Source organism: Pistacia vera, unplaced genomic scaffold (assembly GCF_008641045.1).
Source record: "Pistacia vera cultivar Batoury unplaced genomic scaffold, PisVer_v2 Contig445, whole genome shotgun sequence".
Taxonomy (NCBI): domain Eukaryota; kingdom Viridiplantae; phylum Streptophyta; class Magnoliopsida; order Sapindales; family Anacardiaceae; genus Pistacia; species Pistacia vera.
In genome coordinates this window covers 155,829-227,917 of record NW_022196274.1, presented here as the reverse complement: position 1 = coordinate 227,917, position 72,089 = coordinate 155,829, and the positions used below count along the sequence as shown (strand labels likewise).

The 72,089-nt window shown below is 34.5% G+C and overlaps 4 protein-coding genes across 6 annotated transcripts; 2 read left to right on the top strand and 2 right to left on the bottom strand.

Moving 5' to 3' along the window:
• The first annotated feature begins 26,394 nt into the window (after positions 1–26,394).
• Positions 26,395–26,916, top strand: LOC116144434 (uncharacterized mitochondrial protein AtMg00810-like). The gene has a single exon (XM_031429887.1). The coding sequence runs from the start codon at positions 26,395–26,397 to the stop codon at positions 26,914–26,916; it is 522 nt and encodes a 173-aa protein (XP_031285747.1).
• Positions 26,917–30,274: 3,358 nt separating this feature from the next.
• LOC116144458 (universal stress protein PHOS32-like) lies at positions 30,275–31,215 on the bottom strand. 2 transcript variants are annotated; one of them, XM_031429900.1, is made up of 4 exons: positions 31,010–31,215; positions 30,827–30,936; positions 30,625–30,743; positions 30,275–30,555 (listed from the first exon to the last, which is right to left on the bottom strand). In XM_031429900.1, the coding sequence occupies exons 1-4, from the start codon at positions 31,182–31,184 to the stop codon at positions 30,465–30,467; spliced, it is 495 nt and encodes a 164-aa protein (XP_031285760.1). In that variant the 5' UTR covers positions 31,185–31,215; the 3' UTR covers positions 30,275–30,464. The 2 variants fall into 2 exon arrangements, with proteins under 2 accessions (XP_031285760.1, XP_031285759.1); XM_031429899.1 differs by having other exon boundaries at positions 30,275–30,540.
• Positions 31,216–46,261: 15,046 nt separating this feature from the next.
• LOC116144433 (transmembrane 9 superfamily member 4) lies at positions 46,262–50,897 on the top strand. Its single transcript, XM_031429886.1, has 8 exons — positions 46,262–46,404; positions 46,491–46,531; positions 46,622–47,207; positions 47,292–47,429; positions 47,530–47,686; positions 48,274–48,758; positions 50,499–50,749; positions 50,878–50,897. The coding sequence occupies exons 1-7, from the start codon at positions 46,262–46,264 to the stop codon at positions 50,716–50,718; spliced, it is 1,770 nt and encodes a 589-aa protein (XP_031285746.1). The 3' UTR covers positions 50,719–50,749; positions 50,878–50,897.
• A 2,333-nt stretch (positions 50,898–53,230) lies between these two features.
• Positions 53,231–62,238, bottom strand: LOC116144426 (pre-mRNA splicing factor SR-like 1). Of its 2 annotated transcripts, XM_031429880.1 has the most exons (5): positions 61,875–62,021; positions 58,266–58,375; positions 57,802–57,882; positions 55,615–55,686; positions 53,231–54,135 (listed from the first exon to the last, which is right to left on the bottom strand). In XM_031429880.1, the coding sequence occupies exons 1-5, from the start codon at positions 62,002–62,004 to the stop codon at positions 53,254–53,256; spliced, it is 1,275 nt and encodes a 424-aa protein (XP_031285740.1). In that variant the 5' UTR covers positions 62,005–62,021; the 3' UTR covers positions 53,231–53,253. The 2 variants fall into 2 exon arrangements, with proteins under 2 accessions (XP_031285740.1, XP_031285739.1); XM_031429879.1 differs by lacking the exon at positions 58,266–58,375 and having other exon boundaries at positions 61,875–62,238.
• Positions 62,239–72,089: the final 9,851 nt, after the last annotated feature.

Below are 72,089 nucleotides of genomic sequence, written 5' to 3'. Positions count from 1 at the left end.
GGTTGGAGGTATTTTGTTAACTTTTAAACTTTTTTGTGGCGGGGGTGTTTTAGCTAAATTCTCAAATGTAGGGGGTCTGGGTAATTTTTATTTGGTAGACATATGAGGGCAAATGTGTCCAAAATGATAAAAGATTAAGGGCAAAATAAGGTCAAAATTAAGATTACCTCAGTAATATTTTATTAGGAAGGTAACCTGATTACCCCCAATATTACCAACAGTAAACACTATTAGCAATAAAAGATTATGTAATATTTTATTACTTGACAATCAAATGAGGGAATCTTGCAAATTAAACAAAGATTACAGGATTAATCTTATATCACCCTGAACCAAACGCTACCTTATGGAAATCTTGATCGATTACAATTCTAATGAAAAATTATGATGAACAATGAAGTTTTCAATCTGTACTTTATTGCTTTTCCAAGAATTTATATAAATATTTTCAAAAATTAAAATCGTTAATTCACCTTTATATCACAATCAATATACAATTTAACAATTGCACAGAAATAGTTCACAGCAAGAATATATTCATCACCTTTAATTGGAACTACACTCTAACTATAAGGAGCAATCATTTCATCCAACTGTATATATCTACATTAACGAATGATAAAATAAAGACGTAAGAGAAATACATCAGTAAGAAGCATATAAATATTATTATGCATAAATTATATAAGAAACGAAAACGGGTACGATATAAAGCAGAAAGAAAATCTAAACCTTAAGGTAGATCAAATACTCCATACACAAGATAACAACAGTCTAATGTTCAAATAAATCTCTCTCTCTCTCTCTCTCTCTCTATATATATATATATATACATACATATACATATATATTGCAATGCTATTAATTTCAATAACTAGTCAAACACAATATTCTATAACATAGACAATGTATGAGTGTTGAAATTCACATAACTATATATATATTTATAAATGCCATGCATTATAACTCACCATTTATTTATAGGGTCAGATTCATCTCACTTACAATTTATTAAGAGGAATACATTAATGAGCAAATTAAATTTTACAAAATAAATCATTAGCAAATTAATAGTTCGACATACTTTTATATCGTGAAATCTTAATATATTTTTTTGTTTAAACAATAATTATATTTGCACTTGAATATCTTCCGCTTGTTTAAAACGTTGTCGTTTAACATATTCATCGTCCTTAAAAGCAAATTAGGGGTTAAGGGCATTTTCTGCATTGATTCTGTAATCACAGTTGCACTTCAAAACCTTTCATATGTATCAACAAACTGAATTACATTACTTTACTGACTAAATTTATTGTTTTTATCGACTCACATCACTGTTCAGCTATGTTGTTACTTGCATTAACCAACAATTTGTGAGCAATTTCAGTTTTTCTTACTGGGTTTTATTTGCATCTCATTTTTCTGTCTGACAATGTCGCTTATAGAAATTCCTAGCACAATTACCTGTGTTGATCTTTAACAATTCCAAAAACATTACAATATTGGTGATGATTTTAATTTATTACCATGCGATGATTTAAAGTTTTTGTAGATTCGGATCCCTCGCCTGGGCTTTTCACGTTTTTTGAAATTTTTCTCCAGTGTGGTCTTGTTACTCCTTTCTCTTCGTTTGTCAAAGAAGTTATGATTTCATACAACGTTACACTTACTCAACTCCATCCTAATGCCTGGAGAATAGTTTTGGGTTTTGAAGCATCATGTTTGATACATGATATTCTACCCATGTTTTACATTCTTAACTACTTCTATGCATTGAAAAAGAGGTCGAATAGTCCATTCTATTTTATTGAGGGTGGAAAAGGTCAAGTATTGTTAACTGGATTATCAAACAAAGTGCGTGGAAGGAATGATAAGTATTTTATGTTGGGTTGCAAAAAAGGTTGGGGTGGATTACCCACACAATGGACAAAAGCTAACATACCCCACCACAATCTTGGTAAATACATGTGAATGAATTTGGCATCCAGACATTGGAAAATTTTATTCGCAATCAACAAACATTTGATGTTTTTGATTTGTTGGAGAAGTACTCCATTCTTCAATTCAAAAGAGGTATTGTAATTTCATATACGATCAGTTTATCTTTATTTATTAACTGTTTCTCATGTAGCTTTTTTTTTCTTCTGGTTATAGTGGATATCGAAAAAGCTCTCCAAATTCAACAGCTTGAATATCAACTTTTATGCCCAAATTGATGGCCCCTATTTCTGCGGCACCAAATACATCTGAAATTGAACATAAAGATGAAGATATAGAAGAGATGACACTGCTCAGGCGAAACAAGTGAAAAAAGTGTGTGATGAGAAAGCTCAAGTCTCAATTCCTCCCAAAAGTTTTAAGACAATGTCTAAAAAAGATCTTGAAGAACTTACATCAGAAGAGGTGAATTTTGTGATTTAAAATTGAAGAAATTGGTTTAGTTTTAGTTTATTAAAAATTATTTACATTATTGTTGTTGTTCTTGACATGTTTGTGGAACAAAGAATTATGGCTTATTTGGAAATTAGGAGGCGATGGCTGCCTCTGATAAAGTCATTGCAAATTTGGAAACAGAGAACAAAAATTTGTTGCTCACAAGACCAAAATCATAGAGGAAATAATGGATTTAGAGAAACAGATGGTAGAAGCTATGAATAAATCGAAGTTTCATAAGAAGAAATTATCAGTTATTGAACAATCATGTTCAAATGCAAAGTTAGAAAATGATGTTCTTGAAAGAAACGAGAAAGAATTGTTGGATTGCCATAGCAAATAGAAATCTACGCTTGTTGCAGTTGAAAAGCAAAAAGATAGACCTTTTGATGTTGTCTCACACATGTTCTTGAACACTCGAGAAGTGTGATGTGATGCATTTAAGTCCAGATTTCCTGATGAATATTTTAGTTTCTTGGAGGGTTTGATTCTGTAAGACGAAGAGAGAGATCTGGTAAAACAGGATTGAAATGGTGACGTTTGTGGTAACAGCGGAAACTCAGTTTAGACTTTGATGTTTCTTGTCACTTATGGTATCTTTTGAGAGATATGGAATTACGTACAGTTATGTAGCCATGGATACTGAGTTTCCCGGCGTTGTTTTGTGTCTACTTAGGACTTTCAAGAATATAAACAATCATAACTACCAGATGTTGAAAGATAATGTCGATATGTTGAAATTTATTCAATCGGATTCAGTGGAGTTGTAGCGCCAATGCATGATTCACTTTAAGAAGAATAATGAGAAGGGTATTGATGTGAATGGAATTACTGAGTTTTTTATTTCGACAAGGATTGTGTTGAATGATGGTGATGGTGTTCATTGGATTATGTTTCAAAGTGGTTTATGTTTGTATTTGTAAAAAAATTCCCTGATATATTATTAATGAACTCTGTGTGGACCTATTGTAATTGATGTACTTGGTTAATGACTGGTACATTGTTAAGAATGTTAATTTGGATTGTATTAGCAAATATTGAAATATTGGTATTACAATATTGCGAATCTATTGTTTAACCAATACAAAATAATTTCAAACAATAAAATATCTATATATGAGAACAGAGATTTGTTTAATATATTTTAATATCAAAATATGTGTGTGCTACTTTATATATTTATCAAGGTTCAGCAAATGGTGTATGTCTAGATTCTGTAGTCATCTGATCAGAACATTTCGATTTGAGATCAATCGAATACTCCCGTGTCTTAACATTAGCAACAATAAGCTTAACATCATCCACGATTTCAAATAAAGCATTAATCATATCGTTGCATTTTTCTCTTTCATCATTTAGATTTTCTATGTTGCTGCGAACTTTGGTTAGTATCTGTTTGAACTCCTTCTGTCTGAGACCCATTGCCGCACCAACATGTTTAAAAAAAGAATGAATTTAAATAAATATTTAAACATGCTAGGAATACAAATTGCATTATAGCTGTATATGTATAAAAATAATGGCATAACATAAAGTTGAATTCCAAATAAATAAGTCAACTAATAACACATAATTTATAATATTTTTTGTTTAGTTTTATATTACACAAATTTTGTATTACCTTCTCTCTTGACGCCTTCCTATTCCAAGTCACTCCTCATTTGCAAAAAGCAAAGTATCATTTTCTTTCAAATCCGAAACAATAGTGACTATAGAATTCATCACCTCGACCAGCAAATGCATGCCTTCTTTGATTCTTGTTTTCGCAGTATTTATATCGATAGCATTGTCGTTGATGTCACTCACAATCTGTTTTCAAGTCTCCTCTTTCTGCAGCCATTATTGAACCAATTAAAGATAAAAGAGATAAAGAAGGTCCACAAACGTATAAAATTTATATGAAAAAAAAGTTAAGATTGATAGTTATAAATACATACAGTTTCGAGAAGAGTTTAAATAAGAAGACAAAACGAACATATGGAAAACAAACAGACATGTTGTATTAAATGAATGCAACGATTGAAGAATTTGAAAATATCAAAAACCCAACCGAGGTGCCATGGACTAACTTGAAACGTTTAATTGATTTAATAAATAATTACATCGGGAAAACTAACAAAGAAATAGTAATAAATAAGTATAATGATAAAAAAAAATGTTCAGATAGTTTCAAAAGAAACAATAATATATATTTAGTTAAAGTCCAATGTTTCATACAGTGGTTACAGCTTGATATTAGCACAACAATTTCTTCAGTAAACCAATGGTAAGAATGTTATAGTTCAATGAATGATATAATGTTTATAAACATTATCAAACTTAACTAATATGAAATCGTATGTCTAATCAATTTGTTATTTTAATCTGGTTGATGGTTTTATGTTAACCAGGTAAATAGTTTGTTAAATTACTAATGACATTTTAGTTTTGTGTTCCATTTATGTTACAATGCACCTACATAATTATAGATAGCAATCCTAGACAAATGTGATTAAACCACAATTAGTAATAGCAATCCAATACACATGTATACTTGTTATTAATGTACATATTTGGAATGCCAATGCAATGCACCTGTATTCGGTGATTAATACAAATCCCATTTTTTTAATTAATTAATAATTATAAAATCGAAACATTATGTTATTTATTTATAGTTGTGATACAACGACATTTGCTTTAGTTGTAAAATCTTAGCTGGGAATCTTTATTGCTTTAAGTGAATTTTATTAAGAATGAATTTCTTTTTGCTAGGCAATTCATAACAATGTCTAATACGTTTCTTAAAGATATTGATGAATCAAGAGATGATTGGATAGTCACTGTCAGAGTATCTAAAAAATTAAATATTATTTGAATTAAATATATTTCACCAAATTTTTGCAATTTTAACAATAATGTTGTTCTAGGTATTCCTAAAAAATTAAATATTATTTTATTAAAAAGTACACTTGTTATTTCAAAAACATTGGTCCAACCGGTTTTCTACAGTTGGTGGATTAACAATCATTTATGTTTCATTAATATATTCATTTATCTGGGTTTTTTTTATTGAACACATATTCTATTTCTTTAAGCTGTGTTCATGCCCATTCTTTGTCCAACACGCTGTTAATGTAATCGTTTCGGCTTTCTCTCATGTCGGTGCTAATTTTCTTCCAAAGTGTCTGAAGCTTTTGTGTTGACATCTTCTACATTGCTGATTCAGTTAATGTATATCTCATCCCTTTTTTCAATTCTATTCTTTATTTTTGGTAGTAGTTTCATTTGGTTGTTTGTGTATTCTATCGTTAAAATTTGTTTAATATTATAGTATATAGTTGTATTTGATTGGCATTCCTACGAATTGAAGTCATTTCTATGCAATTATAACACCTGTAAAAAAATTTGGATGAAGCGTTATTAAAAACAAAAACCTAGGTTTACTATTCATAAGAAATTAATAGTTGAAGGGTCACAAAAGGGAAGAAACATAAAAAAATTTATTGCCTACTTTTACAGAGAAATTTCTTATTTCAGAATTTACATGTTTGAGATAACGAATTTTTTTGTTTTTTGTTTGTTTTTCTTGTTAATATATTTCAGTTTCATATTTGGTCTGCTTTGTTGTGTAATCTTGGTAGAATGGAAAAAGACAAAACAATCAGCAAAGATGGTAGAATCACAAACTGAGAGGAAAGAAAATGCAAAGAATTTATCTGCGAGAACTAAACGGAAGAAAGTTGGTATTGGTCTTGGTAGACGCTCTGCAAGACTCTAAGGAACAATTGTGCATACTCACAATGACAATGTTTAGCGTGAGAATCGGTGATTTTCACTGACAGCGACCAAGAAGTCGAATTGCAATCACCTCAGTAGATGAAACAGGTCAAACCAAGTAATACGATTGAAAATTTGAAAGGAAAGTTTGACCATTTAATACATGTAATAAAAAATCAGCAATCTAGATATAGAGACTTATACTTCGAATCCCAATAGAAGGTATAGAGACTCTGGTAGAATAAGATTCGCTTCTCTAGATGATTTCAAATTCTATATCTATTTAAGTACTGTTAATGATTTTAATGATTTTCTTTTCACTCCAACTCAGGTTGAAACCTTAACAGAAGAAAATCATCAGTTGGCTTTGAAGTTACAAAATGCATATGGAAAACTTGAAGCAGTATGACTTCTACAGACTTTTGTAAACTCACAATATTTTTATAGCAAAATAATATGTCTTTTCCACAAACTATATTTTATATATGAAATTGGTGAAGTGAATTTGAATACTTGAGAAGATCAGAAAAATTGTGTTTACTTTGTTTGCTTGTAGATAGAGAAGTACATTGGATTATGTCTAGATTTGATGAACAAATGGAAGAACATGGTCTTGCCAGCAAATTCAACAAAAGTTCAAGATACAGTCAATGTATCCTCTCAACCAGCGCATGATCATCAACCTCGTCATAGGGCTAGACCCCCATTGAGCAACAGAAAAAATATCCAAAAATGAAGACCCAATTCGTTTGTGTATTTAATCTATTCAATATGAAAGGAACACTTCATGAAAATTTATATGTTGTTTCTTTTGGATTGTTTTTTATAGTTTTTATGTGAACTTAAAAAACATTAGGTTAACTTTTTTACATGAACATTGCAATGTTACGTTGTTTCTGTTGGATCGCTTTTATAGTTCTTTTCCTCTTTTGTGATGCCCCTAATATGTTTGTATAAAAATGGTCTAATTATATTTTTAGCATCATCCACTTGTACAATTAATACTATATTTACAAACATGTTTTTGACATTTAATGTCAGTATTTTGTAGCAAATTGTGCATGATATTTAATATTACATGAATAATATTGAGATCAACTATTTAAACTTAAAATTTATACCGACCTTACGTAATTTGTGTAACTTATAATAAATTTCAAGTTTGACATTGTCAACTAAACTTTTCTCACAATATAGGATTCATATATTTCTTTAAAATCAGTAACCTTTAGTTCACTTCTCAAAACAAACATTTGTTCACACAGTCCATTCAAAAACATTTGTTCATCGTCACTTTCTTTCTACTCATTTCCCATTCCCACTCTTTCAATCTGTCAACATGTCTGTACAAGAATTGTCTATCCTGTTTTCAGCGTCATTAGGTTCAACTCTTGCCACCGTTTTTCCATATACATCTTTGATTTTTGGTCTCAGTATTTCGTGTTCACTCACGTCTGACATCAACGATTGTGATCCATGTTCTCCATTACTTGCCTATTGTTCTTTACAAAACATTGATACCACTTCAATATTATGAAAATTAACTATCTAAGAACAAAGATTATACTGACCTTTTGTAATTCTCGTAAGTTATATTTATCCTCAAGATTCTCATCAATCGGAAAAAAGTTTTGTAACAGTATAAGATTCATATCCTTCCTTTAGATCCATAATTCTCAACTTGATTTTGAAAACAAACATCTGTCCAGACAGGTCACTCAAATCTTTTGGGATATTCCTCTGATCATTACCTTGTTTGTTCAACAGTTGAGAACATGATAACCTAACCAATCTATGGATTATAGTATCAAACACTATAAAAGTTGCTTCGGCAGTTCCATTTGACACTCTCATTTCCACCTTGTATTTGTTATAACATTAACAAAACATTGTTACAAATAAATGTCTGAAATTGAATATACTTCTTATTGCATTGACAATACATAATTATAAACAGTAAAAATAAAACAATGATATACCTCATCTGAGGAGATTTCAATTCTTTATTGCATTTCTCACAATATAAATAGGTATTAATATCAGGGATTTTCCTCTTGCAATAGGTGCAGGAATTGTAACACCAACCATATCTATCGTCAACTTCAATTATCTTGGCCTTAATTGTATACTCCATCACCTATACAATTGTAATTTCTGTTCAAAAACTATGTTACAATAATCAGTTTAACGTTTTAGTGAATACTGTACCTCATCAACATCATGCCACACAAGATTGGTAACATGTTTGAGTGATGTTCTATTCTCAAACATTTCCTTCTCAATCGGAACTTGATTCAAAATATTTTTCTATTATTGAATTACTGGTAGGATTCTCATTCTAAAATAACAAAGAGTAGATAAAATATTAAATACGATTCTATAGGTGAAATTACTTTAAAAAACTATTTCTCAAACACATACTCTTTCTGTAGAGAATGCACCTCCCCAATATCTAAATTTATATAAATTCTAGATGCTAATGTTGTATTGAGATATAATCTTCCTATATGGAAAAGAACATAAGTTAGTAATTGAAAATATATTAACTTCATGTAATATATTTTTATTACCTTGAAAATCTTTAACATTTGTTGAAGTAACTATTATGACAATTGGGTTGGTACTTGTTGATTACAAATCTTCACCTATTTCTTTGGAAAATTTCCCCAATAATGTAATGTCAATTGCTTCTCTGAAATCAATATTAGTATAAATTATTTAAAGTGGAAGAAGAACGTAAAAACATTAACAAAGGAATTTACTCTGCCATCTGCAATCTGATGTCTCTTTTTTGTCTTTGTCAACTTGATCTCTTCAATTTCTCCTATTGCATTCAAAACTCCAATGACATCTGCATATAATTTATCACATTTGATGTACAAATGTATTTCTCATGCTTTTAAAACACAAATATTCAAATTAACTATACCTGATAATAACCTGCATCATTTGTTCTATTCTAAAGTTCATGAAGACCAGCAAATTCAAATTTATATCTTGGAATAACAACTGTCAGTTCTTTTATTTCTTGTACAGTCGTGATCATGAGAAATTGTATACGGTATATACCATCAACGGGTCTGTAAGAGGGAGCAGATGGTATGACATTTATATGTCTGATCAAATATATCGACCCTTCATGAAGCTGATTTTTAAACTTTGCAATCATATTCTTTGGTATCGAGGCATGAATAACTTGATTCTAAAAAACCAGTGAAAATAAAAAATTTAAGCAAACCTGTATAAATTAGAAATAAAAGTCTTAACATTATTTTTAGACTATATTTTATACCTGTTCATCAATTAAAATCATGTCAAAGCTCATAAGTTCGTCACCCATTATGAAATTCCTACATTCCCACAATCTAGATACTCTAACAGTGACTATCCAATCATCTCTTGATTCATCAATAACTTTAAGAAAAGTATTAGACATTGTTATGACTTGCCTGCAAAAAGAAATTCATTCTTAATACAATTCAGTAAAAGCAATAAAGATTCCCAACCGAGATTTTACAACTAAAGCAAATGTCATTGTACCACAATTATAAATAAATAACATAATGTTTCGATTTTATAATCTAATTCATACTATAAATATTTCTTATCACAATTTAATATTATGCCGAATTTTTTGTTCGGTACTGAAATTTTAAACTCCAAGAAGAACTTATTGATTTACAATAGTCACTACAATATTGTTCATCAATTTCTTTATTACAATTCTATAATATTATTATATGCAAATTAATAGCTTTTATAGACAAATTCATAATCCAACATATACAACATTACAATAGAAAGATTAAAACAATTGAACATATCACATTAACTGTAACAGGAACTATATCTCAATTATGCTAGCAATTTGTTTGTCTGTTTACTTTTTTTTTTTTTTGGAACAATGATCTAATGATATACTTTCAAGTACCTTTACTTATTTCTCTTAATCATGTACGGCAACATAAACAACTACGTATATATAACAAACACATTAATTTCAAGAGTAATGTATAAAACCTCTCACATCCACATAAATACTCCTCACACTTCACATTAATTTCGCATTAAACATAATACATAGCAAATACAATCTATTAATCTCTTTCAGATAAACATCTATCCACAAAACTGTATCAACTTCAATAACACTTAATAAATAACATAACAATAATAACAAGATTAAATAACGACTGGGATTTTTTTATTTTTGTAATTTTTTTACATGGACATGTGTAATTCTTATTTAAGTTGCATTTGATACAAAGATTTAAGTTGCATTTGATACAAACTTACACTATTATGTGACATAAACAGTACCATAAATTTCTTCAACAATTTAACAAAAACTCTACATTAAGAATGACATTAAATATCAAAATACCAAACGTCATCGTAATACCAAACACATCAATAAATAAGGAAGTACATTAACCCATAATTAAACCAAAATTCTGATATCGTGATTATTAATAGTAATATCACATTGAAAGTATCACATAACAGTACAATGCACCCATCAATTTTGGGTAAAATTATTAATAGTACAAATCCAATGCATTCAAAAGGAGCAATTGTAAAGCTACAAAACACGATATCAAGAGACTAATACCATTAACAACAACATTAACTATGAGAACACCAAACATCATCAAAATACTAAACATATCAATGAAAAAGTAAGTGTATTAACCCATTGGGTTGCATGATTAATTTGACACTTTGTTTATTACAATTTATCTGCATAAAATACCATGATTCAGAAACCACACCTCTGATATACTGAATAAATTATAGCACAGCAAAAGGTTTATTACAATGGAAATCATAACCTTTATCGTTTATAGATTGATATTGAATTTTCAATTGATAGAGACATTGAGTCGCTTCAATTTTTTTAATAATATTATTGTTCGACACTTTGGCTGATATAAACTCAAAGAGAAATCAAGCCACTTTATTTTTATTAACATTATAGTTCGACATTTTTAAAAAATTGTCTAACAAATTGTATGGAATCCGTTGCCTAACCATTGTCTATAATTATGATTGTTTCAAAAAGTAAGTGTATTAAGCCATCCAACTGTATGATTAGTTTGGCACTTTGTTTATTACAATTTATCCACATAAAATACCATGATTCAGAATCCACACCTCTAATATATTGAATAAATTACAGCACAACAAAAGGTTTATTACAATGGAAATCATAACCTTTATTGTTTATAGATCGATACTGAAATTTGCATCTGATAGAGACATTGGGTCATTTCAATTTTCTTAATAATATTATTGTTCGACAGTTTTGCTGATATAAACTCAAAGAGAGATCAAGCCACTTTATTTTTTATTAACATTATAGTTCGACATTTTTAAAAAATTGTCTAACAAATTGTATGGAATCCGTTGCCTAACCGTTGTCTATAATTTAGATATAAAATGCTGACAGGGAAAATACCGATTGTGATATCATGATTTAAAAAAGCTTGGTAATTCGACATATCAAGGTATCATCGAGGTTTACATTCCATTGCCGAACCATAACCAAGATGTAATTAATTGTAATTATAATTTCTTACAACTTTTCTAGGAAGACTACTAAACCATGAATTTGAATACTTATCCATGATTTAAGGATGCCCAAAATTTGGATAGCTCGATATATCAGAAAGATAAACAATTCCATCTGTTCCTATGTTAGTCACTCCCAGGTTATTTTTTAAAGTCAGACCAAGTATTAGGCAGTTTGCTGATGCGTTGAAAATTACAACATGCAATGTGTAGCAAGTGCAGTAGTCGCAAAAAGTACTAAAGTGATAAGTAGAGTATCATTCCCACGAGGATTGCTTGTTAAGCACTGATTTTCCTAGTTGTTTAACAAGTTGGAGAAACCGAAAGATGTTTGGATTTGCGGGAGAAAACAAGCTAAAGTTAAAACAAAATTCACTACGTACTATAAAAACTAATTAATGACAGCAAAGCTAATTCAAGAGAAATATCAATTAAACAAAGCGGTTAGGGTTTTGACTTCACTAGAATTTTATGAATTAATCTACGAATTATGTTACTTATACACTCACATGCACGGATTATAAATCGGACTCCCTAATGTGTAAAACACACCTTCTCAGGCTATGTTTTCCTACTTATCCCTATTAAGCTTCTGCACTCAACAATTTTACGGTTAGTAGTTCCAAGTTCGTTAAGCTAAATGGAATCCTAATTTGATTTCCTTGATTCTCAAACCTATCTCTAGCGTTCAATAAAATAATGAAAACAATTACCCTTTGAAGCTAGTACATGATTCATTTCTCAGTCTCATCATGCCCAACAAGTAATTTCAATAAAAACAAGAGTAATCACAAAATCCATGTAATAGAATGTAAAAGCAACATCAATTTATTGATTAAACATAAAAATCCCAATTACATCAAAACCCTAACCCAAAAGTGAGTTAGTTCATACAAAAATTAACACAAATAGAAATAAAAAAAGTAAACAATGCATTCAACATGTTGGAATAAAGAAAAGAGAACAAAATCTTCCCTATTTGATGAATCCAAAGAGTTCAATCTCCAATCTTCTCTTCTTTCTCCCAAAAATGTCGAACTCTTCCCTATTTGATGAATCCAAAGAGTTCAATCTCCAATCTTCTCTTCTTTCTCCCAAAAATGTCGAACTCTTACTAAAATGACTAAGTCTCACTTATATAGTCGATCCAAAAAGACCTAAGACTCGCCTAAAATTAAAACGTACAATTTTAATAAAAACTGAAACTTGCAGACTTCGCCACGACGAAGAATAAACTTTGCTGCGGCAACGAGTTGGCTTACAATTCTTTATCTGTCCCGAGAGATTATCGTCGCGGCGAACTTTTCTGAATTGTTCTAAAATTACGAAATTGCCCTTCGCTTGCTTCCTTGCTTGAATCTTCAATCTTTGGTGCTCTCTAATAGGAACAAGCCTCATAGTGCTTCAAATCCGCTTCAGAACTTCCCCGAATCCTGAGATTCGCTTGCTTATGGGTTTAGAAACTCAATTTCGCTCAGTATTTGCTCTAACTGTACATTTTGGCCGGAAACATAAAATATATGAAATTCAGTTGCAATTTAGGCACAAACGAAATAAGAAGTATCCAAAATCCGGCCAAAAAGCCTAGATAAAACAGTATAATCCTAGGATTATCATTTGCCTGATACCAACTAAGACAGACATTAAGCCACTCAATTTTTTATTGATATTGTTGTTCGACAACTTTAAAAATTGGCCTAACAAATAGTATGGAATCCGTTGCCTAACCATTGTCCATAACTATGATTGTTCAATCTATCCAAATCTTTACATCATCAAACGGTTGATATATCAGATCGAATTGGTTATAGTCAATATACGGTGATTTATTGGTTGTAGTCAATATACGATCCACAATTTATCCATAAGGTATCATTGAGGTCTACATTCCATTGCCGAACCATTATCACGATATAATTGGTTGTGTTTATAATTTGTAATAAATTTTATAGGAAAACTGGTAAACCATGAATTTGATTGGAATTTGAATACCTTGACACAATTCCATTTGTCCCTATATTAACCACATTTAGATAAATACTAGGATTTTTTTATTTTTATAATTTTTTTATGTGGACACCTGTGATTCTTATTTAAATTGCATTTAATACAAACTTGTATTATTATGTGACATAAACAGTTCCATTTATTTCATCAACACTTTAACAAAAACACTACATTAAGAGCAACATTAAACGTCAGAACACCAAACATCATCATAATACTAAACACATCAATAAAAAAGGAAGTGCATTAACCCATAATTAAATCAAAATTCTGTTATCCTGACCACTAATAGTAATATCACATTGAAAGTATCACATAACAGTACAATGCACAACAAATGGTTTATTACAATGGAAATCATAACCTTTATCATTTATAAACTGATACTGAAATTTCAACCGAGAAACACATTGACCGCTTCAATTTTTTTATTAATATTATAGTTTGACAGATTTGCTGATATAAACTCAAAGAGAAATTAAGCCACTTCATTTTGTATTAATATTATAGTTCGGCATATTTAAAAAATTGTACTAACAAATTGCGATGATACACAACTGAACATGCGCCCCTTTTATTCCCCTTTATTTAGACCTTCTGAATACCAATGCAACTAAATACGAATTCAATACGAAGAAAGTTTTCCAATGTCAATACAATGCACCTATATAATTATAGATAGCAATCCTAGACAAATGTCATTAAACCACAATTAGTAATAGCAATCCAATACACCTATATACTTGTTATTAATGCACATCTTTGGAATGCCAATGCAATGCACATATATTATTATTATTAATTATTAATACATATCCCATTTTTTAAACTAATCAATAATTATAGATGGAGCAATAAATACCAATCCAACGTATCAAGATAAAGTAATTTGATTGGCCTGTCAATCCAATGTGTCAGAATAGAGCAATTCTAGAGCTTCCAAAATGTGCCACATGGCGAATAACCCGCATGGGTATTCAGCTTATTAATGCGCATCTTTAGAATGCCAATGCAATGAACCTGTATTATTATTATTAATACATATCCCATTTTTTAAACTAATTAATAATTATAGATGGAGCAATAAATACCAATCCAACGTATCAAGATAAAGCAATTTGATTGGCTTGTCAATCCAATGTGTCCGAATGGAGCAATTCCAGAGCTTCCAAAATGTGCCACATGGCTAACAACCCGCATGGGTATTCAACTTTATATATATAGGGCAAATACTGAGGATGTAATTAATTGCGTATATAATTTGTTATAACTTTTCTATGAACATTGCTAAACCATAAATTTGAATACTTATCCATGATATGAGGAACACAAAAATTTGGATAGCTTGATATATCAGAAAGATAAATAATTCCATCTATTCCTATACAAGTATTAGGCAGCTTGCCTGATACCAACTTAGAGAGACGTTAAGTCACTTAATTTTTTATTGATATTGTAGTTCGACATCTTTAAAAAATTGTCTAACAAATAGTGCGGAATCCATTGCCTAACCATTGTTCATAATTATGATTCTTCAGAGTCTGCTACGGTTGATAACTTCACCATCAAACCATCAATTTGGCTATAGAATGGTAATAGAGCGGATACTGATCCACAATTTATCCATAGGGTATTATTGAGCTCTACATTCCATTGACGAACCATTATTAGGATATGATTGGTAGCATTTATAGATTGTTATAACTTTTCTAGGAACATTGCCAAACCATGGATTTGATAGGAATTTGGATACCTTGATACAATCCCATTTGTTCCTCTATTGGGTACTTTAGGAATATTTCATTGCGCAAGTTCAAAGGAAATGATAGTAAATATTTTGTTAAACCCACAACTTAGAAACAATATAAGAACGTCAAGATGATTAGACCTTCCCGATGCCAATGCAATGCACACATACTGACAAAAAGAGTAAAAAATCGTCATCCATAATTGGGTGGCATGATTTGCTTCGCAACTTGTTTGTTGTAATTCATTGCATAAGATATCACGATCCAGAAAACACACCTTTGATATATTGCCTCAGTATTAATAAATACATAGATGATTCGGACACATACAATTGAATACATCAAAATCACCATATATTGACTACAACCAACACATCTTTACTTCATCAAACGACAAACCACAAATGTTCATGCAGGCAAGATAACTTGCATAATAACAACCATCACAATCCAACAACACCAAACCCGAAATAACCAAATCTCTGAATCACCATCACCATCATACTGCGATACCAACCATGACACTCCGACAGCACGAAACGTTGACATCCACAATGACCAAACCAGATACAATAACATTCCATTTATAAATCACAAAATCGAATCTCAACTACTATCAGATTTGCCACCCCGTGACAGCAGTGCACCGAGCATCACAATTCGATGATAGTTGAGGACCAATTGTGTAACTTGATAATAGAGTTAGCAAAAACAACACTCACACGAGTCTTGTTAACATAAACCAATCCACAAATGTTTCCTGTAGCTCAGTCCCAAAACAAATGGTTACATATCGGTCAGAACAAACAGATAGCATGGCTGAAAAAACAATGCTTAATCTTTAGACAAAGTACAAACCATGAACATTTGATGTTACTCAGCATCGACAATACAGGAAAAACTAATTGCCCCGTCACATGAACATACCAACAACAAATACTCACTGTGAGGTCGGAATTGTAAGGTGAAAAATAAAATCAGCAAACATCAGTGAGCACATAATTCATGCTAATCGATTGCAACCACAGACATACCAAATCAATGAACTTATTGAAGACTTAATAAACACAACTTGGTACAAAACATGTTGGACATTGTGTAAACACGTCAACTTTTTTCCCTGCAACCTGTAAAATGAAATCAACAAAATCAATGAATTCACATTTTATACCGATTGGTCTGCAGAAGAGACGTACTAAATCAATGACTCTACCAAAAAAATAAAAAACAGAAATCCTCATTTCCCTGAAAACAAATATAACAAAATGTAATCGATCTTCATGTTAACATTGTTAAGGAACAATTATCCATCCGTATAAAAATTGGTACCTAAAAAACGGAAACAACAAAAGTTAATTAATATTCATGTTAAAAATATCAAGGAACACACTTACCGTTGGGAAGGAATAACACAATCAATCATTCAAATAAATTGGCCAAACAAAAACAATCATTCAATCTAACAACACATGTTAAAATAGTTGGGAGACATACTTACAGTTTCGCATTAAAATACTTAGAATATATACTTTCAGTTCAGAAGAACAAATCAAAATAACAACTCATCTGACAGTATCAATCCGACATCCTGCCTTTATTCCATGCCAGTTCATGAATAATTAACATACGTCTACATGCTCCCAATGTCTCGTAAGTAAACAAAGACTTCTTCGGCTTGGATAGTTTAAGCCTACATGTTACGCTATTCATTTGCTCAAGGTTAATGGGTTTCATCTTGCTAATGACTCATCAAGGAAATGACTCCAACTTCTGACTAGTTTGTGCAGGGATGGCCAAATCCCTTATTCATCATCAACTATGAAGAATAACTCTCTATCAGCTCTTACACTCCCATTTCACGAAGTACCTCACTCTTAAAGAGTCTTATAAAGCATTGATAATGTGCTAGACTCTCTCTCTCTCTCTCTCTCTCTCTCTCTCTCTATATATATATATATATATATATATATATATATATATGACAATGCAGTACGATATATATACATAAACCCGATTGAAGAACATTACTTATAGACATCACTGATGAGTGTCGAAAATGCATATATATTTAGTGATTTGTTGAATAGATTGTAGGGAATTCATGGTTTAATGCATCGTCGAAAATGCATATATATTTAGTGATTTGTTGAATAGATTGTAGGGAATTCATGGTTTAATGCATCGTTTTGTTATGGAATTCCTTATATATTCCTTATTTTTCAAGAATCATGGGTATGTGTGTGAGTTTTCAAGAATTTAGGCATGAAAATGGTGATTTCGTACGTGCGATGATGTTCGGAGCATCAGGACACATTGGAGTGCGAGTGAGTCAAGACTTAGAAGAAGAAATTGGAAATTCAAGATTGGACCGCGACATAAATTGGCGTGACTCAAATTGTGTCGCAGCATAGTTTTATGAGCCGTGGCACAACTCGGTGTAACTTAACTTACGCCGTAGCGTGGAATGATTTTTGTTGAAGAAGAATAGTGGAGGAAAGTTGCGCAGCGGCACCATAAAACCACGCCACGACATATTTCGTGCAGAAGAGAAAATTTGCGCCTTTTTCAACTTCGACTTGTTTTTATGTATTCCAATTATGTCCTTAATTAGTTGTCAAAAACTATAAAAGGGCATTATAATTTCGTTTTAGGGATATCTTCTTTTGGCTAACTTTTAAGAGAGGGTTTTTAAAGGCAAGGAAGGAAACTCTCCCTTGATTTTGTAATCAAATCTTGATCTAAATGCTTTTGGGTTAAGTTGAGGTTTGCTTTCTTATAATTATGTGTAACTAAAAAAAAAAAAAAAAAAATTATATATAATTTATATATAAATCACACAGCCATGAAAGTGGTCTATACATGCAACGTTTTCTATCTGATTTTGAGCAAATTTAAAAACCCGCCTTTTTTTCAATTAAAAAGAAAATAGGGCTATATCTTGTTAGGTTTTTTCAAACCCATTCAAAATAACACATGTATGTTTGAAATAACAAAAATAAAGTAAACTAACAACATTTGCATAGCTGGTATGAGTTACACTTCACTATAAATGACAAACTTCAAGGTTTAGTGAAAAACAAATTTCAATTGAGATGCACAACAAGTGTTTAGGTAAAACATCCTTTCTTCTCCCATGATATTGAAAAGTCAGTACCGTATTCTTGCGAATTGTCGTTTATGAGGCATGGATACAAAAGGATTTTGGCGTAAAAGGTGGTTTGTCTCTTTCTGAAAAAGGAAAGGTAATATTGCATTGAATATTGGTGCGTTAGTTAGCAACAAAGGTTAGTTTTAAAAGTTAAAACGCATGAAATTTCGTTTAAGTCACTCGAATTTTAATGGCATTTAGTATGGTTCCCTCGTAGGGCTAGTATATGATGAATAAATGTATGGTTGTTAGCTTATAGGGGTAGTTTTCGATGAATACTTCAATAGTTATATTTTAGTGATGAATAATGAAACTGAAGGGGTAGTTTCTGCCATTTTGCCCAAATATATATATATATATATATATATATATATATATATATAGATATAATTTACTATATATATATCTGAGGAATTTCGGCCATATCACAATATGTTAATAATAATAAAATTCTTGAGGTTAGTCTATTAATTTCAGCCTTTATTCAATTCAATTGTCTTAGCCTTGCGGACCTAAAAATATGCAATAAATGGTGCGTTTGGTTCAGGGAATGTTGGATTACTGGAAAATTAGATTACCTTGAAGATTATTAGGAATCTTTAGGAAAATGTGTTTGGTTAGTTGAAATAAATTAGTGGGCATGTTTTATTAATATATTTGGTTGGGAGGAATAAATTGGTGGATATATTATTTAAATTACTGAGTTGTCCTCTAATTAAATATTATTACATTTTTAATATTGATTATTATTTAGATTATATAACCTCCTGCATTTAAAAAGTTAGCAAAAACAACCCCATAATAAAAGTTTGAAAAATCAACAAAGCACCCCCACACTCAACCACTGTCGGCTGCCGGCAACCTAACGGCGCACGGAAGGCAGGAAATGGCCTCCGTGTGGTGGCGCCTGGCTGCGGCGGTGGTTGCCGATGGCAAGTGGGTGGGGGTGGTGGCTTGGGTGGGCTGTAATTTTTTTTGAATTCAAGGGTAATCTTGTCCAAAAAATTAATTAATTGGGGTGAAATAGTAAAAGCAACATTCATGTAAACAAATTTAAAATAAGGGCATTATTGTCCTAAAATTTTATTAATAAGGGATAGAATTGTAACAAAAAAAAGATTACCCTGATAATCTTACAATATCTAAGAAAATGGAGGTAATCAGATTATCTCCAATATTACCAACAGTAACTACTATTGATATTTGAAGATTACTGGAATCTTATATTACTTGACAACCAAACGTGGTAATCAAGTAATATAAGATGACATAACCCCAGTAATCCCACATTACTCCTAACCAAACACCCCCAAAGAGTAAAATGACAAAATAGTCCATCACTGTTAGTTAAACATTAGGTTAATTACACCAACTACCCCTCAAGTTTACATGATAAGTTTACGGTTACTATACTAATACAACCCTTGATGTTTTGAAAATGACTCAAATACCACCCTTTCGTCAACTTTCATTACAACTTTCTTCATAAAACAATGTAAGATGACTTTTTACCCCTTAGATTTGACAGTGTCTTAGGCTTCGTTTGGTTGGATTTTGGGAATACTACTTTTAGTATTCCCAAAAAAGTTAAACAGTAAAATACTCAAAAACTCACAATATTATTCAACTTTATTCAACATTTTTTAAACCCCCTAAATTTGTTAATTCAATTAAATACCCCTAAATATTTTTAATGTTTTTGTTACGGCGACTCCGGCCACCCTCCGGCGGTGGTGGCCGGCTGTCCGTATTTGAGGGTGGATTGGGGGTGTTTTTGTTAACTTTTAATATTTTATTATAAGGGGTGTTTTGTAAAAAAACAAACATAGGGGGTATTTTAAATTTGTAAATCCTACATCGTAATACCCGCCCAATTCAATTTTTTTTTTAACTTTTTTCATAAAACTTTTCCCAAAAACACAAAATTGTGAACCAAACGGAGCCTTAGATTTTATGAACTTTAAAAATTATAGTTTCTTTTATTTTTATTTTTTTTTCTCTTTTAACCTTTTTCTCTCCACCCATTCAAAACTTCTCATCATCAACAAACCCTAAACATGAGTATTTTCTATTGAGAAGAAAAAAATTAATAACTGTAACAACAATGATGATAAAAATCAGTTGTCTCCTTTTTGGAATCAACTGGTGAGTAATGGATTTGTCGGAATCCAAACTATAGGGGAAACTAGAGTTGTACAATGACGTGTCATTGAGTAGCATTTCATGATAAACAACGAGTGATAAATCTTGTAGAATACCAAAAGGGTTAATAGATATCCATAAAGTGATGAGGGGACACCTATTGCCACAAGAAGTCAAAGGGCGGTTTAGGATTTGAAGGATTCATGGTGAACAGCCAAAAAATATTGGGTATTAATTTAGTAGTGTTAAGAAAAGAAGATTTTGATTGCAACAATAATGTTGTGTTTGTTGCCATTAATGGTGGTTTACTCTCTAGAAGAGAGTGGTTATTGGCTTGTTGTTGCAGTGGAGATTTATTTATTTATTTTTGTTAAAGTCATTTTATACCAAAAAAGAAATTGCTTTTGGTGTTAATTTTTTAGGTGAGGGTTGATTAGGTGTTGCTACAGGGGTTTGGTGCTATGGGTGGAGGTTGTTATTGTAAAGGACTTTTTCCCACGCAAGGTTTGGCTTAATGACATTTTCCAACCCAAAAAGTTTCAAAACGACATTTTACTACCCAACGTTATGTTCCGTTTGTAATTTCTGTTAAATACAGTGTATATTCATTTTAAAGGCGAAAATACCCTTTACTATTTGACTTAATTTTTTTTTATTATTATATGTCATGTCAACAAAGTCAATTACCTATATACCCACTTTTAATTATGAAATTACTAATATACCCCCAACTATGTATTATATTAAATTACTAATTTGTCCCTATTTTTTTTCTCCTTCTCTTTCCTTCTTTCTTCTTTCTTTTGCTCTTTCCTCTCTCAATCGCACCAAGTCGCTTTCTTTTTTTTCTCTCCCCCTTCCCTTCTCACCACAATCTTCTCACACAAATCAACACACAAAATCTCCACCCTTATCCAAATCAACACATAACATCATCGCCCTTATCCAAACCAACACACAACAACATCATCCAAATATAAAAAAAATTAAAAAACTGAAAAAAAAAAATAATTGGTGGGTGTGGGTAGTGGTAAGGTTAATGGCAACCGATGGCGAGGAGAACAGCCAAGTAAACAACCGCAAATCTCAAATCAATCAATCCACAATTCAATCAATAGTAATAACAAACACAACAACTCTAACAACTCTCCAAAATCCAACAATCTCTCAATCAAACACACACAACCATGATAGTAGGTGGCGCGCGATGGTGTCATGCAATACTGTCATGCGGTTCGACAGGCGACAACCGGCTGGGTAGGTGAGGTTGACAATAAGAGGCTTTGAGGCGTTGGCTGGGTAGTTGGGTTTTTGTGGCCAATGTTGCGAGGTCCAAGCGTGATCAATCGTGCATAAGGTTACTACGACGGTGATGAAGAGAGTTGGTTGCAGCTCGAACAAACCAGGAATGATGAGGAGGATGGCCGAGAGGTGAATTGGAGTAAGGGAGCAGGTTTTGGAATTAGATTGTTATATTGAAGTTTATGAATCTTTGTGGTGTGGAACTTTGACTAATGCTCATATGAACTTGATGTATTTACTTTTTCTAGTGGCAGGAATTTTGACTGATGCTTTTGTGAACTTGATGTAGTTACTTTTTCTAGTGGCAAGTAGTGGTTACAGAGGTTATGGGAGAGGAGAGTATAGTAGTCACCGACAGGTGGTGGTTGACGACAGGTTATGAACCATTTCAAATTTCAAATTTGATTTTTGATGCATAATGTTAATTGACCATCATACCCTTACTTGTAACAAACTTTTGATCATCTTGCCCTTCTTCACAATAAAATTTTATAATGGATCCATGTTGTGGGTAGTAAAGTGTCATTTTGAAGCTTTTTGGGTGGTACAGTGTCATTAGGCCAAACCTTGGGTGCGAAAAAGTCGTTTTCAAGTTGTTATGGTGGTTGGTTAGTAAGGGTAAGGGCTTTGATATGTGAGTAGAGGCTGTTATATATGGTCGCTTGTTAGTGAGGGTGGGGGCTGATGTGGGGTCTTTTTTTTTTCTTTTCAATTTTTGATTTTTAGGTATATTAATTAATAATATTTTTTTATGGAAATTGAATGAAAACACAAATTTACCCTTCATCACTAACAAAAATCGTGACGATGTCACAACCAATGGTGGTGGTTGCAATAACCTATTAAAAGTGAAACCTCAAAGTGTGAAGATATTTTTTTAAGTACGTTGTTTGCTTTGGTTGAATAATCCTTCTTATTTAGGAAACTAGATTAGTGTTTGAACGTTTCCTTAGAAGAATCCCATGAAATTAGGAGTTGTTAGTCATGGGTTTATCTTTCTATTTCACAAACATTGTAAAGGCTATTTAAGCCATGTTTCTCCTTTATTAACAGTAAGACATTCTCTCAAAGCAGAAAAACTTAATAATCTTACATTTGGTATCAGACCCACCACACGGGACCTAACCAACAAAGAAGAAGTAAGCATCAATGGCAGGAGAGGGAAGTAACTTCGTACAACCGACTATCCCACAATTTGATGGCCATTATAACCATTGGAGCATGCTAATGGAGAATCTCTTGAAGTCTAAGGAGTACTGGAGTCTCGTAGAGAGTGGAATCATGCAATATCCTGATGAAATTGTCTTAACTGATGTCCAAACCAAAGCTCTAGAAGAACAGAAGCTATAAGACTTGAAGACCTAGAATTATCTGTTTCAAGCTATAGATCGAGCCATACTGGAGACTATTTTGAAGGACTTAGCAAAAGACATTTGGGATTCGATGAAGAAGTAGTACCAAGGCATGGCTAGAGTCAAGCGTGCACAATTGCAGGCTCTTCGTAAAGAGTTTGAATTGCTCAACATGAAGGTGGGAGAATCAGTTAATGACTATTTTGCAAGAACATTGACAATGGCTAACAAGATGAGAATTCATGGAGAACAGATAGGAGATGTGGTGGTCATTGAGATGATTTTGAGATCAATGACACTGAAGTATGATTATGTGGTTTGCTCTATCGAGAAATCAAATTAGATAGATAATCTTTCGATTGGTGAATTGCAAAGCAATTTGCTTGTGCATGAGCAAAGAATTATGGGTCATGTGATGGAAGAACAAGCCTTGAAAGTTAGTATGGAGAATCACTCACCTGGGCGAGGTCAAGTTCGAGGAGGATATAGAGAACGTGGAAGAGGAAAATGAAGAATTGACAAGGCTACTACCGAGTGCTACAATTGTCATGAGCTGGGCATTTTGCTTATGAATGCCCTTAAAAGGAGAAGGAAACCAAGGAAAATTTCACTAATGCTGAAGAAGAAATGTTTTTTATGTCTATGTAAACATAAAAGATGATCACTTTAACAAACTATGGTATCTTGATTCTAGTTGTAGTAACCACATGAGTGCAGATAAAGAGTTGTTTTCAAATTTTGATGAAACATTCAGAGAAAAAGTGAAATTGGGGAACAATTCCAGTTTAGGTGTCAAAGGAAAAGGAGACATTGAGATTGAAGTGAATGGAGTTGGAAAAGGAGACATCAAGATTGAAGTGAATGGAGCTGTGCACTGTATCTCTGGAGTGTTCTATGTACCAACTTTGAAGAGCAATCTCATCAGTCTTGGCCAATTGCAAGAAAAGGGATTTGCTGTTCTCATGCAAAAGAACACATGTCAAATTTATAATCTTGAGAAGGGTTGCTTATGAAAGTTGAGATGACATCAATTTGTATGTTTCCATTATAAGCAAAACACTCACGTGATAGTGCAAAATGCCTTAAATCAACCATTCAAGATGATAGCTGGCTGTGGCACTATAGGTATGGACATTTGAATTTCATTGGATTAAAGACCTTGAAACAAAAAGGCATGGTGACTGGACTACGTCAATTGGAAGCTCCCTCAACAGTCTATGAAGAATGTATGATTAGAAACCAACATCGTGAAACATTTCCTCAGAAGAGCACTTGGAGGGCCTCTCATAAACTTCAGCTAGTTCACTCGGATATTTGTGGCCTTACTAAATCCATCTCCAACAGTGACAAGAGGTACTTCATAACCTTTATTGACGATTTCAGTAGAAAGATTTGGATGTATTTTTTATCTAAAAAGTCTGAAGCTATAACCTGTTTTAAGAAGTTTAAAGTTGCTGTTGAAAAAGAAACTGGGGTGTTTATTAAAGCATTTCTCACTGATCGTGGAGGAGAGTTCACTTAACAAGAACTTAACAATTTTTGTGAAGTGAATGGTATTCATAGGCAGTTACCTTCAGCTTATACGCCACAGCAAAATTGTGTTTTAGAAAAGAAAAATTGCACCATTATGAATATGGTGTGTTGCATGCTTGCAAGGATGAAAGTGCCAAAAACATTTTGGCTTGAAGCAGTAAATTAGAGTGTTCACATTCTAAATAGATGCCCAACATTTGTAGTGAAAGATGTCACTCTGGAAGAGGCATGGAGTGGGAACAAACCAAGGGGTTGCTTATTTCAAAGTATTTGGTTGCTTAGCATATGCTCACGTGAATGATAATTTACAAAACAAACTTGATGATAAGAGCATAAAATGTGTCATGCTCGGAATTAGTAAGGAATCCAAGGCTTACAGGTTATATAATCCAGTTACCAAAATGATTGTAATCAGTAGAGACGTAGTCTTTGGTGAAGAGAAATGTTGGGAGTGGACAGATGGAGGAAAAAAGATTGTTGTTCATTTTGATCCTACTAAAAAAAAACTCAGTTGAAGACATCATATTAGCAGCATCAGAAAGTGCTTCATTAGAAAATGAGTCTTCAACAGACACAAAGTCAGAAAATGAGTCATCTAAAGACAACTCAAGTGAGCATAGAACCAAAGAACCAAGATTAAGGAGAACTCCAGCATGGTTGATAGATTATGTGAGTGGTGAAGAGTTATCTGATGATGGAAATTCTACTCAACTCGCTTTGTTTGCTAACAATGATCCGATCACCTTTAATGATGTTGTGAGAAGCTCAAAATGGAGGAGGGCCATGGATTCATAAATTGTAGCAATTGTGAAAAATAATACTTGGGAACTTACTGATTTGCCAGTAGGGGAAAAAAACCATTGGAGTGAAATAGATATACAAGACAAAGCTCAAAGAAAATGGAGAGATAGACAAGTACAAAGCCAAATTGGTGGCTAAGGGCCACACACAAAAGTATGGAGTAAACTATGCAGAAGTGTTTGCACCTGTAGCAAGACACGATACAATTCGATTAGTGATATCCTTAGCAACTCAAAACAACTAACCTATCTACCAGCTCGACGTAAAATCAGCTTTCTTGCATAGAGAACTGAATGAGCCGATGTTTGTAGACCAACCTCCAGGATATGTACAAAAGGGAAAAGAGCAAAAGGTATTTAGATTAAAAAGGGCTTTATATGGATTGAAACAAGCTCCTAGAGCTTGGTACAGTTGTACAAAAACTTACTTCTCGAAGGCGGGTTTCAAGAAGTGTTAATATGAACACACCTTGTTCATCAAGCATCGAAAAAGAGGTAAAATCTTGATGATATGTCTTTATGTGGATGATCTTATATATATTGGAAATGATGAGGAAATGTGAGATGAATTTAAGAACTCCATGATGATTGAGTTTAAGATGACAGACCTAGGGAAGATGCACTATTTCCTAAGTATTGAAGTGAAGCAAATAGTGAGTGGGATCTTCATTAGGCAAAAGAAGTATGCTCAAGAAGTGCTTGAGAGATTCCAAATGGGCAACTGCAATTCTGTACAAACTTCGATTGTGCCAGGAACCAAGCTCACCAAAGATGTTGATGGGATAAAGGTTGATAGCACTCACTTTAAACATATTGTGTGGAGCTTAATGTATCTAACAACCACACGACCCGACTTAATGTTTGTGGTGAGCCTCATTAGCAGATTTATGGAGTCACCTACAGAGCTACATTTCCAAGCAGCAAAAAGAGTTTTGCGTTATCTAAAGGGGATTGTCGATAGCACTCACTTCAAACAGAGTTTTGGACTGCTCTATAAAAGAAAATCAGAAGCAAATTTGGTGGGATACAGTGATAGTGACTATGGTGGTGACTTAGAGGATCGAAAGAGTACTTTAGGGTATGTTTTTATGTTCAGTTCAGTAGCTGTGGCTTGGTTATAAAAAAAGCAACATGTGGTCACTCTATCAACTACTTAAGCAGAGTTTACAGCTACAACTTCGTGTGCATGTCAGGCGGTTTGGATGAGGAGATTATTTGAAGAGTTATGTTGTCCTCAACATGAAGCTACTCAAATTTTCTGTGATAATAGCTTAACAATTAAGTTGTCCAAGAATCCTATGATGCATGAGAGGAGCAAAAACATAGATATCCTATTTCATTTTCTTCGTGATCTCACCAAGGAATGTAACGCCCCACTTGAGGTATGTAGCTAATGTTTCTTCTTTTGCTCTTTTTTGAGTCGGTTTATTAGTATTATTGTTTGGTTGGCCTTTGATTGAGTGGTATGTTGAATACTTGCCTTGAAATTGGTTGAAAATAGAAGAAGTTTAGTGTTCCAGGCTTCGCCGGGGCGAAGAAGAATCTTCGCCTCAGCGAAGAGGTGTTGAAGCCCACGGGGAAGCTGCTGGACAGTTTCGCCGCGGCGACAGAAGCTTCTTCGCCGCGGTGACGTGCCGACTAAAATGTTTGTTAAGTTTTAGATTTTTTCTTCCCTAAGGGCAATTTGACCATTCTACCCCTAATTAGTAGGAAAAGTGGGGAGTAAAATGTAAGGAATTTTCATGGAGAATATGTTAATATGGGGGTGTGTTTGTAATGAATCAAAGGATATAGATGGAATTCCCAAAGAAGAGTAAGGGCAAAATGGGAATGCTTGTGCATAAATTGTATTAAAAGGAATTAAGTCATTGCAAACCCTTCATTCTTCTTCTCCACCGCCACTCTCCTTTCTTACTTCCTCTCAATTTCTCTTTCATTTGTTCAAGGATTTTTAGAGGGCTTTTGGAGTGATTTGGGGTAGAAAATCAATCTAAGGCATCCTAAGGTAAGGATTCTTGCTTTGGATGTGAAGTTTTGTGAGATTTTGTGTATATTTGAATATTGAGGTCTTTTGGTTGAATTGTTTAATTGTTTAAAGGGTAGAGAAAAGTCAAGCAAACCAAGAGAAAGGAAGTGCTAGTGAGATCTCTCCATCACAAGGTAAGTAAATCCTCCCCAAGCAGAGATTGAGAACTTTCTTGGATAGAGAGTTAATAGCAATATGTATGTGTGTATATACATGTGATATGCTATGTTATTAAGATTTAAATGGAGATAATTATTGCTTTGTGGTTGTCATATACTTCAATTATGAGAAGTGAGATGTGGGTTGGGAATGTAGTTTGAGATGGAATTGAAGGATATTGAGAAATCCTTTTTGGAAGTGTTATTCTATGGCAGGATTTATGGCTATGTGAGGGAGTTTTCTCCCATTGGATGGGTTAGAGAAAGACATAGAATTATTGTTTAGTAGAGTCTTGTTATGTACTGAGTTGTTTGAGAAATGCCAATAGAAGTTTGAGTATGAGTAGTGAACCTTAATTCTTGCAACATTGCATGTTGGCATTTCATAAGTGCATTGTGGAGATGAACCATCCATATGCATTAATTGTGCATTGAGAAGTGACTTAAGAAAGAGTAGAAAACTTTGTGTATGACTTGTCTATGAGTAGAGAACTTTGTGAATGCAATACTCTAAGGGTAGAGAGAATGAGAAGTGCTAGAGTAGAGTAAATGAGAAGAGTATTAGAACGGGTTGATGCTTTGTGATCGTCACCGATAGTTATTAGAAACGGGTTGATGCTTTGTGATCGTCACCCGATAGTATGAGAAACGGGTGGGGCTTTGTGATCTCACCCGATAGTTATGAAAACGGGTAGGTGCTTTGTGATCCCACTCGGTAGTTATAAGAGGGGTTGGTGCTGTGGAACTCCTCCCGACAGTCATGAAGAGTGAGATGGTGCTGTGTGAACGCCATCCGGCCGTACCTCCGGTAAGATGAGGCTATGAAGTAGTATAGAAAATAATAGAAAGAAAGAGTGAGGAGGAATTAAGAAAATAGTTATGGGGATAGACAAATAGAGGGTTTACTTACTGAGCATTATTTTGTGCTCACCCCGTTATTTTCCTTTGTGGATGCAGGATCTAGGTGATGATGCAGTCGGAGGGGCGTCGGCAAGCGAGGAGCAATAGCTACACTGTTTCCCCTGTTTTTGTCTTTTTAAATGGCATTTTGTAAATAATGCTCTTTGTGTATAAAAGACTTATTACATATAATAAAAAGAAAAGTTTTGGGCCCATTTTCTATTATTATTATGCAAGCATTTTACTAGTTTACAGCAGTTGTTACAAGGAATGAGTGGTAAAGCTAAGTCCTTGCAAAAGTCAAGAGTGGCTTGTTGATATATTCATAAAACCACTAAAACTGGAAGCTTTTCTGGCGATGCGAAATCTGCTTGGAGTTTGTTCAAGTTCATGTGTAAACTGAATACTTAATTTGATTTAGTTTAAGGGAGGATGTGAAGATATTTGTTCCAGCAGGTTGTTTGCTTAAGTTGAATAATCCCTCTTATTGAGGAAGCTAGATTAGTGTTTGAACGTTTCCTTAGAAGAATCCCATGAAATTAGGAGTTGTTAGTCATGGGTTTATCTTTTTGTTTCACAAACGTTGTAAATGCTATTTAAGCCATGTTTCTCCTTTATTAAAAGTAAGGCATTCTCTCAAAGCAGAAACACTTAATAATCTTACACAAAGGTAGTGGACCTGGTGGTTGTGATTAACCTTTAAAAGTGAAAACTCAGGGGTGGTTGTTACAATTAGCCGGTTAAAAGTTAAACTTCCAGGGTGGTGGTTGTGATTACTGATTACCTCGGTTAACAATTGACAAGTGATAAATGATGAATATCTTAAACCTCACTATACAGTTGAGCAGTACATGATGAGCCTGATAATTTAAAAAAAAAAAAAATGGAAAAAAAAAAAAACCTTATCGAATATGTATTATTTATCTTCAATTGAGTGCATACTTCAGTAAACCTTAATCAGCGTGTTATTGTACTAAAAAATTAATAATTTATCATATAATTTATGAAAATAATTTTTTTTATTTTTTTTTTATTTTTAGGATTTGACTTGATTGATAAAGTTAAATAACAGCTTAAAATAAATTAAAAAACTTAGAAATCACATTTATATAATATTATTTTTTACTTAACTTGACCAAGTAAATATTTCAGTAATACTGAGGGATTATATTAAATTAAATATATCAATTTTACTGTGAAAAGTATCAATTTGACGCACTTTTGTTCCTGATTAATTATTTCAATTATTGATATGGGGACAAATAATTCAAAATTTAATAAAAATATTACAACAGAAAATCTCAAGATCATGCGGGTCCTTTCTAATCATCCCATGCGTATTTAATTTCCATTTGGAAATAAAGGAGCATGGAGCCATGTAATTAAAGACTACTAATTAATACAAGAAAGGCATATGTACAATAATAACACAATAATCATCAATTACATCCAATAAAGCTCAAAAAAAATAAATTTACAAAGGCTTATGAAACCAAACATTTTCACTCCATTCAAATGCATAAGACATGGACAAATAATATGGCAACCTTCAAAATCTTTGCAGATAGAGAGATAATAGCTTCAATTAGGGTTTAGAAACAGGCGTTCCCTTCACCACTGTAACTGGACATGAAGCGTTTGTCACCACATAATTGCTCACACTACCCATCAATACCCTGTATAATTCAGTGTAAAATTAAGAAGTTTGATAAAATATACTTTAAAAAAAAAAAAAAAAAATTTACCTTTTGAGAGCACCGAGACCTCTGCTTCCAACAACAAGTGTGTCAAGCTTCAGATCTTCCACAGCATCGCACAATTTCTCCCTTGGATCCCCCCAATAAACCTTTGCCACCACCTTTACCTGCTTCAAAATTAGCAAATTAGTATATCTTAATTTCTCAAATTTCAGTCATATACAACACCTAATCTTAATATTTAATTTACCCCTTTGGTTCTCGATAACGTATCTAGAATATCCAGAACTTCAGCATCAGAAGTAAGCCCGTATTGCCTTGAAAAATTAATCTCCCTGAATTCCTCCAGAGGAACAAGAGCTGCAAATTCAACAAATTATTAATGAAAGATCTACATTCTAAAGCATGCAGATTTATAAGTATATACACGTACGTGATCCAGTGTCCTCGAAAAGCTGCTTCCTGGTATGATCGGCCGTTGGTGGCTGAACATGGATTAAAATGAGACGATCTCCAGCGTCGACCAGATTATCAGCAGCCCATCGAAGGGCTGATTTGCTGTTTGGAGAGTAGTCCATGCCAATACCAATCGTATGCGCCTTGCCCATCTGATCGTTCTCGCTGTGATCTCTTACAATGATGGAGTTGTTAGGATAAGTGATTGGCCTTTTTATTAATTAATTAAAGTGTATGATATGATATCTCATAGATATTCTTATTTGCTTTGGATGGTTTAATTATATTATATAGGTGACGAAGGAGGTTCTTGAAGGTACTAGTAGATAGATACCAACAGTATATATTCAATAGTAACGTAGATAAGCTAACAGTACACTTTATTCTTTGATGATAAGATATTTAAAATAATCGAATTATGAAAAGGGTGGAATTTGGAATAAAGCTCATAGTGCCCGGTCTGTTCTGGTTGGTTCAAAATTCACAAAGGATACACATAACTAATAAAAAAATAATGTTAGGTTTACAATTCAATTTCATAACCCATGATGTAGTAGCTCACAATTGATCAACTTACAAATGGGTCCGTCTTGTTTGTTATGAATCCCGACTGTCTATTTGCAAACTGACTAATTACGAGTTACCACATTAAGGGTTGTGAGATTGAATTATAAACCTAACATTACTTCTAATAGAAACGATGGCATGCACTCATTATTTGTAATTTTGTATCCCTTCCTGAAAAGATCAATCACTGTGACAAGAAGGAAAGGCCGGGATCATTTTGTATTTTATTTTATTAATTAATGTGTTTTGATTTTTTTTCCCTTATAAGGGTTTATTTCATATCTTTCTTTGTGAAATCGGTTAGGATATTAACTCATCAATCTCAATGGAAAGTATTACAACAATCCCATATCAGCGGTTCTTATAATTTTGTAAGTTGGTGTTTTTTTTTTTTTTTGTTTTTTTTTTATTGCAAATATGTTTTTAATATTTTCTAAATGAAATAAATGAGTTAATATCAAACAATCTCATAGATAAAATTGAAATAAACCATTTTTGATAATAAAGAGATAAAGTTAATTATACAGACCCCCCCTATGAGGTTTTCACATTTCACATATGTATAGAAAAGATCATTAGATTTACACAAACACCCAATTTCTTTAACTTCTATTAGGATTTGTTTCACTTACACCCCTTTAAGATAAAAAAACTAACATGTTACCCCCATAATTAACCACGTACACCTAGGGCTGTAAATGAGTTGAGTTAAGTCGAGTTTTGCCCTAAATGAGTCGAACTCGGTGAACCCATTGGTGACCTCGAGTCAAGTCTCGAGCCTGTCAAGCCAGGAAAACATGGCTTGAGACTCGGCTTGAAAGTGTACATAAGCTGGCTCGAGACTCGGCTTGAGCTCGTGTAAACGAGTTCGAGCCAAGTCATGTACAATCAAGCCAGCTCTTGTTTTTGCTACCACCGCCATTGACTTTGCCAATCTATAAACAGAATCAACTTATCAAAACCTCATTTTCTTCGTCTTTATCTCCATCTTCTTCATCTTCATCTTTATCTCCATTTCTTCATCGTCATCATCATCGTCATGGAAATGGAAGTTCCTCCTGCTCTTGTTTCTTCATCATCATCATCTTCTTCTTCCTCAACACATCATTCTTGTACTTGTAGAACTTTACGAGTTGCCACGCTACTTCCATACCCATCTTCTTCATCTTCATCTTCTTCCTCAACACATCATCTTCTTCTTCCTCAACACAACCATTATTTTGATTTTGATTTTGATTTTGATTTTGATTTTCTGATTATGAATATTGATGATACAAGATCAGCAGAGATGAGCTTTTTATACACAAATTTTGATGAACAAATTTAGGGGTTAGGGTTCTAAGAAATGTGTTTTGCGCGAATGAAGCAGACTTTGATTGATTTTTTGATTAATTGGGAATTGGGGGTTGATTGTCATTTTTTAAAAGTTTTACATGTCAAATTATGTAACACCCCCAATACTTGTAAATCATGCCTTATAATCCAATCAAGCCATTGATAGCTCGCAAGCTTGGTTGAGCCGAGCTGGGGGGGTCACTCGAACTCGACTCATGGCTCATTGCGAGTCTCTCGTGAGCTGGCTCGGCTCAGATAGTCTCGAGCCGGCTTGGCTTAGCTAGTCTCGAGCCAAGCCCGAGTTTTTAACGAGCCATGTCGAGTTGGCTCGTGAGCGACTCAACTCTATTGACACCCCTACCACCAATTTTTGGTGTTAAAATTAACTAAAGGAAAGGGATAAAAAGACCTTATATTTTAAAATAAGAAGAATTATAAAATTAAATATTTCAAAACAATAAAAAAATATCTAGAAAAAGTTTTTAAAAATAATACATACTTATAAGATTCAATATTACTTTTTTCAAAGAAGGTGTATGTCAATCTCTTATTGTCGAAACCACCATTCTTAGATCGTCTGAACCACGATCTCTTCTTAAAGGAAAAAAAAAAAACTAAAGTGACAGTAATTAAGGAGTGTAAGTGACTAATTAAGGGTGGTAAGTTGTCATTTTTGTATGTTAGAAGGGGTGTAAGGGAAATAGCCTTAAGTGAGTCCTAACAAAAGTTGAAGGAGTGGGGTGTTTGTGTTAACTTAATAATCTTTTCAATTTGCTTGTGAAATGTTTAAACCTCAATAGAGATATGTGTAATTAACTCTAGAGAAATATCAGCTTAACTATTAGGATTGTTGTAATGAAGGTATAATTAGGGATAATTAAAACATTAATGACGGTTTCCAGCTGATCAATACAAAAAAAAATTACGTACAAAGTCACTACAGGGAGCGACGGCGTTGGACAATTTTGAAGATAACAATTAAAGGTATTAATTTTTTATTTTAAATGATGCCTTTCGAAAAACAAAATAATTATTATACATGCATCCTTCGTAGTTTCGAACTACAGAATTTCTTTCATCACTTTAATCATTGATTTTCTCTCTCACAAATAAAAGCCAGACTTCAAACAAAGTAAATATTGCATGTTTATTAGAATTATAAAACGCTATATATGGCTGAAACATGGAGAAACAAAGGGGCCACGTGTCCCCTCAAATTTTCATTTACATCGAAATTTTCTTATAAATTTTTTATAAAATGATGAACAGCAGATAGAATTTTCATTTCTTCCAGTATAACCACACTTAATAATAGTCTCGGAAGAAGCCCAGTTGACACGTTTAAAAAGTTAGAAAAGACAACAGGATATAAAAATTTCAGCCAATCATAATATGGCATGTGGACTACAAAAAACATTTACAAGATTACTTTCACAAACCATCCCACAAAAGTTTCTTCTAATATAAAAGTAATACTACATTCACAACTTCTTCTCATAACCTTGATATGACAGCTTACAATTAGTCAACCGTAATTTATCGAGTGAAACTTAAGTATGATTTATTATGAACTGATCAATTACGAGCTGCCACGTTAAAGTTGTGAGAGAAAATTTGTAAGAAGGGGTTGTAGATGTAGTATTTTCCATAATATAATTACAGGCGAGTGTCAACAATTAAACTTTTCAATGTTTAATCCAAAAACTATTTAAAAATATTAATTCTTACTATTTTTTTGGGTGAATAGGTAAATGACTATAATACATTATATAGACAAAAGAAATTTCCGTTTCAATTTTTACTAGAACAAATATAAAAATTAATAAAATTATAAAATAAACTAATTTCTTACAAAATTTTCTTAAAAGCTAACTTGAGGCAAAGTTTCTTATGCTTGTAGGTTGGAAAATATCTGATTTTCTCACCTTGTTAAAAAGAAATATATCTAGTTGACCTCTTAGATTTTGATTAAATGGAAGACTTTTTAAGATTACATGTTGCAATTTGAACATTATTGTTAGGAGAGTGTAAAACAATATTGAAAAGTTGTAAATTGTTTATCAATTTTGTATTTTGGACTTTTGTACTTAAGATTATTATTATTCTTCATGTTTATGAATTATTTTTAAGTTTTACATATTTTTTTTTTTTTTTGGTTATTTTTTTGTGATCGTGTGCTGGTTAATTGATGTTACAATTTAGTAAAAAACTAAAGCAATTTAAATGAGTCGAAGTTATGTTAAATAGGAATTTAAATGTGTCATGAACGAGTTAAGAGTGTCATAGATAGATTAAATAAGTTAAACATGTCACAAACACAGCTAAATTAGGAGTAAACGACTTTTTCTCACTCAAATAATGATCTAACAAATGACACTTTCCTACTCATAAACTTCTAAAATATCATTTTCATACCCAAACGTTATACTCCATTAATAATTTCAGTTAAATACAGTAATATTCATTGTGAAGATGCAAATACCTTTAACAAAAGCCATATGACCCCTAACCCGCCGCAGCTCTCACCGATTGTCGATGGACGCCCATTGGGTTTTCGCACGTTTTCCCTTCTTTACGACCTTTTCCAGTCGCATGACATCCAAAATTCTTCCCCACGGCACCAATCGAACCCCCACCCTCCACTCAGCAAAACCCCTACCTCCACTCGCCCTCCCATCTCGCCGTTTGTCAAGTGACCTGCCATTACTGTCGTGAGACAGTCGCATTTTGCGACCCCAACCATTTGAAAACAACCAGATTTTTGGTGTCGATTTGTTTGTGTTGCTTTTTTAAGTGTTTGGGTGGTTGTTGTTGTGTTTTTTCTAGTCGCTAGCCGTTCCCGGTGGGGTGGTGATGTCTAGAAAGGCTTGGGTTTTGGTTGGGGCAAATGGTCGAGCAGGTGGTGTGCGTCAAGTGGGAAGGCTATGGGTAAAGCTTAGGAATGACGAAAAACCAGAAAAATCACCAGCAAAACACAATCAAAACAAACTTCTCAATCATACAACATTAATCTCCCACAAATTTCCCTACCAATTGAACTCCACAAACAACAAATTGCGCTGCAAATCGCGACTATCGTGCGACGATGAGGGTAGCTTGTGAATGGCAAACAACAACTAGGGACAATTGGTGGGTAGGTGGGTAGGTTTTGTTGAGGAGAGGATGGTGATTCGTATAGTGGTGTCAGGCGTAATTTCCGGTGGCAAAATCGACCTGAATTTAGCTTTAAAAATAGGTTATCGAGCAAAAGAGCAATGGTAGTTGGCTGGTGATAGGAGGGAGCAATGGTGTAGAGTGAGAAGGGTTTTGGTGTGGGTGATGTGAGGAATCTGATGGCGAGGTCAAGGGGTCTCGGTGACACCGGAATCAGGCCAAATTTGGCCTAATCTGGCGGTTGGTTGGGTGGAGATGGGGTTTTGTTAATTGACCCTCCTGCCTTTCTTCACAACGAAATTTACTAACGAAATTGTGTTTTGGGTAGTAAAGTTGTATTTTAAAAGTTTGTGGGTAAAAAAGTGTCATTAGGGCATTATTTGGGTGGGAAAAAGTTGTTTACTCTTAAATTAGTTGAACTTGTTAGGTTAAATGTAAGAAATGTGTCATATATGGGTTGAGTCGTATTAGGCATGATAATGGCATATTGTTGCAAAGAAAAAAAAAAAGCCGAGAACCAAACCGAACAGGAAAACTAGTCCAAAAAACCGGTTTTCCAAAGCAACCAGTTTGGTACAATTTTTAAAATAGTAAAAACCGAAAAACTGGTTCGGTTAGCGACTCAATTGTAATTTTGAACCACTTAACCGAAATCAGTTTTTCCAAAAATTCAAAACTGAAACTAGAGGAAGATGAAGAGTGAGAGAGTTAAAAAAATAAGAAATTAAAAATTAAAAAGCTGACAAATAGGGATGCACGCCTGCTTTGCATTTAATTCTTTAGAACTCCATCATCTTTAATTAAAATTTAAAGAGTAATGCTACAGCCACCGATGGTAGTGCACAAATTCGGTGCACTATCGTCGGTGGCTGTATTATTTTCCAAATTTAAAACACTCCTTCACTCCTCAATTCTCACATTTTCAGATACCACACCACCTCTCACATGCCCCTGCCGGCCCCCACTTATATCTACTGCTTTTCCAACAATTACAAACACCCTTTTGCCCACTATTTTGAGTTATGGTACTTTTTTTCATAAATCAACTTTCCATCGCCGTCGTAGCTGTTGGACCAATTTTTTTTCCCAATTCATCTCCCAATCACAATCAGCTTTATTCTTTTTCCAAGTCGTCTCCCTATCCCAATTGACAGCAACCTCCACACCCAATTGCATTCATTTGATAAGATTAAATTCTTTGATTAATTTATTCAAGTTTCTAAGTTTTGTAAGCTTTTTAATTCACCTATCTTCTTCTTTTTCTCTCTCTAGAAAGGTCACTTTATCCAAAAAAAAAGTTCAGATATCATGACTGTATATGAGTTGATGCGGTGGAAGGAGGAGTCTTGGTGGTATGATGGTGCGAGGAAGTTGGGGAGGGTAGTTTGACATCAAAATAGTGGGGTAATGGGGATTGTTTTATAAAACTGATTCATAAATCAGTTAACCGATAACCAAACCGAATTATCGGTTGGATTAGTAACTAGTTCAAGATATTATTCGATCTGGTTTTGGTGTGGATTATCTCTTGAACCGAAAAATCGGTTCAGTTCAAAATATTGGTAATTTGGTCGGTTACTTGGATTTCGACACCCCTAATATTTATTCAATGAATCAAGTAGGTTGCATCCATGTCATCTATTTACCAATCATGTCATATATGTCTTGGGATGTATCTAACACCAATAATTCAATGGGTTGTAACTGAGTAAAATTTTGTAACTTTTCTGAAAGATTTAATCCTTTACCAAGTGAATTAAACCTAAAGCGGAATGGGTTGTTAGGTTGATTTTAGTGTTCATTCATCACCATTCCAAAAGAATCAACCATGAAACAAAAGAAAGCACACCAAGGGATTTTACATGGTTCGGCAAAATGCCTACATCCATGAGACCAAGTCCAGATGAAGTCAATCCACGATGATAAACATTTATAGTTCAATTACAAAGTCAAAGTTAAGCATCAGTTGCAAGAACACCCCCTATTTTGCAATGTTTCAAACTCCACCCTTTGGTCGAACTTCGAACTATCACAGAAAGCTCCACGTTCATAAGACCACCTGGTTAGCCTTTAGCTCCTCTCAAGGATCAACACCAAAGATGCACTTCAGCTCCAAAAGCTTGAAATCCCATCAAGCATCACCAATGGAAACCCACGTTCCAACTATGAACAAATAAACAAAGTTTATCAAAGGTATTTGTAAGCCTATCTAAGGCATATAAAACCTGATTCAAAACAAAGAAACCTCAAGGAATTTTCAGAGTAATATCAAAGGAATAATCAGTCTTAAAAAGAATTGCATTGAAGAAGACGAATATATAGAAAACTTGGGCTCCAATGCAAAGGGACATGTGGCAAGGAATGACTTTATTGAATTTACCTTTATAAAAGTTTATTCCGGTATCAAGATGTCACTTATCAAAGAGAATAAAACTTTTCAACACATTGAATATAAAATTGACAAGTGTTATGGACCACACGAATATCTAAAAAGAGAATATAACAACTCATGCATTCTAGAAGCATAGCACGTGTAACTTAAATAAAACTACCAGATATGAGGTCATCACTCTGACTCAGAGGTGCTTACCTGAAAAGAGAAGGTAATCACCTTAAACACGAGATGGTCATACTGAAAATTTAAACAACAATGATTGTGCAAAATTCAAAGTGAAATGTTTATACCATGACTAGTGTTACACTACTAGAATCATAAGTTGACAAAATAACTTACATTCTCCATTGACACAACCCCAATCTGACATACCAACTTCTTTTGCCATCCCAAACTATAGAATGTAAGACTTTTTAATAAAGATTATATTTCAACTTATAAATAAAAATAGAGCTAACTAATATAAATTCTCTTAAAACAAACTATTAAGAATTTTCCCTTTTAAGTGATCAAAGCATAGCCGAGGGGTGGGTCCTTCGAACTCTAGCCTTAGTGAGAATTAAAAAAAAAAATTAAAATTAATTACATATATTTTTAAATGATTTTAATTTTATAAAAAGATATTTCATAATCTAGATAAGTAATTTTGATTTTTCATCTTCTCAAACTTTTTTTTGTCATCTCTCTCTTGTTTTGTTTTTTTCAATTCTTAAATTAAAAACATATTTCAATTTTGTTTCCTTTCTTAATAATGTTATATAAAAAAAAATCTATCATGTAGGTATCTTCTTTTCTCTCCTTTTTAAAATAAGAAATATTTTTTTTTGGAAAATATTGAGTAAACCTCATTTGTTGTATATAAGCATTAAGCACCCATCAGTTTTGAAATATGACCTTAACTCTCATTCTGTTAAATTTTTTGATATAGTTAATTGAAAGTCAAGTACAGTTGTTACTTTCATTTTTAACAAAGGACCTTTCAGACTTTTTACCCTTCCTAGGAGAACCTAAGGTATTTTGTCTCCTTTTTCCCCTTTTTTTTTTGTTGTAAAATCAATAGCTAAAGATACCAATATGTTGTCAAATTATGCAGCAAAAAAACTAAGCCCAAGAACAAGCCCTATACGAATTGGCAAACTCCACACATAACCAATAAGAAATTAACATAAAATAAACAAGAGACAACGATATATGTGGTTCACCCTAAATTGGGCTAATGTCCACAGTACCATTACAACATAGTTTCTTCAATAAACATCAATGAAGTACAATAAGATAAGAATACAAACCTATTCTCTAATATCTCTCTCACTCAACAAAGATCCCTTTTGGCTCACACATTCAAACCCTGTAGAGATTTCCAATCACACCCCTTTGGCTTTGTGTGGATACCCTCAACATAACCCTGGTGGTAATCCCTAGTCCTTATGAAGATTGTAATCGCTATTACTAGAAGAAATTTTCTCCCAATGACCTCCTCTTTGGTTTTAATGCTCTAAAGTAATTCTTCTAGGTTTTAGGATCCTTTTATAGTTATCAGTTTGATAGAACACCAAGACCAATCACACAGGTTTACAAGAAGACGAAGAAAGGGAATTATTAGTTACTAGACCGTTTTGTGGACTGAAGTTTTTTAGTAGAAAGGCCACGTGGTAGCATCAAAGAAAGAGTAGTGTTGGGACAACTGGGTATAAGATTGAGCAGAGAATTTGTAATGGCCAAAGAATGTTTTAGTGGAAATTATAGTGGGAGGTTCCTAGCACCTCGAATGGCTAGCATTATCCTTTTATTTTAGCTTTTTCTTTACTTGCTCATGAAGAGTTTCTTATTTCATATATCGGTAAAAATCAATACAGAATTATAGAAGTTAATTCATTGTGTCTTGCATCTGGTTTAATTTCTCAATTAATTCCCAGTGAATTCCTGAGTTTCCTAACAATTCGGTATCAGAGCCAGTGTGAGTTATGGTGAACACGAGAATGGAAGGAAGAATTGATGGGTTGGAAAAGAACATGGGGAGTGTTAAGGAAGATATCACGAGCATCAAAGGGTATCTCATAGAGTTGAGGGAGTGGATTCGATTGAAAGATGAAAAAGAGGAAAGTGGGAACCAAGGGAAGGATAGGGTGGGAACGCCTAAAAATCTAACGAACAATGAAGGAGACAATCAAGAACAATCGAAGAGCACTGAAACCAGTGGGGAAGATTGGAGGATAAGGAAACTACAACTGCATGTATTTAGACCTGACAAAATGGGCAGGTGGGTTAGGTACGGGTCGAGTTCAAACAGGTGCAGGTCCAAAACAGATCGATCTAAATGGGTCCAAAATATTGGACCCGCACCCTACCCTATGCGGGTACGAGTGGACTCGCAGGTATTTGTATTGTTTACTCCAATTTTCAAATTTTACACTTACACCCCACAATTTTTGCTCTTCTCATTTTTTACAATCACACTTCACATATAACATATAAACTATCGGTAGTAAGTAGTCTCGCGATTGACACCAATCAATCATCTCACTAAACATAGATCAAGATTAGCCTCTAACAAGGCATCATGGCCACTCGATAGATTCGAATTCAGCAAAACAACTTATCTATCAACGATATGGTTACCATGCAATCAAATCCCGTCATCATCCATCATCCATCATCTCATCAAGGCCGAGGTACAAAAGGAGTGTCAACCTCGGATATCCTTGATATCTTGGTATTCGGTTATTGGACCAACGACTAGAATAGATTGGATTGAGCTACAACTCAATCCCATTATGACCATAAATTTAATGCCGTTGTCATCTACCGAATTACTCAACGAGATAATTTCTCTCATACCCGGGAGTGATGAATCCTTTGTCAATCCATCATAGTTTTGATACACTTCTCGATGTAGTCAATCACTACCATTTTGATAGTTATGAATAGATTTACATTGGGCTAGTGTCAAACTATACTAATTGGTGCACAAGGCACTTCGATGATCTCAAGTCTAAGATCACATGCACCACCATCCATTAGAGGATTTATTCCATAAACATTAGGGTTACTATCTATGTGGAACTCTGGTGGGTCTGTCCAATGAACTTGCCGATGAAAACACCCATGTGTTGCACCAGGTTGTCGACAAACAACCTTGACAAGTGAGATCTATCACTATCTCTCGACATGGTCGTTCAACACTATGATACTCTTACCGCATTATTTGTGTCCTTAGTCAAAATAATACTAGGGCTACAAACATTTCTATAATAGTCACCATATGTGATCATAGGGTCCTCACTATCGAGACTTGAAGTACTCATACCCTCATCATGGTTCTACCATTCTAAGGACATACATTATAACATATATATTAAATACGAATTACATAATATAGAAAATGCCTTTTATTAATTATAAACATTATTACAAGAGTCCACATTTACAAAATTGATTAGCTCTAGGGCACCCACTCTAACATAAACATCAAACAAAAAACTACTAAAATAATGTCTTAGAATTTTCCTCCAAAAAATCTAAAAACAAACTCCATTCAAACTCAAAAATTGCCAAAATCTCAAACCCCAAAGAAGTTGACGGACGGCGAATGGTGGGCGATCAAGACCGATGTTGTTGGGGGTTTTTTATGGGAGGCTCCAATGACGAGGCTCTAATGAAGCATAAGGTGATGGCAATTGTAAGGCGGAGGAAAACGGCGAATTAAGGCCAAAATTTTGTTGATTGGTGCTAAGAAAAGGATTACAGCAAGCAAAGAAAGAATTTCATGTCAAGATTTGCAAAAATCCGACAAGAAATTAGCCAAAATGGTCGGCAATGGCTATAGGCAGATGATGATTATTTCAAGCAGGTAGAGAAGAGAAAGAGTTGTTTAAAGTGGAGAAGAAAGAAAGAGTTGGGATGTTGACAGAGAGTGAAAAGGAGAAGGAAAAAGAGGTTGAGAATAAGAGTGAAAGAGATGATGGAGATTAGAAATGATGATGAGATTGATGGTGGGATGAGAAGTTGCGGCGAGGATGAGAGTGAGGAGGAGAAGAGTTGAAGAGAAAATAGAATAAAATTTTAGAATTAGGGAAATTCTTTTTTTTTTTAATAAATTATACGAGTACCGCGGGTATACCCAGTCCACCCGTAGAAAAAACGAGTCGATCTGGGTGCGGGTCCAATTTCCATGGGTCCACAAGGCTTGACCCGTACCCTATATTATTTACCATGGTGCGGGTCGACCCGCAGGTCCAGATCGTTTTGCCAATCTACCTATATTTGATGATGAAAATCCTTATGGGCGGGCTTTCAGGGCCGATCGATACTTCAATATAAACAGGTTCGCCAAAGGGGAGAAGGTGGAGGCAGCAACAGTGTGCATGGAGAGGCATGCACTTAATTTGTATAAATGGATGGATTCATGAGCTCCATTTCCAAATTGGGGAGTTTTCAAAACTGCCTTGATCGAGAGGTTCTGACTGTTGTATAAAGGTTCGGTGTTTGAATCATTGGTGGTGTTGAGACAAACCGGAACAGTTATAGCATATCGCAAGCAATTTGAATTGCACGCAGTGCCGTTAAACGATATAGGTGAGGAGTTGTTAATGTGTACTTTTGCCAATAGACTGAAGGAGGAAATTCGGGCCGATTTGCGTGTAGTTCTGCCCAATACCCTTTTTGAGTTAATGGACCATGCCCATAGAATAGAAGAACGAAACTGGATTCTAGACAAGACCAAGATTAAAACCGGCCAAGCCCAATGGAATGTAAAAATGAAGCCCTATACCTGAGTAACCCCAAACCCGAAGCCACTTAGAATTGGTTGGGAACCCAATGGGTGAGAAGTCCAGAACGAACAATGGGAACCCAAATTCATTACGAAAGAGGGGAGAAATCAGTCAAGTCAACGTCAGAGAATTTCTGAGATAATAATTATCAACGGTTAACCGAAGCCAAAATGCAGTATAAAAGGGAATAAGGATTGTGTTTTAAGGGCGATCAGAAATTTGGGCCTGCACATCAATGTAAAAACAAGGCGTTGCAAATATTGCTAGTTACAGTTGATGACAAATTCAAAGAAGAGGAGGCCATAATGAAAGTAGAGGATGAAACTAACACAGAAGGTAACCCAATTGCACTCTCCATGAATTCGATTGTTGGACTAACCTCTATTAACACTCTGAAACTCAGAGGGCAGATTAATGAGGAAGAGGTAATAATATTGGTGGATAGTGGAGCTTCCCACAATTTCATCTCCCAAGAATTAGTTACTAAGCTAAGATTGCAGGTGGACGAAACTAAAGCTTTTGGTGTTATGGTGGGAAATAGGTTTACAATAAGAAGCACAAGGGTTTGTAGAGGGCTGAAACTAGAGATACAAAGGATCACAATGCTATAGGAGTTTTTTCCTTTCGATTTAGAGGGAGCTGATGTGGTTCTCAAGGTGGCATGGCTGAGTTCTTTAGGGGATGTATGTTCCAACTGGAGATGTTTAACAATGAAGTTCGAGGTAAATGGGTAGTAAATGATCTTACAAGAGGACCCTTCACTTGTCAAAACAGTCGTCTCCTTGAAGGCGATGCTTAAATCACTACATAAGGAGGGGAATGGGTATGTGGTAGAATTTTGCTCCATTGTTCATTAGAAAGTTGTTCAAGCAAATTGTCTAGATCTAAGAATAAAAGCTCTTTTGAGGGAATTTGAAGCTCTTTTAGGGGAATTTGAACCTCTCTTCGATCAACCTGTAGGATTAACTCCACATCGAAGGCAAGACCACACCATTACTCTCAAAGAAGGAGCATAGCTCCCTAACATCAAGCCCTACAGGTACCCATATTATAAAAAAAAAAGGGAAAAAAAAAAAAAGAAAAAAAGAGAGATAGAAAAATTAGTTAGTTAAATGTTAGCAGTAGACATTATTCAACCTAGCATTAGTTCATTTTCGAGTCTCATACTGTTAGTCAAGAAAAAGATGGGAGTTGGAAGTTTTATGTCGATTATCGAGCTTCGAACGATATCACCATATCAGAAAAATTTTCATCCCTACCATTGATAAGTTATTGGACAAGCTAAGATGGGCTACCATATTTTCAAAATTGGATCTCAAGTTGGGCTATCATCATATTCAGATAAGGGATGAGGATGTGCCCAAAACTGCTTTTTGAACTCATGAGGGACATTACGAGTTTTAGTCATGTCATTCGGTTTGAATAATGCTCATTCGATATTCCAATCCTTGATGAATGACACTCTTAGATCATTCCTTCGAAAATTTAATTTGGTTTTCTTTGATGATATTTTGATATACAATGCTAATCTTCTTTCTCACATAATGAACTTAAGGCAAGTTTTTCAAATGCTGCAGGAGCATAAATTGGTCGTTAATAAGAAAAAGTGTTTGTTTGCACATGAGAAGTTAGAGTATTAAGGTCACCCAATCTCTACTAAAATGGTGGAGGTTAATCCTACAAAGATTGAATGCATGCTCTATTGGCCAATTCCCACTAATGTGAAGAGTCTAAGGGGTTTCTTAGACCTTATAAGGTACTATTGCAAATTTGTTCGAGGATATGGTTAGATTGCATACCCTCTAACTCAATTGCTCAAGAAGGACTCATTCTCATGGACTTTGGAGGCACAAAAGGCTTTTGAAAACCTCCACAAGGAATGATCTAGGTTCCAGTTTTGGCAATCCCATATTTTTCGCAATCTTTTGAAGTACAAACAGATGCCTCTAGTTAGGGAATGGGAGTTGTCCTGGTTCAAAATGGTCGACCAGTAGCCTCTCTAAGTAAGGCATTTTCTACCTCCTCCAAGCAAAAATCAATCTATGAATGCGAATTGATGACGATTATCTTTGCCATTCATTAGTGGAGTCATTATCTAATAGGAAGGGAGTTCGTCATCAAAACTGACCAACAGAGTCCCAAATTTTTAATGGAGGAAATGTCTATCACTCTAGAACAACCAAAATGGATTTCTAAATTGTTGGGCTACACTTTTGAGATCCAATATTATCCGGAGAGTTCCAACATGGTGGCAGATGCCTTGTTTCAAAGAGAAGTAATGGGAGATTTCAACACACTCTTAACAGCACGTTTCCATGAATATGAGGAACTAGCTACTGAAGCCCTCCAAGATGACAAACTCAAGCTGATTATTTAGGATCTGTTGCTACAACCTACATCCAAACCAAACTATTCCCTACGCCATGGTTGTCTTCTCTATAAGGGCATGTTAGTTCTCCAAAATTTTCCAAGTTTATACATAGGTTGATTGAAGAATTCTACTGTACACCAAGTGGTGGCCATTCTGGATTCTTTCGTACGTAGAAGAGAGTTATTGGAGTCTTATTTTGGGAAGGGGTCAAATGAGATGTTCAATAATTTGTAGTGCATACTTTACCTTTATACAACTTGCACTAAAAATACCTAAATTAAAATAATAATTTTTATAACTATACTCTGATTAAGTTATAACATCTGTATAATAATAAAATTATTTTGGTGACACTATTTTCACTGTCAAAAGGTTTTATGTAATTATAAAGAGGTTTATTAGATGGTTTGGAGGGGAAAGCGAGATCCGGGGGTTGGATGCATTAATTAAACAAACAACATGTGGCGGTGTCTAGTCATTATCCTTCCTAATTACGTTAACACCTATCAATGGAGAGGAGTGCTTTTCACTTCATGACTCTCCATCTAACTCTTCACCTCCTTTTAACCCATATCAACTCAACTCCTACCATTTGAATTGAATTGATTTGAATAAAGTCCATCAAATTTGAATGAAATGGCTTCTTCACTTGTACTTCAACTCCTCATCCTCTGCAGTGTAATTAGTTTTGTGAGATCAGATGCCTCTGATCATCGTTACCAAGTGGGTTACGATGTTCCTCTTTACGCCAACAAGGTTGGACCTTTCCATAACCCCAGGTACTCCTAAGCACTTTTTTATCTGGGTTTATGCTTATTTTCATTTGGTTGTGTCTGATATGGTACGTTTCTAACTTTGTGCACAGTGAAACATACCGTTATTTTGATTTACCCTTTTGTTCATCAGGTTTGTGCTTCTTTATGTATATCTTATTTATAAAAGTTTTGAATTTTACATTTGGGAATTTGTTTAATTTACTGAACAAGTTTACTGCAGCTCCTGTTAAGGAAAAGAAGGAAGCTCTTGGAGAAGTGTTGAATGGTGATAGATTAGTGAGTGCTCCGTACAGACTTGAATTTCTTGGTGATAAAGATGCTGAACTTGCTTGCAAAAAGCATCTGAGTAAAGCAGAAGTTGCTAATTTTAGAAATGCTGTTTCAAAAGATTACTACTTTCAAATGTATTATGATGATTTGCCCATATGGGGTTTTTTGGGGAAAGTTGACAGAGAAGGCAAATCTGACCCTAGTGAATACAAATATTATCTCTTTAAGCATCTTCAGTTTGAAATCCTGTACAATAAGGATCGTGTGATTGAGATTAGTGTAAGATCTGATCCAAATGCTGTTGTGGACCTGACTGAGGATAATGAAGTTGATGTGGACTTCATGTATAGTGTTAGATGGAAGGAAACTGATACCCCCTTTGAGAAGAGAATGGAGAAGTATTCGCAGTCGTCTTCTCTTCCTCATCACTTGGAAATCCATTGGTTCTCAATTATTAACTCATGTGTTACAGTTCTGCTGTTAACTGGTTTCCTTGCCACAATTTTAATGAGGGTTCTGAAGAACGATTTTGTTAAGTAAGAATCATTGCCAAACTGTTATACGTGGATTAAAATTTGTCTGTTCAAATGTTCTTATATATATGATCTGATTTGTCATAGATATGCTCATGACGAGGAGACATCTGATGACCAGGAAGAAACTGGGTGGAAGTACATTCATGGTGATGTATTCCGGTATCCGGAATGCAAGTCTCTGTTCGCCGCAGCTGTCGGTTCTGGCACACAGCTGTTTACACTGTAAGTTTGCAATTGGGGTGGATCTGTCAAAGTGATTTAGCTTAGTTGATTCATATTTTGTCCAGCAATTTGATTAATTTGTTTATGTGCATATGTTCAGTGCAATCTTCATTTTCATGCTTGCTTTGGTTGGTGTCTTTTATCCTTATAACCGAGGAGCTCTGTTCACTGCCCTAGTTGTCATATACGCACTTACGTCAGGGATTGCAGGCTATACTGCTGCCTCGTTCTATTGCCAGCTAGAAGGAACAAACTGGGTATGTTATGTGATTCTTTTGTTATGTTTTTCAGTTGCATAAATTATTTCATAGGTTTTTCTTTTCTTCAATTTGTGTACAGATTGTGGCTCTATTAGTGTTTGCTGTGCTCTATTATGGTTGCACTTAGTTTCAGAATCATGACTAAAATTTTAAATTACCTGTATTACTCAGACAGATGCGATGTTCAACTGATTTCATTCATAAAAGGGTAGTTTGATTGATGTTATGCTTTTGTAAGATTTCTTTTAAGGTGGGTAGAAGGGAATGAGAACAATCTTGAGAGGAATAGTTTTTTTTTAAAAGATGTTATGGTGAACCTGAAATTAACTTCAATAAAATATAATCCTGATATATAGTTCAGCCACAAGAAGGTGGATCTGGAAAGTTATTTGACCTGAGCTTAGCATTTAGGAATCTGAAGCTCATATTCTCTTAGTTCATATTGGAATTTCTTGATTCCTTGATCCACTAATAATTCTTTGTCATAATCTGGTTTTCATGACAAATGAACTTGTGTCATGGAAAGTATAATTCTAAAGTGAGAGCATAAATAAACTTGACAGCTTTTTGTTTTTGCTTGACAGGTGAGAAACTTGCTTCTGACTGGAGGCCTGTTTTGTGGACCTCTGTTTCTCACATTTTGCTTTCTTAATACTGTTGCAATTGCTTACAATACCACAGCAGCATTGCCATTTGGAACAATAATGGTGATTTTTCTTATATGGACTTTAGTGACATCACCATTATTGGTAGTGGGTGGCATTGCAGGGAAGAATAGCAAAGCTGAGTTTCAAGCTCCGTGTCACACCACAAAATATCCTAGAGAGATTCCACCACTGCCTTGGTACCGGAAAACTGTTCCTCAGATGGCAATGGCAGGGTTTTTGCCATTCAGTGCTATCTACATTGAGCTCTACTACATATTTGCTAGCGTATGGGGTCACAGGATTTACACCATATACAGCATCCTTTTTATTGTCTTCCTCATCCTCTTGATTGTAACTGCCTTTATTACAGTGGCATTGACATATTTTCAGCTTGCTGCTGAAGACCATAAGTGGTGGTGGAGGTATGTTCAGCTTTTAAGTTTTCTAATGTTGTACATGCATGCTTATGTACATACTTATGCTCATATATCATGCTCTTCACAGAATATCTCAAACATGTTGAACTTGGCTTTGTGATACTTTCATTGTCATATCTCTGACCACTTGTTTGATTAGTTGAGTTCTATTAGGATCCCGCATTGAAAGGGAAAAGGATGGGCATGTGCATTATAAAGGCTTGGGCACCCTCCCTTGGCAAGCTGGTTTTCTAAAGAGAGTTCTACCCAAGCCCATGAAAGACCCATGGCCCATCCCAAATTGTTGAGTTATTGGAGTGGGTTCTTATCAATTAGTATCAGAGCATGATCCTGCGCCTATGTGGTAGCGCACGTGTGGCAGGCTGACCTTGGGCCCGGGCTGCTATCCCGAGAAAGGGCATAGAGGCCCGAGGGAAAGGGGATTCGCGTAGTCACCCAAGGGGTAAAGAGGCCGACAAAGGTAAAGAAGCCGACGTGAACGTCGGTTGCGGAAGCGTGGTGGGATGTTAGGATCCTACATTGAAAGGGAAAAGGGTGGGCATGTGGGTTATAAAGGCTTAGGCACCCTCCCTTGGCAAGCCAGTTTTCCAAGAAGAGTTCTACCCAAGCCCATGAAAGACCCATGGCCCAGCTCAAATTATTGGAGTGGGTTCTTATCAAGTTCCATGTCTCAATGCTCATAGGAGTTCTTTAGTGTGGGTCAATGGTTTCTTTCTGCAAATATATATATGATAGCTGCTCTGCATATTTACTATCTCATTGCATTTAAGTCACTCATGACTTTTAGAGTGAAAGTTAAACCATTGTTTTGTTTTTGCTACTGTTGTCTGGTTAAGAGACTTCTCTGGACACCTCAATTGGGTCTCGTATCTCAGTTTGCATGTTTTTGTAAGACTGAGTTGTGTAGGTATTGTCCTAAAACTGATGCAGAACCAGATCCTAAATCTTATATTTAATTTTTTGAAAATATGTTATATTTTGGGATATTACTATTTGTGTCTGATTATCATTATTTGAGTTAGATTTGGTTTTCCTGTTAGAGTAGGATTTACTGATTAGAGGTCATTTTTGTTTCATTTTTGCTTATGTTTTTGCCATAATAAATTGCCTAATGATTTGACTTGGGAAGATTGACTAACTACAGAAATTATATGATGATTCAATGTTTTACTCCTGTATCCCTCTCCAAGTTCTTTCTTCTCTTCTAATTTTTGGCAATTTGTCTCCCTTTTATCACACAAAACTTGTGCTGTGCTGTATAACTTAGGGTGAAAATTACAGAAGGAATTATATCCCAAGTTTCATGAAATGTGCACTATGTTGTGAACTTGCGCAAGTAAAAAATTTGAGTACCATGCTTACTAGTTAGTGTAGTACTTTGGGATAAAAAGTTAATGTTATATAGAAGCCTTGATGAATTATCCATTACCAATAATGATGTCTTCTTGTATCGGGATGATTGCTTTTATAAATTTGCTTATGGCAATCGCTCTTTTTTTCAATTCTGAATCAAGCGTAAATAACAAGACTTCTAATGGGTTGATCATGTAGATAGAACATTATATCCCGTGCGGTCAGATTATCATTCCACCTATTAAGATTGGAGTAGTTGGAAAAATGTTTTGTGATGCAGTTATATTCTTTTCCTTTAAATTGGAGAGAATCATCTGAGGATTAATTTAGAGTCCAGTAAACTGACTTTATATAAAATTTTCATATTACTAGGTCTTTCCTTTGTGGTGGATCAACTGGCTTTTTTATATATGCGTATTGCCTGTACTACTACTACGCACGCTCGGATATGTCAGGATTTATGCAAACCTCATTCTTCTTCGGGTACATGGCTTGCATTTGTTATGGTTTCTTCCTGATGCTTGGGACTGTTGGTTTCCGTGCTTCATTGTTTTTTGTACGTCACATATACCACTCTATCAAGTGTGAGTAGGAAGTTGCTTGGTCTTCATTATCTTAAACTGGTATGCTTCTTTTACCTTTCTTATTCTTAGTAGGATCTTTTTCTTTTACCCTTGAAGACTCTACTATTGGAAGTTGTGTCTTGGTTCACCGTATGGTAATTTGTTACCATCTGGCTCTCATAATGCAGGAACTGTGGTGGGTGACTGAGGCCACATGCTCCAGCATCGTATTTGAATTTCTACACTCAGTTCAGTCTTGAGGGACCAATTGCTATAATTATAGGGTAAAAGAGTCATCGGCATGTCAGCAACTTTCGAGTGGAGGACCATTCAGGCTAATAGAGGCAGTGAAAAGAAGCTTGTAGCATGAACCTGTGACCACAAATTAACATAATTCAATCTGTTTTTTGTACCCGCATAATACCAAAAGTATTACAAAACAATCAGCTTGTGTTAACAAATTAGCGTTGAATTTCTCTATTCTAGGCATTTGAATTCAATGATGGTTGTGTGTCAAGGGGGCGTATGGTAGGGGGTTACTTGGGATTAATGGGGTTAAGACATCTTATATTACTTGATTACCATGTTTGGTTTGTCAAGTAATATAAAATTCCGGTAATCTTCAAATACCAATAGTGGTTACTGTTGGTAATATTGGAGATAATTTGATTACTTCCATTTTCTTAGGGATTGTAAGATTATTTGGGTAGTCTTTTTTTGTTACAATTATAATCCTTATTAATAAAATTTTAAGACAATAATTCCCTTATTTTTAAATTTATTTACATGAATCTTGTTTTTACCATTTCATCCCAATTAATTAACTTTTTGGACAAAATTACCCTTGAAATCAAAACAAATTTTAGCTTACCCAAGCCATCACCCCCACCCACCTGTTGTTGCCTGTCGCTAGCCAAACCACCGTCAACCATCGTCGGAAGTCGCCTAGAGTCGCTGTGAGCTGTCCACCATGATCGGGAGGCCTTGATATGGTCGTTTCTGGCCATATTAATGGTCGAAAGGCCATATCGGGAACAGATCTGGCCGGAAATGGCCAGATCTATTCTGGCCATTGCTGGCCAGATTGATGGGTCTAGCCGTTAACACTTAGATTTGGTCGATAAAGACCAAGACGACCAAACCCATCAATCTGGTCGGATATGGCAAGAATAGATCTGGCTAGATCTACTCCCGATGTGGCCTTTTCGGCCATCAATATGGCCAAAAACGACCATATCGATGCCTCCCGATCACGATGGGCTACTCACGGTGACTTCCGACGGTGGCGGCGACAGGGTGGTAGGGGTGAATTTGTTATAAATTAAAGTTTTATATAAGTGGGGGTGTTTTAGCTAAATTTGAAATATTGGGGGTTAAAAGAAATTATTTAAAAATTAATAATAAAAATAATATTATATTAATATATAAAAAAAGGGCAATTTAGTAATTTAAATAACATATCCACCAATTTATTCCAACTAACCAAACATATTTTCTTAAAGATTTTCAGTAATCTTCAAAGTAATATAAGATTCTAATAATCTAACATTCCCAGTAATTTAACATTCCCTAAACCAAACACACCCAAAAGTTAAAAAACACACCCAAAAGTTAAAAAAGAGATGAAGAGAATTTAGGTAAATCTCGGTTTTCCTGGTTAATATGGAGAAGTTTAAGGTTGATTATTTTGCATTAAAAATTTATACGTGGTTATTTACTCTAATTTCTTCGAAAAAGAAATATAAATACAAAGAATATTTTCATTTCTAAGAGAGACGAGCAAATGTAACATTGGGATACAACTAAACTCTTAATTTGCTTATTAATTTACTACATCAAAGTATCATGTCAGGTATAAGTTACACCAACTCTTTATACGATGAAAGATAACAATTAGTTATTCAAATGCAAATATATCAATTGGTTAAACTCCAACACCAAATTTATGCAGTTTCAACTTATCATAATCTTATATAGGATTAACCTCGAGAAGATTTGTCCAAGTTTGTTCACGTCGACCAAGGTAGAGAGTATTTCCTTTCATCGATGCATATGGTTCTGAAACTAAGGGTACTTAAAAGACTAGAAATCCCAACATTTGCTGTTTGCTCTTCCCAAATTACTGTTAACACAAACAATAAAAAATAAAGATATTAACATAGTAAAAGTTAATTCTCTCAGTTTTGGTATAAATAGGATAATATTGTATAATCATTTTTTCTAAATATATTTCCATGAATTGAACATAACATTTTTTAAGACAAATTATAATTAATATGTTTTGCGGACTTTGCTTAAGTCAACACTAAGATCATAATGCATTGAAAAAAAATATAACAATACGAAACAACCGAGTGACGTCTACTAAAGTACACTGCTGCCATGGATTTACCAATACATCACAACGTCTGTTCAGATTTCCAGTGTGAGGGAAAAAGAGCAAGAGAAATGAGTGATGATTCATAATAAGTACTTTTTTTTCCCTAATTCAAACAGAAAAATAAGAAGGTGGCCTGAAGAACCAAAAAATTGTATCTGGATATGCAGGCCTCCATCTGTCTGCTTCATTTCCAGGTAGAACCACCAAGTCTAATCACTTCTTCACCTCTATCCCTTCCAGGACCCCGTTCCAGTTCATCCTCCCCTTTTCTATCACTTAAATCACCATATAGATCCCTAAGCTTGGCCAGGTTGCTTGATGCAGATGTCTTCTCTTTGCTTACATCTCTCTGTGGGGTTGTTTGACGATCAATGCGTGCATTGCCAGCCTGCACACTCTTACTTCTGCTCCTGCTTCTGCTCCGGCTCCTATGGCTGTTCTCATATTCCCTCCTGCTTCCTCTCTCTGAGTACTTGGACCTTCTATCATAATCATGTCTTCGTTCCCTTTCTCTTTCTCTTTCTCTTTCCCTGTCCCTGTCCCTGTCCCTAATCCTATCCCTATCCCTGTCCCGATCTCGATCTCGATCTCGATCTCTACCTCGATCTCGGTCCCTATTTCTATCTCTATCTCGATCCTGATCTCTATCTCTGTCTCGATCCTGATCTCTATCTCTGTCTCGATCACGTTCTCGGTCCCTATCTCTATCTCGATCCTTGTCTCTGTCTAAGTAATCCCTGTCATGATACTCACGACTATGGCTGCGGCGATCTCTGGGGGATCTTCTTACATCTTCATTGGCTCCATCATATGAGGGCGGTGGTATAGTGCGGCGAACGGGAGATGAGTCCCTGGTTGATGCACGGTGAGGAGCACGCTGGCCAAAAGAGACTGAAAGTGCAGCTTTAACAGATGGTGGTCGACGAGCAGTATCATCAGATCCATGACGGTTGGTATCCCCTGTAACACCAGAGTGCTTTGAGGGAAGCTTCATCTTCTCAAGATTAGTTACAATCTGCCGCATTACAGGAACAGGGATGCGAGGGAAAAGGGTATCAAAGTAGTACTGCAATATCGCAACAGAATGGAGTATTCAATCTTTTATTTCCTTCCATATTGATTATGAATATTAAAGCTTCAGTTGGTCAATAACATAAAGTCAAAATTGCAGCAAGATAGTTCATACCATACACAATCGTAGAAAGAAAATCTGTATTAAGGAAAAAGAATATAAAAAATAACGGAAAAGCTTATTAAGAAAAAAAAAAAAAAAAGGGCGAGCTCTCCTCCTAAAACCCATAAAAGATTCAAAAACTTTGTCAGAGAACACTTGACTTTATATAAAAGAACTCAACATTAAAAGGTAAATATAAAAAAAAAACAAAAGAACCAATAATCATACATGCAAATACCGAGATATGAGAAAAAATATTAAAGGTCAAAAGCGATTCACAAGGGGAAAAAAATCATTTCCTAATTGCACAATTCCAGCTTGGAACTCAACTAAGAAATTATTCTAGCGGATTGTTCAGTAAAGAAAAAGCTAAAATCTAAATCAAAAAAAGCCTTTTCAGTGAAGATCCAACCCTGAACAGGAGCAGCCTCAAGCCATCCCAGAAAATGTTTTTCTCACATGCCTTCCCTTTCATGGTTCAGTACTCTTCCATCATCAGAGGAACCACAACTATCCATCCTGAATTTGAACTAAACATGAAGTGGTTGCCTACTCAATTTTTCGTTTTTCAAACCTTGACTCAATGAATTTGAGGAAGTATACACAATCCATTTTCATTGTTCAATTCTGACATTAAAAATATAAATTAAATTAAACTCTTTGAGATCATGAAAAACCAAAAGCTCTACCCTTCCATCTCTATGTATCTAAGACAAGTTAAGGCAGAAGACTTAATTGTTTCATCAAGTCAAGAGTTGGGGCCTCAGAGTCACCAGCCAACTGAGCTTGAGAGACAAAAGAAAGAACAGTCAGACATGTCAAGTTGATTTGAAATTTGACACACATAATAAGGTCGGTAAATAAAATATTCAACAGTTGAACTAGTAAAAGATAAATCTCACAGAAAAGTTACTGTGCTAGTTTTTGTGAGCTTGGACATGTTTGAATGTGTATGTGCAAGTGTGCTCACAAACAGAGTTAAGATAACAGGTGCAGGGTCATTCAAAGCTCATGATGAACAACTAGGATAAAAGAAAATTAAGAGAGATGAAGGAAGGTGAAAATAGAATTTCAGAGAAAGAAAGGGAAAAAATACATAGAATTGTGAAGAAAACAAAATTTGTTGCTCAATAACCTCCATCAAAAGTCTGCCTACAAACAGAACAATAGACCATATTTATAGTAACCAAAACATAAACAAACAGGAAACAAAAATCTTGTTCAGATATGTTACTTAATTCATACACAATAAAGGAACCAAATTAACTTGATAGAAAACCAAATTTGTAAATTTTTTAAAAGATAATATTATTTAAATTCTTGACTCTCCATCAGTAATATAAAAGAAATCCACAAGTTCATGTCAAATACCTGTCCAAGTAGCAAATCTCGCACATATGCACCCATCGTGGTCATTTTTCCATTGGATCCAGGTGAGAATTCCTGAAATGCAAGACATTCAGTATTTACGAAATAATTATGAAAAGAAGTATTGGAACAAAAGCTATTATACTCATAGGGATGTTCCCTGAGCATATGATAAACAGAACTGCGATTTGAATGCAAAATATTAGCCGGAAAACAAAAAAGTTGCAGGTTTATTACTCAGACTGAAGGTTATATAACAAAACTATCATGCATTAATGAAGAAATCTAGAAGGCTTCATTTAAGTTAATCACTTAATAAAAGCCACAGCAGCATTAATATTTATGCTTCAAATTACTTACAATTGAAGAGTCAAATGAGCAACTTAAGCATAAGGGTGAAACTACTCAAAATCTCATTAGGTAGAACTGAAATTGGAGTGAAGAATTGGAATGCAAAACTTCTGACATGGACTTCAATTATGGTAAACCAGAACCAAAAGCCCATTTGGCAAACATATATCCCAAATATGAATCAGATTATTAAAAAGGTTAGAAGACATGGCATACTGGAATAGTGTTCAAACAGGTTGTACTAACTGATGTGCTATTAACATGGACATATTTGTGGAGATAATCAAACTTATAATTCTAGCAAGGTGCTTGAAAACCTAAAACTATGTAATATACATAATATTTATTCATTCGAGCAAAGACTGCAAAATTCCATGCAGAATTAAGTTAAGAATATTTCTACTCAAGAAGTAACTAAATTTTTAATCAGTAAGTTTTTTTCCCTAAGTCTCAAAACATATTAAAATGACAGCTGGTAAGATATTCAGAAGGAAATGAAAACATTTTTCACCATTCATTTTCTTATGGAATTATTATAATACACTTTGACTAATTTGGTAAGCTCCAACGACTAAAATAAAATCAATTTCAGAATCAAATAAAGTTCACTGCACAGTCCATATTCATAAGTAGAAAACACTATCTCCATTTCCAAGAGATATTATTGGTTTAATTATCTGAAAAAGGCTCACCAACTCCCTTCTTTCAGAAAACCATTGGTAACTTAAACACTCCATATTATGAAGTCAAATCAAAAAAGAATAATAGCTAATTAAAGCCTACCAAATAACATAAATTAACTGTCTGAATATTTTTTATGGAATACAATCTGAATCCATGCATGTCAGTTATACTATATAATTATAATTTCCAAAACGAAATTTCTATAATATCTCCATGTATTGATACTGGAATCCTTAGAATCTGGAATAAGGATGAAATAACAATCGCCTCCGATATCCAAAATGTTAGTTGTAGAATAATTACCTTTACAAAATTATTAGAGCGGAGATTACTCTGGTTCATCATTATCACTTAATAAATTATTATTAATCCCAACTATAATATAAGGAAAAAGTTAGAGCTAAGGATGGATGACATATCTTTCATTTTAAGCTTTTGGTATAACATACTCCTCGCACCCAAGAAAAAAAATTTAAAAGTTAAAAATAAAAAATAAAACATAAAAAATAAGAAAAGGCGTCAGAACTTCTGTTTGGTTAACTTGTAACCTCAACCAATAATATTATTATGCACAACTAAATATTTGTTAAAAGATTAGCATCAATGTTATTATTTACAAAGGCCAAACAAAATAAAATACTTTTTTCTGAAGGTTTACCCTTTTTCTTCCCCCCAAACTTGAGTGCCAAAGAATTATCAACCAAACCATCGCAAAATCCAGTGTAAAAGCATAATTGCACAAAAAAATTTCCATATTATTGAGTCAGCATAGACTTGTAAATTCGAAAACATCCAGAATAAGTAACAAGACACCATATCCAAAATGCAAAACATCATAAGCAACAGATGATGTTGGTTACAAACAATCTGAAAAGTAAATAAATAAAAATGCAGTAAGACCAGGAAAGAAATTTCCAAACTTCTATAGAAAAATAGCAAATTATTATCTAGAATACCTAAACTTTGAAGTACTTCAAGGACAAAAGGAAAGCAAATTGCTGATTCAAATATTCAACAAAATGCTAAGAGATCTGAATGTTTCAGATATGTGATTAACACCAGCACCGTGTAAGTATTAAAATTGCTTTAGAGGCTTTAATAAATTACTAAATACAGGATATAAACTAAAAAACCAGAAAAAACTCCTCAAAATACCTCATCATCCTTAAGATATGGTTCAAACCAGCTCCACAATGTCTTTGGATCTGCAGCATATCTTAGATAGAGAAATCCAACCTGCGACAAAAATCAGGTATCAATGCCAATACATAACAATCTCAAAGCAAAACTCAAACAGCTGAGCTATACACTGACAAGTAAATAGCACCAGAATATTAAGAAAATAGGAGAAGACACATAACACTATTAGATCTAAGCTTTGGTGCCACACAGAATATAACTCTGTACTATAAGTTTCAAGGGGCCAATAAACTGGTGCATAAGTTCTAAAATTATGAAACTACATTGCAATTGTAGTGTTAATGCAAATCTAAGATTGAAGCAATAGCAGATAAAGCAGCAATTATAGTCAGGAAAGCAAATGTCGATCCAAAATTAAATATACAAAAGCAGGCCTCAGACAGAATGTTTCAACACTTCAGGAAACGGTCACCTCAAACCTTGGTTTTGCAGATATCTGCTAAGCATAGCAAGAGCATTGTTAGGTGGGAATAAGAAAGTCTCAGCAACTCAAAGAAACAAGGAGACCTCAACCTTGATTTGTAGAAATCTGCTACGCAAAACAAGGGATTTATCATCTACATATGTATGTAGTTATAAACTCCTATCATATATAAGAGAAAGGTGAGATAGACATAATTCTAAGAATGAATCATATCACCTGAGTTTGGTTCATTAACTCACTGAAATAAACACATTATTTCTGTTTCTGGAAAGTTCAAAAGTTCAGAGTTATAGAAAATATGACGAAAATATAAATGATAATAACACCATTTTATACTCTACTTAACTACCATTGATTTCCTTAATAAGATTGAAGTCCAAACAAAGATAGGCCAGGGCGGCCAAATTAAATATAGGTTGGAAAACAAAGAAATTCCCATCAGAACTTAGAATTCTCAACAAAAGTAAAGCAGTATAAATCATACTAATAAACAACAAAAAGTAAGAAATAAATTATTACTCATAATGCACATTTGTTAAATCTATGTAGGGCACAAAATGTGGCAGCGAAACAGCGTAACCTATATGGATGATTCCTATTAAAAGAAACAAAGAAATTGTGCATTAAACTGCAAAAGGTTTCACAAAACGGAGAACAAGTTCTCTATCCAGCATGAGAACAGCAAAAAATGATACATTTGATCTTTGCAATTAGCTTTTCCTTTTGCAATTGTTCAATTCAAAATACTTTAATGAGAATTTCTGAACCTTCTCAAGAAATGCAAAGACTTCTATGATGCCTTCATCAAGAAAAATATCTCACAAGTCTTTCGACTTTTTTTGCAATAGTGATAGCAATTTGATATATTAAAAGAAAATGAGTGGGAAGACTAGGCAAGGCAAATTGTATAAAATAAAGTCTTCAAACTTGGGATAAACAAGCTTCCTCCAACTCTCCAGTGGATTCTCTACCTTTCATGAAAGGTTTATTTTAATAAGTGGAGAAAAAGAGACGAGGAAAGGAAGAGAGAACAAAACTCTAATCCACTTGCCCAAGATCCATCAAACTATTAACACTTTCTACAATGCTTGGGCTTTGAACACTGCAATCAAGGTTCACTTTATTGACATTCATTAACTATGTTCCTTGAGTGTTCTCTAGTAATTCCATCAGATCATTAAGGCTCCGTTTGGCTTTTATCTGAAAATAATTTCAAACCTAAGAAAAATCTTTTAGAGTTTAAAAAAAAAAAAAAAAAAAAAAAAACTAAATAAAAAAAATTCAATCTTCTAATTTTACACTAACTTCTAGGATCACGCTTGAAAAATGTTTCAAGAATATTTCAACCAAACATGTTCTCATAAAGTTTCTTATAGTCCTCTCCTACAAAATGAAGGATTTAGGATCGCATTGAAAAATATGTTTCAAGAACATTTCAACCAAACATGTTCTCATAAAGAATCTTATAGTCCTTGTTCTACAAAATGAAGAATTTTATTTAATTTTGATAAGCTCTTGTGACTTCCTCAACGTTAAAAGTTCTTCCATCACATCCAAGTTCAGGTCTTGACTTGAACATAAAATTAGTAGTTTAATATTTTCTTTGATTCCTTAATTGCATGTCATTAAGATCATGAATTCTAATCCCAATACTAAAACCAATGTAGGACACAGCCATCAAATTTTGACAACTAAGGTAATTTGAAATCAAGATTGGTAAGCTAGACAAGGACTGCTCATTGGCATAAGCATTACCAAGAATAGCAAAAGACTTGCTTCTATGATTTTAATTAATTTTGGTAATGGGCTAAATTGTGTTTGTAAAATGAGAATTTTAACATGGAAGAGCATGGAATTAAAGCAAATAATGCAAAAAGGAAATGTGGAAGAAAGAAAGAAATTTATGAAGGAAAGACAAGATAGGATTAAGATTAAGATTTTTTTTGTCTTTTTAATCATCTTAAGGATTTAATTTGAGTTTGTTTTTCAAATTAGGTTTTGATAAATTTATCATCATAACTAAGATTGTGTAGATTAAATTCTAATAAGTCTATCCTCATCTTTTTATGATATAAACTAATCATTATCATTTAGTCATTATCTCCATCATGTTGAGCTCATTAATAAGTCTTCTATTCACGTAAAACAGAGCAGACTTTCATTAAGGACTGAATAAGAACTTCTACTTGCTCCTTAAATTCTTCTAATTTATCCCATTTCTAATTCTTCTACATTTCTGTCCCTCCTTGTCTCCTCTTTCTAGATTGTTCTCCTAACCAGGGAGAGAAAAGATGGATAATAGAGAATTAAAGAGAACATAGAAGGATAGAATCAAAGGGAGAAGAAGCAACAACGTGGAGAATTAGAAGAATTAGAAAAGGAGGAAAATTTAAAGGAATTAAACGAAGAAGTAGAAATATTATTCAATCATCAATCAAAGTCTATCTTTTAGATGGGCAGGAAAAGTACTTATAGGCTCAATATGATGAAGATAACAACCAAATGATAATTAAAAATATATCACAAAAAGATAATGATAATTTATTTGAACTTATTCTAAAGCAATCTTAATTATGATGATAAACTTATCAAAACCTAATCTAAAAAAGAATCTTCAAATAAATCCTTACGATAATTAAAAAATAAACAAGTAAAATAATCTTGCATTCTTGCATTCAAGGAATATTCCTAGTTATTTATCAACAATGAGAACAAACAATTCTCTCATTCTTGCATTCAAGGAGTACTCCTAGTATTTATCAACAATGAGAACAAACAATTCTCTCATTCTTGCATTCAAGGAGTATCCTAGTTCTTTAAAAAGTATGAACTAGGTTAAATTGCCGTTAACTTGCAATCCAAACTTTAAATTTAAAATGCTAAACAAATCTAAGACAAGACAAAATTCAAAATAATAATTACTGGCGTGTATCATAGCACAGATAATATCTCAGACATTTTCAATACACATTGAACACTCCAAAACAATGTCAACTTCATGTATTTTCCTTTACATAAGAAATTTCAGAATAAATCAATAAAATTCCATTTCTCAATGCTTTTACTAAAATAATAATAATAGAACCCCTTAATTTATAAGAAATATAGCTCCCATTATCCTTCCAAGCACAAGCAAGCATAGTCATTCATGTGTATAAATACTATAGAATAATTTTCTAAGAAAACTCCTTTGCATTTATACTATAATTATTTCATTCCAACTCCTAATATAGATCAACTAGCCCATTTTTACCACTTTGCATAAAAGATAGCAGGCTACAAACTAATCCACTTCACAACAGAAAGATCCATGCTCCACATGATTTAAGAATACCCTCAAACATCCTGCAGCCAATCCTATATCTTTCTCCCGGTATTTATGTGTTCAAAAAATCATGAACTTTTCATGGCTGATGATTAAACCTCAATGCCCTTTCAGTAATCAATTTTTTTACAACTAAAATAACAGCAGATATAATTCCTAGAAAGAGGCACTCGTCCACATCAATGAACAATCAAAATGCACATATGTATTTAGAAGAACACAAATCAATTCTAATCCAAACTAAATAAACCCAAGGCAAAGGCTCTACTTAGTACTTACCGCCCTTATGTAAGGAGAATCTGGATGTTTCAATAAACCATGCATTTGTTTGACAGTAAGTTTCATGGTAAAAAACTTGTAAAGAAGACAGAATGCCGTCGAAGGACCACGGCAGTTTCCAGTCATCCATGGCTCCACATGGTCAACCTGATTATAGATTTCATCGACAACTTCATGGTATGTCTTTAACCGGTAAAGCTCTTTGAAATAATCAGACGACAGAATGTTCATACAAAGGACCTTCTCTAACAACGAATCGATTGGTTTGCCACAAGTCTGAATCTCCGTCATGGGTCATCAAATGCTTGCACCACCGCACTCAAAATCAAATTTGGTATAAATATTTGCAGCAACAATGCAATCTTAAACCTACAATTAGTCATGGAAAATTACAAGAAATGAGTAACCAAATGCCAATACAAAAGATAAACAAAAAGTAACAATAAAATCAAACAAATCGTTTTGCCTATCTAGGAGTTGATAAATCCAAGAAACCCCAAAAGAAACAAATAAAACTCAAATTATTTATTCCATCAAGCCAACTTGAATCTCATTTTAGCTTATATAAAAATTAAGCTCTACTGAGCCAAGCAGAACAAATCATTAGGCAAAAATAACATATGCAAGCAGAGGATTCAATCTTTAGAAACCAAAAAGTTTCCGGCATTTTATCATCAAACAATCAAGGGCAGCTAAAAGTTTACTTACAGACACTTTAAATTGAAATTCAAAGAAAACTAACTAGAAACCTGACAGAGAAATAACCAAAAGCAACCCTAAAAAGCAAAAATTTGCGTGAAAGGATCACGCGAGATTAAGAGATTCAATCGAATAACTAAGCAGTAAGTACGCACCCGTCTGTTGTAAATGGCGAGCTTTGATTGGAGAGATTAGGAAGCAATTAATTGGAGGTGATGGTGGTAACACAACCCTAAAAATGTCTTTCTAAATTGCAGTACAGGCTTAGCTATCTAATATCTCTGTCTCTGAACGCGAACGAACCAAAACGACGTTTAAAAGGTCCAGGCTGACCATTCGCCCATATGAAGAAACGGAAAAATATTATACACACCCCTTACATTTATTAAATAACACTGAGATCCGTTATATTTATTTTCACTCAAAACCCCACAAGGGCGAGACGAGATCCCATTACACCCATTCATCATTGTTTTTCGGTATTTTTGTTTTCAAAAAGGTTAAAATAAAATTGAAAAATTGATCTTATAATAATATTATATATACAATTTATTTTTTTATATAAACTCACTTATACAAATTTATGTATTATAATCTGATTGAATAACTTAAAATTAAATATGAATTAAACAAATTAGAATTTATCACACCAGTTTATGTTATCAAAATTGAAAATTATGTTTATTATTATATTTTGACAATAATTTGAAACAAAAAATTGAAAATTTTAATTGTGTAAATACGACAAATGCTAAATTTTAAATTTAATATGTTAAAAATTATAACAATTAAAAATGACGATTTCATTTTTGAATTAATACTAAATTCTAACAAATACTAATAAAAGGAAATAAATTAGGCACTTTTGAGCTTGACACATATTAATTTATAATCTTGAAAATAAATTAAGGTAATTTTAAAGAATAAATAAATGAATGTTTGCATGTAAAAAGTTTTACACCTTAATAACGCATTAAAATAAATAAAGATTATAATAAAGGTTAATTGTACATTACATATCATTAAACATAATGGGTGCGTTTGTTTAGTATTTTGAGTAGTATTTTTGAAATATTATTATAAAATTGAGTTGGGTTTTTATTTCGAGAATAGAATTTGAAAAAAAAAATGCGTTTGATAGAGTATTTAGTTAGGTTATTATGACGAGAATATGACTTGATGTTTGATAAAGTATTTAGGATAGTATATTAGAGTTAAATAAATTGTAGAAAAATTGTTTGGTATATTTTTTTATAAAGGATTTATTGATAGAATTCTTTGTTGGTTTTTGTTAAATTAATTTATTATTATAGCCTAAAAACTTATCAATGAACGTTTTAATATTATTAAATATTTAATTGTTAATTTCATAATCACTAACTTAAAGACAAATTTGGAACTATTAATTTCAAGTACTAATACATCATTTTAAAACACCACGTTAATACATCTCTGACGAAGCTGCTGATTGTCAACCCTTAGAATCATTTATACTTTATACAACCATACACCATTAACAACTACAACATTGGTCATATGTTGTTCCCACATTTCAGTCGTTATGTTACCCTGCACATGTGTCATGTCGTCAATAATACGTTGCTGTGGTTGACTCGATCCCTCCCCATTTCCTTCATCTGCTGTCCTGTTTTGGTCATGCAAATATACTTCCTCAGTAGACTATTCAAAGATTTCATCCTGCATATTGTACCTTTTGATAAAATTGTGAAGTACACAAAATGTCATAACAATCCGAGCTTGTGTCTCCAACTGGTAATTATTCATTCCATCGAGAATCTGGAATCTTTTCTTTAGAACACCAAAGGTTCTCTCAACAACATTGCAGAGTGATGCATGTATGTAGTTAAACAACGCCTGTGGATCATTTCGGTTGCGACAGCGATCATGTAGATGGTAAAGAACTCGTCTATGAGGGGCAAGGAACACCCCCCCCCCCCCCCCCCCCCCCCCCCCCCCCCCCCCAAAAAAAAACCCCCCCCCCCCCCCCCCCCCCCCTCTATTTGCATAACCCGCATCAACCAATAGTATTTACCTATAATCAACTCACACATGTTAAAAAAGCCAGTTGTAGTTGGTGGAGGATGTGGGAATCTAGAATTAGGATCATCAAAAACCGAATTTAAAACCTTTGAGTCATGGGCAGATCCTTCCCAGCCAGTGACGACATAAGTGAACATCATCTTGAAGTCATATACAGTTATGACATTCTATGACAACGTTCCTTTACAATTTCGGAAGACATCGACCAACTCAACTAGAACCCAAGCATCGACATGTGTGCCATCAATCACCCCTATACAGTCCTGTGAACAAAAGATAACATTCAATAATATCAATCGACTGTCAACATAAATTACACAACGAACTGAAGTGCCTATAAATAATAATAATAATAAAAGTACCTTAAAGAACAGGTAATATTTTTGGTTGGCCAATATTTCCTCTGGAACTTCACTGAAGTCCAGTGCCTTGATAAACTATGTATGCAACCCATATATCGCGTTCAATCTTTGCCCACATATCTAGAGATTGTCTCACCCGAATGTTGGAAATCCTCCATAATAGTATTGTATGTCTCGTTTTTTCCAACAATTGTCAAAAAAATATCATAACCTGTTCTTCAATACTCATCCTCTTGGAGTCTCGCAACTTCCCTTGTTGTGCCAAAACGTAATATAAGTATCTAAAACATTAATTGTCCATGCGGCACTTCGCAAATATTCTATCAGGATGGCCATTAAGTACTTTCAACATGTTATTGTGACCAGTTAATGTGGATGTATGTCGTAATCGTCATCCATGTGTTTTGAAGTCTGTTTCCAACATGGCAATTGCGCACAATGCAATCGCAACATCTTCCAGAATTTTCCTTTCTTCATCAACATCATTTTAGTTACGAGCTCTACGCCTAGACGATGCCATCTCAACCTATACATTTGTAAAACGTTGATCATCAATTCATATTGTTGTGGTACTTAGGAAAATATAACATTCAATATTTAGTTGTACTTCCAATCTCGAACTTATATGAAACATGCTCTAACATTAAAACAATAGCACATTGTATAAGTACATACAATAGCAAACATAATTACGTTGAAACTAAATCAAGATGCTGCAAAAAAATAAACAACCATATAAGGGATCAGTGCCCACTAGTTAGTACAAAATTGTGGGACTACACGTAGGACAAACAGGCTCATCCTAATCAATTCAAAAACCTAGTATAAACCCAATTTAACCTATGCTTGGGTGGCAGTTGTACGAATGCCTCCCTAAACCCTGGATTTTCATATAAGTAATTGACAACTTTGATGTAAATATCTGTATGAACTTGCATAGATGTCAAAATGTCCAAACAGTTGGACATGGAAAATGGATCAGATCGACCATTGGTGTTCTCTCTAGCCCCGTCATCTTCACTACAATTTGCAACTCTAGATCGCCTACTCCTATCAACAAGTACGTCTGTTAGTCTGCCAATCACATCCACAAGTTCTTGTCCTGGGCCAGATTTCTTCTTCTTCCCCTTGGGTCTTCCATGACCAAAGATGTTTGACGGTTTTTCTCCCATTGTTTGATACAGATCAAGTTCAAACTCACTCTTGCCATTATCAACCGGTCCATGTTTAGATGAATTGTAGTTGGAATCCACTGGTTGGGATGTTAATGTGTACGCAAATCTTCCAGTGGTGCTTTGCTTTTAAAAAATGTCCTCATATAACTCCTTATGTGGAAGTCCCTTATGGAAGAACTACGTCGCCTGTTTGTTATGCTAGTAATGAAAACACACGTACATTAATATGTGTTTGTCAAGAAAAAAGGGCGTAAAATGTACGATGTCGTAGATTAATATGAATTTAAAATATGAAAAATTACCTTGACATATTATGTCCAAACCTCTAAGGTACATGTTGGGGTTTGGTTTTAATAATCTCAACCGAAACCCGTGTGTTGAATAAGTTTGTGCCAAACATTATATGTCTTTTTCAACCGGAAGAACTTAGAATTTAAATGTCTTATGTCGAGCTTCTTCCTAGCCAATGGTTCCAAATCAGCCAACATATTCTAGTAATCCGTCGCTTTAATTACAGTACCATGGGCATTTATCACATGCTTGGACAACAGGATTAGAAATTTATGGGTCATCTTATCAGGCTAACTAACGTTATCACTCATCTAACAATGGCACGGTGAGAACGACAAACAAAATTGAGACATCGTAATAATAAAGCAAACACATCAACACTCACATACGCAAATTAAACCCTCATAAACTAAACATAGATAAACTGTTACCTCATTTGATCCGACACTACTTGAAGGCATCAATACAGGGGAAGATACAGGCAGGGTTCACCAATAGGGTCTATGGCAGACTCGAAGTCTATAAAAATGTTGAAACTGCCTCCTTTGCCTATAGTAATACTGAATCCTACGATGTGGCGTTTTCATTACAAACACATCTCTTCATACGACAACTCCAAACCTACAAAATAGATGGATATCTTGTATTACTAATAGTTAATTGTAGAATCAACGAAGACGGTATGATTTAACAGTCTCAAAACGCACCGTTTGAAAGTATTTCCAAATGTTACAAAAAATGAACGAATTAAATTAACATAAGTAAATTAACATAATATGTTGTGATTTAAAATAAAAAAATAGATGTCCCAACTACAAATTTCGTGTTGCCGGAACTTAATCGTAAAATAGCCAAACCTAATTTTGCAAATTTTGATTGACAAAATTGCCCCTTTCACTTTTCTTTACCTCTTAAAAAGCCATTTTAACCTATTGTTCATCTAATTTTTTTTTTACTGCAAATTGCCCCTTTCACATTTTATATTTAGTTCACATATTTCATATAATTTTCATTTCCCCCCTCATCTTCCCTTGTTATTTTTTTACCTTTTCAAAAACCCAAACCTGTTTGGAACTTTGTGGCTCTCGGTTGGAGGTGGTGGCCGACAATGGGTGAACTTCGCTGGAAAAGGTGCACTGGTGGTGGCAATCGAAAGCTAGTGGCCTCGGGTTGGAGGAGGGTGGCCAACGATGGGTTAATGGACTTCGAAAGTGCATCGGTGGTGGCAACCAGAAGATGGTGGCCTCGGGTTAGAGGAGGGTGGCTGACGGTGGGTGAACTTCACTGAAAAAGGTGCGCTAGCGGTGGTTAAAAAAGATGGTGGGCCTGGGTTGGGTGAGGAAACCGAGATGGTGGCGGATCTCGAGTTCTGGGCGCCAGTGGTGGTGCTCGAAACTAGTGGCCTGGGGTTGGAGGAGGGTGGTCGAAGGTGGTCCGAAGAACTCGAAAATGGTTGTCGGTGATCGTGGCCATACCTGCTAGCCTCGGTTTGTCAGAGAAAATCAAAAGATGGTGGTGTTTCTTGAGTCCTAAGCGGCGGAAGAAGGTGTTTTTGAATGCAGGTGGAAGAGGGTGTTACGATGGTTGTAACGTGGAAGAGGGTGGCAGTTTCTGTTGTAATTTTTGAAGAAGAAATGTGGAAGAGGGTGGCGGTCGCTAGTTCTAATTTTTTAAGAAGAAGGTGGAAGCCGTAGATAAATTGAAGAAGAAGGAGAAAAAAAGAAGAAAGAAGGAAAAAAAATTAAACTACAATGCTGCCTAAATCAGAACGACTTTATTAGTCAGGAATCAAATTTTTAGAATTTGATTCCCTGAATAATGTGTCAAACGTGTTTCTTTTTAAATCTAACTAAAAAAATTAATAAAATACTGAAACAAACATACCTGTTTAATATTTCGCCGAAATATTCACCCTATGATCAAGAGCGAAATGAGGGCATGGTTGATCAAGGTTACCAACAAGGTGAGATTTTGAAAAAGACAATTATGTATATAATTTATTTAATTTTTAATCTAAATTAATAATTTATTATATGAATTTAGTTTTATTAAAAAATCTCTCTCTGTCCTAATAATGATTTAAAATTTCTAACTCCTGAACCATTTTTTATTAAAAGTTAATATTTGTTATAATTACAATCCATGGAAAAATAAAATAAAAAGAAAGAAATATATTAACTCATTGTTGTGTATGATTTTTCCATTAAGCTCGGAGAAGTTAGAGTTCCACGAGGTTATAGTTTGACTCAGAATAAGTTCGGTTCAACACTTGTCTGACCCAGCATAAGCTCATAGAGATATAGCTCAACCCAACATAAGCTAGTCATGACCAATCTCGACAATTGTTCAAGCAAATCACAGATAAGCTCAAGATCCCAGATATTTCGAAAGAGATCAAATCAACATCAATAAAGGCGCGATCTTAGCGCTCAATCACAAGAATATTAGAGTTACATTTCAATCTTAATTGTAATTCCTTTAATTTCGCTATTTCCTTTGTAAAAAACTTGTATATAAACCCCTTCCAACAATGGAAAAAGGGTTAGCAAATTACTCTAGGCATAGTATTACTATCTCGTAAGCTCTCAAAGTAATAAGAAGTACAATGGACGTAGGCTTAAGATTATAACTTGTCGAACCACTTTAAAAACCGAATTGTGTTCTTTACTTTTTCTGCATTCACATTCATTGCATTGCTGATTGCCTGTAATCACGTACACATCCGTTCCAGTTCCACCAAGGTTAATCGGATCACTCTAGTTGGTGTAAATCTTGCATCAACACTCATAATTGTTGGATTTCATCGTACATCATAATTTCTTTTTCTCACACATTTCTTTCCCTATTTTCTTTTTCTAAAAATTTTAATTAAAATAAAAATTTTAATTTCAATAAAAAATAAATAAGTTCAATTTATCATATGATTATTGTACCTTCATTTCTTTTTATTTTTAAAATAAAATATGCACCTTAAATGATAAAATTTATTATCAAATAAGTTTTTTTTTATTAACCCAATTTTCTTATATCATCAACATGATATTGGTTTTTTTTTTTTTTTTAATGTATGCTTAAGAAAAACATAGCCTTTAAAAAAATTGTTATCAACAAAAAGATTTTCCTTTTCATTTTCTCAACCATGTAAAGCTTTCATGATGACTTATTCCATGTAGAGTTATTGACACATGAAAAAGACCGTTTTTTTTGTCCTTACCATGAAGATAATTATGTCTACATGATGGAAGTTGTTATGCCTAAGAAAGTAGGGCTGACGCCGAGCCTTGTCAGCATGGGTGGTTGGAGCTTAAGAAGGTTCTACATCCACTCAGATGCAGCCACGTCGCGTGATGATGTGAGCAGCATGCTCCTGCCAGTGCAGTGGGTATGCGCCAGGTTGGCGAAAGGCTAGAAAAGGTCCATGTGTCCAATCCCTGCACAAGTCGAGGAAATCACTCGTGCAAGTGAGTAATGGGACGCAGAGAAGGATTTGCACGGCATCTGCCCCACTCACAGATTTAGTAATCATTACCTTAATTCCTCCCACTATAAATAGAGGGCTCCTCTCCCGTTTGTGGGATTAGCTAATTTTTCTCTGAAATAGAATACACACACTCTCTCTCCCTGTTGTATTTCTTAAGCTATAAATCAACTCGCTGAACGCGACCTGACTTCACTCATTAAGACAATATAAGTGGACGTATGATTCGATTGTTTGAGCATCCGAACCACTTTAAACATTGTTCTTCACCCCTTTACCGAATCAAATACCCCCATAATCATGAGTGACTTCTGAGCTCACTCAGCATCTCTCACGTGTGACTTTTGAGCTCACTCAGTATCTCTCACGTGCGAATAGTTGGTGTCAAGATCACGCATCAATAGTTTGGCACTAGAAGGAGGGCCTGATTTAGTACTTGTTCTTCATCAAGAGAATCTCTGACTAATCGGTCCCACTACAGCAAATGGCTCGCAGATTTAAATCTGAGTGAACTAATCATGGTGATGGAGAGATCCCCTAAGTACAAGAGGACACTTCTCCCGAGGTGCCCTCAGCCCCGCAATATATCGTGGGGGATATCCCTTCAAGCTCACGGCTTGATCCAGCCGTCATCAGTTACCTGGAGAGGTTCAACAATACTCTCCAAACGGTCAGCCAAAGGTTGGACCGGTTGGATCGAGTCATACCACCCTAATCAAATGAGGCGGTGCCACCACCAAAAATGCCTGCAAGTCGCATGAAAGCACAGAAAAGGGCAAAAGCCCATAACACGCGCACTACAGCGCATCAAAGTAAGGGAAAACAAGTGGCACACAGCGGACCTAGAGGCTCCGAGGAGCCAGCGAACACCGATCGTGCCCCGAGTTGAATACTCGTGGCATTGAGACTCGGTGACATGTCGCGACCCAAGCCGTCCCGTGCCACATCGCACGAACACTCCCACTCCCACAAAAGTGCAAGGCGAGGAGATTCCCATTATCGCCAAAGTGACGACTTCGATCGTAGTCACTTGGGAAGTTCCCACCGTCCACGGGTCAGTTCGCACCACCGCGAAAGTCAAGAAGGTTCCCCGAACCATTCAGCGCCATCATACGACTCTAGCCAGCGTGTGTCGAGATTGACCGGGACTATCGGCCGAGGCGAGGAGGAATTCGACCTATGGTCTTTCCTCAATCGCAACCGTGAGGGTCGAACCCACGTTACAGAAAGCGATCCCCAGGTGGCTCCGCTACCTCAGATTGAGGAGCTACAACGAGCTTTGGATCAGTTAAAGGCTCAGCGAAATGAGCAAGGGCAGGTCGCAAAGGCGTCTCCCTTTTCTCTAGTAGTGTTAGCCGTCCCTCTCTCGTTAAGATTCAGAATGTCTGATATGCGAGCATTCGATGGGAATTTTGACCTGCAGGATCATCTATACGAGTTCAACAATCTCATGGAACTCCACCAAGTCTCTGACTTGGCAAAATGTCGTTGCTTGGCGGTAACTCTTACTTCTCATGTCAAGCGATCGTTCAGGTCGTTCCCAGTAGGATCAGTCAGTTCGTGGCCTCAAATGAGCTCGACATTTCTGAGACACTTACAGGCGAAAAGAAAGTTCTTGATGCCTCTAAGCTATCTCAACAACATAAGGCAAGAGAGGGATAAGCCCCTCCAATCTTATATTGACAGGTTCCATCGAGAGCTCCATAAGGTAGCTCACACTCCCGAAAAGTTTGTTCGGACTCTCATCATCGCAAGAGTTCACCCACAGATAGATCTGTGGAAAGAGCTGCAATCTGAGAACGATGTTTCCCTCACCCGCTTCTACAGCCCTACGAAAAAGTACCTCCGCATTGAAAACTCTGTGGCGGTGCTCAACCGCCACGACCCCGGTCATTCGGGCAATGCACCTAGTCGAGGGGAGAATAGGAGGGCTAATCACAGATGGGCTAATGACGATCAACGGAAAGGAAAGAAACAGTGATATGAGCCCAAGAAATCCTACGCCCTAGTTCCTCGATGCGATCGCGACAAGAGTTAGTACACCCCTCTAAATGCATCATTTTCTGTTATTCTAGATAAGTTAGAAGAAGCCGGCCTACTCGGAGAGCCTGAGCCCATGAAAAATCCCCCTTCAGCCAGAAACAGTAAA

Bases quoted from the DNA above. Each gene is read 5' to 3' on its own strand.
- LOC116144433 (XM_031429886.1), top strand. From the start codon at position 46,262: ATGGCTTCTTCACTTGTACTTCAACTCCTCATCCTCTGCAGTGTAATT. The intron at 46,532-46,621 runs GTTTGTGCTTCT...AGTTTACTGCAG, and splicing joins TTTACCCTTTTGTTCATCAG to CTCCTGTTAAGGAAAAGAAG. The intron at 47,687-48,273 runs GTATGTTATGTG...TTTGCTTGACAG, and splicing joins AGCTAGAAGGAACAAACTGG to GTGAGAAACTTGCTTCTGAC.
- LOC116144426 (XM_031429879.1), bottom strand. From the start codon at position 62,165: ATGACGGAGATTCAGACTTGTGGCAAACCAATCGATTCGTTGTTAGAG. The intron at 57,883-61,874 runs GTAAGTACTAAG...TTTTTGTCGCAG, and splicing joins ATTCTCCTTACATAAGGGCG to GTTGGATTTCTCTATCTAAG. The intron at 55,687-57,801 runs GTATTTTGAGGA...CTTGCATTTCAG, and splicing joins CATATCTTAAGGATGATGAG to GAATTCTCACCTGGATCCAA.
- LOC116144434 (XM_031429887.1), top strand. From the start codon at position 26,395: ATGACAGACCTAGGGAAGATGCACTATTTCCTAAGTATTGAAGTGAAG.
- LOC116144458 (XM_031429900.1), bottom strand. From the start codon at position 31,184: ATGGGCAAGGCGCATACGATTGGTATTGGCATGGACTACTCTCCAAAC. The intron at 30,937-31,009 runs GTACGTGTATAT...TTGAATTTGCAG, and splicing joins TTTCGAGGACACTGGATCAC to CTCTTGTTCCTCTGGAGGAA. The intron at 30,556-30,624 runs GTAAATTTTTTT...TGAATTATACAG, and splicing joins GGTCTCGGTGCTCTCAAAAG to GGTATTGATGGGTAGTGTGA.